The sequence below is a fragment of the Camelus bactrianus genome, chromosome 23 (assembly GCF_048773025.1).
Source record: "Camelus bactrianus isolate YW-2024 breed Bactrian camel chromosome 23, ASM4877302v1, whole genome shotgun sequence".
NCBI classification, from domain to species: Eukaryota; Metazoa; Chordata; class Mammalia; order Artiodactyla; family Camelidae; genus Camelus; species Camelus bactrianus.
Window position 1 is genome coordinate 15,422,518 of NC_133561.1, and position 71,412 is coordinate 15,493,929.

General features: G+C 48.0%; 1 protein-coding gene across 3 annotated transcripts; it reads right to left on the reverse strand.

The window, feature by feature from the left end:
• Nucleotides 1–759: 759 nt before the first annotated feature.
• CAPN8 (calpain 8) lies at nt 760–55,154 on the reverse strand. Of its 3 annotated transcripts, XM_045509480.2 has the most exons (20): nt 54,847–55,147; nt 48,388–48,457; nt 32,134–32,252; nt 31,478–31,611; nt 30,474–30,642; nt 29,324–29,407; nt 27,585–27,670; nt 25,336–25,410; nt 24,518–24,678; nt 21,675–21,850; nt 15,345–15,556; nt 14,212–14,248; nt 10,008–10,076; nt 7,413–7,470; nt 7,050–7,114; nt 4,237–4,305; nt 3,749–3,827; nt 3,107–3,223; nt 2,202–2,260; nt 760–1,039 (listed from the first exon to the last, which is right to left on the reverse strand). In XM_045509480.2, exons 1-20 carry the CDS (start codon nt 55,081–55,083, stop codon nt 1,016–1,018), a joined length of 2,100 nt encoding a protein of 699 aa, XP_045365436.2. In that variant the 5' UTR covers nt 55,084–55,147; the 3' UTR covers nt 760–1,015. The 3 variants fall into 3 exon arrangements, 2 of the variants coding, with proteins under 2 accessions (XP_045365436.2, XP_074207765.1); XM_074351664.1 differs by lacking the exons at nt 30,474–30,642; nt 31,478–31,611; XR_012501811.1 differs by lacking the exons at nt 760–1,039; nt 2,202–2,260; nt 3,107–3,223; nt 3,749–3,827 and having other exon boundaries at nt 7,413–7,484; nt 54,847–55,154.
• Nucleotides 55,155–71,412: the final 16,258 nt, after the last annotated feature.

Here is a 71,412-nt window from a genome sequence, read left to right on the forward strand (position 1 = left end):
GGGTGGGGCCCTCATGAATGGGATTGGTGCCCTTACAAGAGTCATGACAGAGCTTGCTTCCCCTCTGTGCTCTCCACCATGTGAGGACACAAGAAGCCTGCAGTCTGCAACCCAGAAGAGAGATCTCACTAGAACCCAGCTATGTTGCACCAATCTCGGACTTCCAGCCTCCAGAACTCTGAGAAAATAATGTCTGTTTTTTATAAGCCACCTGGTCTCTGGTGTTTGCTAGAGCAGTCCAAACTGACTAAGACATTCATCCCCCTTTACACTTTATTTCCAAAGTCTGAGTGTAAGAGCCAGCTCTGTCCCCAACTACCCATGAGGACGCCAGGTGATGACATCTATTTTCTTACCAACAGCAAAGATCCTTGTGTTCAGCTGTGAGCAAAACTAACCTGAATTGCATTTCCCCTCTAGCTATTTGTCAGGTAAGAATTCCCTTCAGAAAGAATTTTCCTTTCCTTTCCTTTAGCCGATGCTGACGTGCAGTAGAGCAACTTCTCTGTCTGCGAGTGATGAAGAAAGGCCTTTTCTCCTAGCAGCCCATCCCTGCACCCTCCTTAGAAGGCCGAGAGCAGCTCCTTCCCTGAAGGCAGCTTAATCTGGAGCAGGCTTCTCCTCCAAGACACCCACTCATGTTTTCCAACTCTCAGCAGCTTTGGGCCGTGTCATTTCTCAAGAACATCTTCCTTCCTAAAGCAGGAAAAGCCCAGGGCAGTCCCCAGACTGCGTATCACTAGAAGAAGTTGGAAACCATTTTGGCCAACAATTTTAATCAATTCCCGTCCCTCCGCCGTGCCCTGGGGTCAGCTAAAATGCTGCAGAAAGAGATCCTGGGCTCCCCGGACTGCTCCAGTGGGACAGGCCAGGGTCTCAGGGAGCAAAACAACAGGCAGGGAAGAGATGAATAACCAATGGGTCCTCCAGGATAAATGTTCACAAAACTGGAGAGAAGGGGAGAAAAGAGGCAGGCAGGCTGGCAGGGGGTGTCACCGATGTCCAGAACCCCAGGTCAGACCAACGCACAGCACAGCCACTGCAAAAGAAGGAGGTCGGGGTGAGCACACTGCTCCTCCGGGAGCTGGTGTGATGGCACCAGCGACGTCCACCTGCCTCACACAGGCATGAGCTTGTCCTCTCTCCACCCTCTGGTAAGTGCCTTGCTCCGTAAGAGAAAGCAAGCAAGGACGTCCTTAACTAACTCACTACTCCCAGATCCAGAACCTCAGGGAAATGTGACTTAGGAAAAGCTTAGCCCTACAGGGACTTCCAAATAGGAGTGTGTGTGCGTGTGAATGTGTAACACACACACACTTGATTTCAGACTTCAGATTTCACACTATTGAGCGGAATTTGTAGGAATCCACAGATATGGTTCTAGGAAGACCTTCCCTAGGTTGCTAGGAGGAGGCCCACAACATTCTCATCTAGACAAGAAAAGAAAGCAGCTGTCCCCAGGCAAGTAGGAGGGCCAGGGATAACCTGGTGCTCTAGCTCCTCCACCTGAGAAGCAGGTCGAGGGCGCTGCCTGCCTCCTGGCCTGGACCTCGGGCCATGCCCACACCTGCGTCCCCACAGGCCAGTAGAGGCCCTGCTGCACAGGCTGCAGTCCTCCACAGGGGACGGGCACGGTGCTGTCTGCACAAGATGCAATGCGCCTTGGACACAGCCAAACACCCATCTGTTTTGTAACCTCACTCCACCTTGTTGCAATTTAATTCTTTGTTTCTGATGTCCTTCTACATGCCGATCAAAGATGCCTGGTCCCAGAAGTTAGGCACTTTAAATTGTCCCCACCACCACAATTCCATCCAAATTAATAAGAGCTTTCATTCTTGAAATGATTTGAAATGTGGGGGGAGGAGTAGCTCGGGTGTAGAGCACGTGCTCAGCATGGACGAGGTCCTGTTCAATCCCCAGTGCCTCCATTAAAAAAAAAAAAAAAAAAGATTGAGAGAATGATTTGAAATGCAACTGTAGCTTTACCTTTAAAACAATAACAACAATAACAATAAATAAAAATATTTGAAAGATGGACGACAGTCACACTCCTCCCTGCAGTGCCTGCCACTGAATGTGTGTTGTACCCACATGGAAATAGGACAGGTCAGTGTGAGTGAACCGCACTCAGCAGCAATGCTATTCAGGAAGCTCCAAGTACCAGCAGCAAGCAGTCCGTCAAAACTCAAGCCACTCACCTCCGCCAGAGAGAGCCGGACAATGCCACTCTGGTCCTTGTCCAGAAGCCTGAACAGTTCTAGAATGCCAGAGAAGGAATGGAATCAGATAGAGATGTTTCTGGACTTTGGAACAGCTAGAGAGCTGCCTCTGTCCACCCCATCCCCGCCTGGCACCTCCCCGTCCCCCGCACCCTTCCCAGCTCCCACCCAGCTTCAGAGCCTCTGAAAAGCTAGATTTAAATCCAGTGCCCAGGGTGAGGAGTTTGGGCAGCAGGTGTCCCCCTGCCCAAATAGACAAACCTCCAGCTGTGAGCTGAGATGCTTCTTTTGCCATCTGCACCCTCAGAAGCTCTAGAAACTTGCAATAGTTTCAACAGGGGTGGGGGAATAGGGTTGCAGAACAGAGGTGGTTGCCCTCTTTGAGGGTAAACCAGTCACTTAGCCTCTGGCTGCCTGAGCTTTCCCCATTAGAATTTACCTCTCCCATCCTCACTGGAAGGAAAACTCCCTTGATAGGAAACCTTAGCATGAGCCAAAGGGGGCAGAAGATCACCTGAAGCCTTCCAGAATGAGACTGCTATCCCCTCCCTGGTAGGTGACACGTGCTCTCAATATGATCCCCATGGAGGCATAGATGTGAATAGATGCCAAAAGCCACGTAAGTCCCCCATTACTAGGACTCATTCATTTGGCCCAGTGACTGCACGGACTAGGTGCACAACAATCTTTTAAAATTTCCCAGAGAAGGCAGCACCTTGGGCGTGGCCAGCTTGGACTTCCTCAGCCCCTTCAGTTTCTGCATCTCCTCCCTCAAGGATGCCACAGTTGCAGAAGCCTGTCTGGTTCTGGCTCCTGGCCCCACCCCCTGCCACTCCCCACACCTCAGGAGAAATGGGATGGGGTGAAAGGAGAGAGTGACTCACTGAAGAGGGTCTCCAGGCGGATCATACAAGCAACAAAGCCGTCAAAGTCAACGCCGAGTTTGCTGCCTGCATACCGCGTGGCGATGGTCTGCTGCACCTGGTTGTTGAGGGTGAAGCCTGCGGGCAGAGGGGGCCAGGGTCACAGGTGAGTGGGGGGTTCAGCCCTGTCTGCAGCAGAACTCAGGGCTTACTCGGGCCTGGCTCTGCCCCCTCCCAGGGATACCAGAAGGGTCTGGTCATCCAATAAGTCTCCTTTCAGATAATCCTCAACAGGATTAGCCTCCTCCCTGATCCTAAATTAAGCCTGTAGCTCCAGCTCACTCAGCCATGAATCACACTGGCCACAGCAAGAAAAAGCAAGGAAGGCGAGGGGACTGCCTCTCGGCCCGTCTCCTTCACAGCCCCATCCTTCATGACTGCTGTCACCTTCCCAGTCATAAGCAAAGTCCTTGGGAAAAGTCTAAAGACTCCAGCAACATTCGCTCCTGCCTGGATAAGGGACGTGACCACAGATCTTTGTTGTCACATCAACATCCAACATAAGGTAACTACCACTTATGATCATTAGCCATCGTCATATTAAGAATGTTTAAAATGAGCATATCTGGATCTCACGACCTTGTTTACAGGATGTGTCCTCACCTGCCTTCTTGAGGGCTGCCCTCATCTCGTGGGCATCGATGGTCCCCAAGTGGTTATAATCCATTTCCCGATAGATCTCCTAGCACAGAAGAAAAATTCCAGGTAGAAAGAAGTTGTTTGTGGCCCCAGCAGAACCATCTCCCTCCACCCAACTGCTTCCAGGCCAGGGACACCCTCAAGAAAAGACTTCACTGACTCCTCCCAGGAAGTTTTCAGGACAAAAATAAAAGTTTGGGCTGAGGGTCTTTTGTCCTCTGAAAGGTAGAACTTTCTGTGAAGGCACCGGCACAAGTGTCTCTCATTGCCTCTTAGTCCTTCCTGAAAAATGTGTTCAGATTTTGTGTTGGTTTTGACCATGACTAAGGATCTGGTTAGACTAAGGCATGAAATAGGCTAGGAAGGGGTGTCAGGGAGGGCGAGGGGCTAGAAACAGAATAGAGGTGAGTGACCAGAGCCCAGGGGATCCCCGGCACAATGAGAAGAATTACCAGATACTTCTGAATCTTCAACCAGAGCGTCTTGAATTCCACCAGTCCCAAGGAGCCCATCCCATTGCTCTAGGCAGGTTAAAGGCCAACATGATCAAGCCCGAATTCCACATGCTTTATGGATTTCTTTCTCTTGTGACCTTGCACAATGAGAGTCTGCAGACCTCAGTGAACATCTGTGTCTGCAGTAAGCAGGGCCCTGGTGGTCACCATAGGAAGGGTTGGTGGGAAACAAATGCAAATTAAGATTAAAGAGTCAAACACTCACGAAGGCCCTCGTTTGAGGTCAGGCACAGAGCCGGGGGCCAAGGCAAGTCGTGAGCCTGGGTCACTGGGAGGGCTGACCTACATGATCTGTTGTAAATTCACTTTCAGATTTAAATTTCTGCCATTAAGAGTTGAAACAATTAGTTGGTTAGAACATCAGAATCTTATCAGAAGAGTCCTCAGGAGCACAGGATTCGGATTCTCACCCACACGGTCTACATGGGTCTGTCAATGTGCCTCAAAGGAGCTCCAAGCTTCTCAAGACTGATTTCTGGGACCTTAGGACATGGTTCCAGGAGCACAGCTGGCTCATAAGCTACTGCTCAACCAAAACAGGCCAGGGGTTCTGTGAAATTCTGTGTGTCCAGCTTACAGTTACTCGACGAATATTGATTGAGCACCGCGCTAGATAGACCTGGAGGGTGTTTCGAACTTTCCCTACCCCCTTGAAGTTCAGTCTCTTTGAAACGCTACCCTTTTCTCAGCAGCCACAACCAACCAATAGACACCATCGTGTTACAACTCGGATGTTAAAATTCTGAAACAGACCATCATCTTCACTTCTTTGAACTAGCCAAACAAAAAGTTGTTTACACCCAAGAATGTAAACCTCACCCTTTAAGAAAATCTGTGTCCTTGTATCCTTGATCCACCCTTAATGGTGGGTGCACCACAGCCTTCAAACCCTCACTAAGACTTCAACCAACATATCTGAGAAGAGTAGTCTGGAAAGCGAGCTAATGCTCTGGTCCAGCCAGACCCATGTATTCCTGGATCTCGTTTCATCCTCACAAGACCATGGGGCGCCATACTGTTATCCCATTTTCCAGGAGAAGAAACTGAGGTTCACAGCATTTAGTAACTTCTCCAAATGTATACACCTGGTAAGTGGTGGAGCCAGAACTTGGACTCCTGTCTGTTCCAAAGCCTTCATCCCAGAACATCAGTATAGCCTCAATTCCAGAGGGAATTACCTGCAAACTCCCGGGCCTCACCCCTGACTTATTGAATCAGCTGGATTCACACAACTGGATTTTTAAAACCCCATGGCTTTTCAGTGCTGACACAAGCCGTGGTGGACCACGTGCTGTATGATTCCATTCATGTGAAAATATCCAGAACAGGTACATAGACACAGAAAGAGGTTAGAGGGCAAAAGGGTTGTATTGCTGAGGGGAAATAGGGAGTGACTGCTAATGTGGGTGCAGGGTCTCTTTTGGGGGGGCAATAAAAATGCTCTAAAACAGGTGATGTTTGTACAACTCCAAATATACTAAAAACCACTGAACTGTACCCTTTAAATGGGTACATGAGACGGTATGTGAATTATATATCAATAAAGCTGTTGTATTTACAAAAGCCTCCGTGGGCAGTTCTGCTGCACACCCTGGTTCAGAACCACTGGCCCAAAGCACCCAACTGTGGAACAGACACTCTTGAAGAATAGCAGAGTCACGGTCTTCCTGGAGCCATGCAGATGCAAACAGCACTAGGAACACTCAGTGCATGACTACAGGGCAACCCTCAAATCTAAACTTAAGTCCAGAGGCAAGTCTGAGAAGAATGATTCAGAAATCAAGGAACTATTTGCAGCAAAGTGAATCAACATTTTACAGTTCAACAGCCACAGGCCCATGAATTACACTGTTAACCACACAGGCCGGATACAGGACACAGGGCTGAAGAGCCCCAGCACCTGAGGCTCTGGACCACAAGTCAGCACCCGCTCTCCGAGGCTGACACCCCTAGCAGAGCTCAGCACTGGTGACCCAGGACCCTCGGCATGACCACTGAGCTAGTAAAATTCATCCCCCCCACCCCAGAGGTCATTAGATCTCACCACAGATGAAGCCCTAAGAACGGAGAAGCATCCTCCAAGGCTCCAGTTTTCAAAGAACTCATGTTCACCAACAGCACCATGGAGAACGATAACCTGGACCCACCGGAGGCCAAGTTTTAAGGAAGTGATGTTCGGCCATTCCCTACTCTGTGCTGCATTGAAGGTGTTCCTTCCACCTAGAATGCCCTAGCCTTCCCCATTCCTCCCCAGATCTCTTACTCATCCTCCAATATAGAGTGAGGGTTAAACTGGGTCAGAGAGAACAAACAGATTTTATCTCATGTGATAATCCTAAATTATTGGGGATGGCCGTGTCAAGACTGGGAGACAGAGACCAGATGGGGATGCTGAGAGCAGGGGAGAGGGAAGAGGGTAACAGAGCCTCGTGGAAGGAACGCTCTGATTAACAGGAGGAGGCATACAAATGTCATGTATTTGTTATCTCTGAATTAAAGGATTTGAAACCAGTCACTTCAACACAGCCTACCTCACGTTCTTTGCCTGTAAAACGGAGATAATCTCAAGCTCATTGAGGCGCAAAAGGAGATGACATTTTTCTTTAAAGCTCAAGCAGGACACTTGCCATGTGCTCAGTAGATGCTGGTTCCTTCTCCCTCTCTCCCTTCCCTCCTGTCCCATGGGGAAAGGGGGGAGGAGACATTAAAATCAGGATAAAAGTAAAAATAACGAGACATGGAAAGGATACATCCATCAGGCTGATCATCTCCCTGCAAGTGTTGATGTCGAAGCCATCGAATTTTATGTCTGTCCCTAAATATTTAAATAGAAAAGAGGGGAGGGAGTCAGGATCCTGTGAAAACGGGGGGAATATCTCCGGGGTAGGATGCCACCGAAGATGCCAGCCAGACTATGGAGCATAACTTCCTGCTCTCACCCCACCCAGCACCCCTCCCCTCCAGCCCCTCCCACCTGCTGGGTGCGCTCTCAGCCCAGAGGAAATCAGGGCACCTTGCCCCCTATATGTGGGGCCCCTGGCCCAGTGCCTGTCCCCACCCTCACCCTCTTAGGCTCACACAGACTTCCTGAACAGCCTCAAGGAAGAACTTACGTTTGGAAAACACCTCATTCAGTGCTGTCTTGAGTTCACTGGCACTGACCTCAGAATCCTAGAAAGATGAACCTAATGCAAGTCATGTGAGGCCCTGACAAGCATTTCAACACATTAACTTAACGCAGAGTCAGACACCAGGTCCACTGACCTTGTGATTTTAAAAGGCTGTGACATCTTTAAAGTCTCCAATTCGCAGTTTCCCTGGGGCCCCCAGGCTGGGCAGGAAGTTTATGTAAATGACATGAGCAGGTTACACCCGCAGCCAAGGGCTGCACAGGGGGCTGCTGCCTTCCCCGGGGCTTGCTTAACCTGAGAACATCCTCAAACCCTCAGAACAACTCTGCACCCAGGTCAGAGTTAGGGAAGCTATGATTCTGTGAACTGCTGAACATCACATACATACACCAAGTCATCTGTCATTTCCATGTGATATAACTGCTTGGGGTTCACGGCTACCAAGTGACAGAGTTAGGACTCAAAACCTAAGACTCAAACCTAGGACTCAAAACCAAAGCACCCGCTTTCCCCACTGAACCTACGGGAGTTGCTGTTTCATGCGTAAGTAGCCCATCTCAAGCCAGAAGTAGAGATTTAGGGGACTAGAGATTCCCACATGCACTTGGGATAAACACTGAGCCGGACGGACGATACATCCCTGAACTCTCAGCTGGAGGACAGACCTCAGGCAGGATGAAGAGTGAGGCACAGAGAAGGGGCGCTGGGTTCCAATCATGACTCCGCCCCTTACGTGCCATGTGACCTTAGCCAAGTCACTTCCCCGCGTGAGGTGTGGTCTTATCACTTGTCCCCACAGAGTCCCACTTCTCCCCTCCACCAGGCAGGCCCAGGCTATTTTTTTTTTCTTTTTTTCTTAATGGAGGTACTGGGGATTGAGCCCAGGACCTTGTGCATGCTAAGCATGCACTCTACCACTGAGCTCTACCCACCCTCTGGCCCAGGCTGTTCCACTGGAAACAAGCGAGGTAGGAGCTACACAGAACAGCCTTGCCTGTGAGCGCAGCTGGCCTCATTCACACACAAAATGTCACTATAATAAGACCTAGGGACCCTCTGAAAAGTCCCCAGGCCAAGAATCGCCCCTGTTAACCTGCCAGGGAAGAAATGGGATATTGAGACCGTGACCTGACCGTCAACAGGCCTTGTGTCCTAGAGAGCTCCTTAACCTCTCTGTGCCCAACTCTTCACCAGCAGAGCAGGTAGGGTGACTGACACTGCCCCACAGGGCAGGAGAGATGAGATAAGGACCATGAAGAGCTATACAAACATGAGCTTTTATTTTATCAGTCCTGATGTTCTAAATAAAATATAGCCCCTTGGCAGCTAAGACAACAAGGTTTTGTTAGTAAAAACACTGCTCTGAGCATCCATCTAAAACATAAATTGACTCATTTTTCCAAAGCTTCTTTAATGGCTATGCAAGGGAATTGAGTTCCCAGTTTTATTTTCTGCAAAGGATGCTGATGTATCTTCTTCTTCTATCCTTAACTCTAGAAAGTGGCTCTGAGCTTCCCTGGGGGGTGGAGAGCACTGTTTTCCCCCTTCTGTTACAGACTGAATGTTTGTGTCCCCCAAAATTCACATATTGAAATCCAACCCCCAAGGTCACCACGTTAGGAGGAGGGGCCTTTGGGAGATAATTAGGTCACGAGGGTAGAGCCCTCATGCACCAGATGAGTGCCCTTATAAAAGGGACCCCAGACAGATCCCTCACCCTCTTTCCGCCACACAAGGACACAGTGAGACGTCAACAGTTTGCAACTTAGAAGGCCCTCCCCAGAATCCGACCATGCTGGCATCCTGATCTCAGACTTCCAGCCTCCAGGACTGTGAGAAATAAATTTCTGTTCTAAGCAGTCCCGTCGGCAGTACATTGCTAGAGCAGCCCAAGATGACGGGCACCTTCCAAGGCCCTTCGGCAAGCCTCATCCCTCAAAGAGCAGTGCGCTCACCGTATTTATGGGACCAGCTGTGACACTTGGAGTCCCGAGTCTGCTCTGACTTATGGCCCCACAGGACTAGAATCACAATAAACCAAGTCAGCAGTCCGGGCAAGGAAGGAGCAGTACACCTGCCCGCCGGCCTCTCCCCCGGATCCGCGCACCCTGAGCACTGTGGCATCCCTGGGGGCAGGCAGGGCAGCGGGACACCGAGCACTAATGCTAGGTCAGGTTAACCCAGCCCCCTTCCACCCAGACTGGGTGGTTCCTCTCATCGCTGAAGGATACTGATTTAGGAAAGTTTTGCCTCCCAGCTTTTTATTCCGGGCTCTGATCCTACGGGGCTCTGACCAGACAGGACCGATTCACAAGCAGAAAGGTTTGGGGCAGGAAGTGGAGATTCCAATTTTCTATTTTCTTAAGGGGCAGTCATCCCAGCAACAAAAGTGGCCTCAGTCCCATTTCTCCCCTCAGCTGTGCGGGAAAGGCCTTAGTTTTAAGACTGAGCTGGGGGCCTGAGACCTGCGGCCTCACCCTTCTTAGTCACAGGGACACAAGGGAAGGACTCGTGTGACCTGAGCCTTCCCAAACACCGTCCTGCTTGTCTGGGAGCCCATGTTTGGCCTCCACTCACCTTCCCTGCAAGCTTCTCAAACAGCCTCTCGAACTGGCCGTCTTCCTGATCCACCTCGCAGGGATGGGGCTAAAAGGCAGGGCAATTGCAAAGTTAAGGTGGGACTTGCTGAAAGACAAATATTTAAAATTCACTCGCTCGTAATTCACTACACCCATCCCGTGTCTATTGTGTGCCGGGCACTGGGTGAGAGGGAGTGCGTGGTGGTAAACAGGAGAGGTCCAAGGGCCTGGCCCCAGGAGCTCCCCATCCAGCAGGGATTCAGTCCAGGAGTCCAGGGACTTACTCTCTGAGTGATGTGGGGAAGTGATCCTACCAGCCCTGAATTTGTGATTTCAACCCTGAATCCTTTTTAGAGAACGGTAGCAACACTGACAGCCAAGCATCTCAGTCTGGGTCTGTGGGCTCCTAAAACATTCGCCGATGACCTTCAGGGGGTCTGTGAACCTCAGGCAATGCATGAAAATTGGGGGATAGTGTTGATATTATATTTTCTTAGCTTTCACCAGATTCTGAAATAGCAACACAATTAAAAAGCAGTTTAAATCACAGCCTAGTGGAAACAGCAGAGCTAGGAACCAGAAGATAGGAGTTCAAACACCAGACTGACCACTTACTGAACTCCACCCCAGAACTCGGAACATCCACTTCCTCAACTCCAGTATTAAATAAACTAGGCTTGGGGGAGAGTATAGCTCAAGCTGTAGAGTGCATGCTTAGCATGCATGAAGTCCTGGGTTCAATTCCCAGTACCTCCTCTAAGAATAAATAAATAAATAAACTGAATTACTTCTCCCCACCAAAAAGAAATTTTAATTAATTAACTAGGCTTGTTACATGGGTCATTTAAGAATCAAATGAGGGCTAATGTGTGTCAACGTCCCTTGAAAATTGCAAATCATTATATGAATGACTCTGCCCAGAGACTTTCTGATCTGGCAGTAGCCTCTTTCCAAATAGAATGGTCTCCCCAACTCTTATCACTAGGCAGAAAAAGAAAAGTCACAAGCTTCCCAGATGCCTTGAAGAGTTCCAGAAAACCAAGTCAATTTTTTCCAAAACTGTCACTCAGAACAGTACAAAAGACCCAATATGGCCTGATGATACTGTACTGTCACGAGAAACAGCAGTCGTAACCTGCTGAGTGCTTACTACTTGTCAGGTACTTCCCATGGATTAGTTCATTTCATACCCATGACCACTATGAAGTTGGTCTCACAGCAATTCGCATTTCACAGATGGAGAAACTGAGGTTTAAAAGTGCTAAGTAACAGGCCACGATCACACCACTGGTGCATGGTGGAGGCAGGATTCAAAGTCTAGGCGGTGCACTGTTCCACCACCCACTAGGCTGACCCCCAGAGCAGCTGCTCTCAGCATCCACTGCAACTCGACCTCTCCAGGGCCCTGCTTCCCCATCCATAACACGGAGTGTTAATGCCTATCATATTGCTCACATTTATAAGGAGCAAATCCAAAAATACATCTAAACTTTTTAGAAGAAAAAAATGATAAACACTTATCATCACACATACATGGTTTTAAAGTGGTTTTGCAGAAGAAAAATATTATATTGTTCATGTCACATAATATACGATAGCCTAAAACTAGTATGACGTCCACAAGTTCTGAGCATGGAGTGATAGTTTATTATTCTGGAGGGAAATAAGTATGAAATTATAGAAAGAAAGAAAGAGAGAGAGAGAGAAAGAGAGGAAGGAGAGAGGGAGGGAGGGAGGGAGGGAGGAAGGAAAGAAGGAAGGAAGGAAGGAAGGGAGGAAGGAAGGAAGGAGGGAAGGAGGGAAGGAAGGTAGGAAGGCAGGCAGGCAGGCAGGCAGGCAGGCAGGCCGGCCGGCCAGTCAATAAATGGACATGAGCACAAATGGGTGCATAGCAGGCATTTCGCCACTAGGGGGTATCACTGCACACAGGGGAGTTTTCAGATACTGGAAGAAAGAGGTTTAAATGATGGCATGCAGTACTTCAGTTTGTTCAACCACTCAAAAAAAAAAAGACTTACTGGACACTCTGCTCATGTCGGGAACTGTTCTGTATCTGTGTCTGAGATGTCGCGGTGAACAGGACATGGTCCCTGTTCTCAAAGAACTTATTGCAACTTATTATCCGTTGTTCTGAGAGAATATACATGAAAATACTGTGGAAATGGTAAGACATCCTGGCAAAGGCAAGGAACTATTTCACTGCTATTGTATTACATGGGGACGACGTCTTTACTACCTGCTCTAAGTCAACACATCTAAATTCCAAGAGTGTGTTCACCTGTTTTTCCCCTCCCCCATCCCAAGCCCTTTAAATGCCCAGCTGTCCATGACTTGGACATTTCTGGAAGGAGGAAAACATAAGTTCTTAAAGGCAAAGGCTCTTCCTGTCCCCTGTAAAGCCTTAAGTCCCTGAAGATGTTATCCCTTTGTGCATGCGTGCGTGCATGCGTGCGGGCGTGTGTGTCAGGGGAAGGGTACTTTAGAGAGAAAAGGCTGAATTTCCCTAAGACCACGAAGATGTGGACGGGCCCTGAAATACTGGGAAACCTTGTATGGCTCCACACAGGGTGCCCTGGGGACCTCAGAAGGGGAAGGTTAGACCCTAAGCCTGGCAGCTCCTACTTAACCAAAGATTCCAAGCCCCCAACCTAGTACAGAAGCCCAAGAGCAGCCAGACATGAAGAAGCCTATGGGCTGAGACAGGGGACATCTCAGGGGAGACCAGTGTGGACCTGTGACCGGAAGAGACTTCCTGCTGTGTTGGCGCTTCAGAAAACCCCAAGATCACAGAGGTGGAGATGGGGCACAGTGACTGAAACTGAACTCCTGCCAACCGGTGCTGTGGGGGCTTAGAGTCAGTTTTAAGTTGATTTAGCAAGAAAAAAAAAAGGAAGAAGGACAGTATTACTAACTGAATTGTGGAAGCAGGTGCATACCTTCCACACTGGCTTACTGGCCTTTGAACACACCTGGGACCGTTACTAAGAGCAGCTACTGTGAGAGACAAGTCCTAGGGGGCAGTGAGGAGGCTGAGCAGGCACCTCCCTGCAACGGGGCGGGGGAAGGGGACGGGAGGGAGAGTGCTGACCAGCTGGGACCACCAAGAGCCCCAAACCCAGAGAGGGCCTCTGGCACCTGGAATTGCACCTGACTCAAGGCAGGGGCTGCGACTGACCCTGGCTTAGCTACCAGGTGCCAAGTCCAGTTCAGGGACAACTGGGAATGAGAAATAACAAGGGGGCACACATTTTCTATCTAATAAACTCACAGCATAACCCGCCCCCTCCAGGGCGCAATGATTCCATATTTTGCATGTCCTCACGCATCTGCAGAAATATAAGCTTACAAATTTGATATACGCCAAATCAGAATATCTCCGCACCGCCACCCATTCAGCCAAAGACAAACTTAGCAGCTGTACGGTGCTCCATGTGGCCTCACAAGAGACACCTCTGTCTGTTTGGGTAGGCAGAATGGAGTGGAGGAAGCTGGGCCTGTGCCCCCATAAAGATAGTCGGGCCCCACCACCAGCCATACCCACTGGCCACAGACACAGTCTGGCCCCTCATGGAGCAGCCAACCTCAACACGCTGCCTCCGCACACAGCAAATGAGAAAGGGGACAGCCAACTGGGGACACAAGGGAGGGTAGAAGGAGAGAGGCGGGTGAACCACATTTCAAACTCTGTACCTTTCTTCCCCAAGAGTCTACTCTGAACTGACCTTACCTGTGGAGCCTTCCCAAAGCAGGTGCTCACTCCAGCCCCCCAGACTACACTCATGCAGGCTTAGATCCATTTCTGCCATGAGCTGTCCTTTATCTTTTTTCATATACTTCCATCATTTGTCCTCTAAGAGACTGGAGGTCTGTCTCAGAGCAGGGACTAGAGCTCTTTCTCCCATCACCTTCTCTATCTTGCCCAGAACTGCTCAAGCTCACAGCAAGTGCTTTGAGGATCCACCTGCCTGAATGTAGGGGATGCTGACTCCCCTCAGGGGGTAGGAATGTGTTACAAAGCTGGGATTCCCAGCACTGCATCTATCTCATCTTCATCATGAAGATCCAGGACCTCAAAAATGTTGTAGTCCTGATGAGTAAAGTTATGGTCCTCAATATACAAAGAACAGTTATGAATCAGTAAGAAATCCCAAGTGACTGCTATGCATCAGTGTCAGAGCTTGGCATACTAAAAGATGGCATACCTCATGTGGGTTTCCAGCTACTACATCCCCAATTTCTCTGAAACACAAAGAAAGAAAAAAACAAAATATGAGTAAGTAAAAAGTACAGCTAATGGCTAGGACGTTTTAAGAAGTTTTAACCCTGCCGAGGGATTGGCTTTCCAACATAAGACCTTTAGTTCCTACTAGCACCAAACTGCATAAACTGAGCCAGGTTCCCTTCCTATACCTCCCCAGTCCCCATCCAACTCTGACAAGAATTGCCAAGTTCAGTTGGCACCTCATGGAATCTTGAGTGTTCACCTGGTGGACCACTCTCCTGGGGAATTCTCTCCTCACCTTGCCCTAGTGACTATTTTCATTTTCCCCTAGGAACCCAGCAATGTGAATCTCTGTTGAGATGGTGTCTGAGGAATGAGCTACCAAGCCCACAGCCACATGTACATGCACATACGTACATGGTATGTGGTGGGGTGGGGGTGGGGGGAGACTATGCTATGTGTAGTGTTTGTGTATGTGGTGTGTGTGTGTGTGTGCACGCGGCGTATGTGTGGTATGTGTGTGGTATATATGTACATGGAATATGTGTATGTGTGTGTGGTGTGTGTGTGTGTGGTGTATATGTCTGTGGTGTGTATGTAGTGTGGCGGGTGGGGGGTGTCTGTGTGGTATGTGTGTGTGTGGTGTGTATGTGGTGGGGGTGGGGGCTGTCTGTACGGTGTGTGTCTGTGATGTGTGCGGTGGGGGGTGTGTCTGGGTGTGGTGTCTCTGTGGTGTGGGGGATGGGGGATGTCTGTGTGGTGCGTGTGTCTGCGGTGTATGTAAGGGTCAGAGGCAGTGCTCTCATCTAGATCCTTCTCTGGGTGGTGCCCATCCCTGCTGGGAGAAAAACATTCTAACCAGGTTGTCCCCTTTCTCTCCGGCCTTGACCTTTTTTTTTTTTTTTTTTTTTTTTTTTTTAAAGAAAACTCCCCAGGGTCCTGTAGACCAAAGTAGAGCGGCAGGAGGGGACACCTTATGAAGGACCCTTGGGACCCACGGTGTTTCACAAAGTTCTTTAGGGCGCCCGGGGCGAGTCCCCCACAGCGACAGGTCCCTCCGCCACCCCGGCACTGCGAGCACCCGCCACCACCGCGGAGAGAAAGGACACGCACAGGGCCTTGGCCTTCTTCTCCGAGAACACCCTCAAGCAGAAGTCGCCATCCTTGAAGGGCTCGAAGGTGGCCGGCACCACCACGTACGGCCCCGGGGGCAGCCGGACGCGCGCGGAGACCTCGCGCAGGTTGACGTAGGTGGCGGAGCGCGCGGAGGGCTGGCGGCCCTGGAAGAAGTCCCGGCCCAGCTGCGCGGCCGCGGGCCCCTCCCGCTGCACAAAGCAACAGTCAGCGTCAGTTTCTCCTGAAATCCTGGAAGACGGAGGCCAAAGAGTTGGGTTTTCTCGCGCTGATTTAGGCATCGCTGACTTTGAACACTGGGCTGAGAATCGGGAGGCCCTGGATTCGGGCGTGAATTCACCGTGTGTCTATCATCACGTGTACTCAGAGCACCTGGGGGCCCAGCCCCGGTAAAGGCACTGACCTTGACAATGCGACCTTGGCCAGACCCCTTGCCCTCTTCCCGGTTAAATGAAGGGTTGGACAATAGGGCTCTAGTGTGTGCTCTGCTTCTCTGGATATTTGTTCTCGTGAATCACCTCTCACTGAATCCGACAGGCGTTTATTCTGCAGCTATATCTGGGGGTGTGGCATTGAGCACCCGTATAGGCCTGGGGCTTAAATCTTGGTTCTCAAGCAACAGCAGCCAAAGGCCCGCTCACCTTTGCCTGGCTGGGACGATTGCTCTGCAAAGTAAGCAGGGCCATCGAGCTGGGGATCCAGGGAGGCAGCTCCCAAGGAGGCAGACGAGGGGGCGGCCACAGCCAGGCCTCCCTCTGGGCCTTGGCTCTCCTCCAGGGGGAGATGCTCCCCATGACCCATCTGTTTGTTGGAGGGAGAGGGAGGCCGTGGGTGTAGGACACAGTCTAATTAGTGGCTACAGAGTGCTTTGAAAACACAGGTGCCCATGTCATTATTGCTGTCGTTAAGCACCACCACCACCACCACCACCACCACCCCCCCGCACTTTATCTTTATAATCAGTCTTCATCAAGATGCCTGTGACAGACGGCAGGTGCCGTATGCTGCAAGGGCTCTGACTTGAGTGTGACCTGGAGCTGGGATCCCCAGAGTGGACAGTGACCATTCCTGGTCACCAGACCCTCTTTGGACCACAGGTCAGCTAAGCAGGAGAGGAAGGCAGGGCCACCCATCCCCACTACCCTGGCCAGGACTCCACAGGACCCCCAGCCAGACCCTGCTGACCCAAGTACTAAGCCAGCCAGAGTCTTGAAAATGTTTATACTCAAGCAGACGAATGCTGGGCAGCAAGGCCTTGGCCAAGGTCTAAGTGTTGGGGCTAAATGTCATTCTTGCCCTCCCTTATGAAATCAAGGGGAGGAAACAGGCAACCAGCAGGGGAAAGTATCCAGTAAATTATCTAGGAATTTGGGTTGGATTGGGAAAGGGGCCAGCTGAGTTCCAGCAAGAACCCAGGGATGGGACACATTAGGAGAAAACTTATTCAGGAGGCCAGAGTAAGAAGTGGGAAACACGGGGGCAGGAGCTGGGTCCCCTCAGTCCTACCAGGGATTCCAAACAGGTATGTGCCACCAGGCCCCTGGCCCTCGCACCTTCCCGTGGCCCTACCCAGCTGGGAGTGTATGGGCCCAGGGTCAGCGCGGGCAGCCCTGGGGGACTTGTTGGAAATGCAAATTCTCAGGCCCCACACCAGAGACACTGGGGGTGGAGCCCAGTGGGCTGTGCTTTCTCAAGCCCCCAGGGGCTTCTAAGGCGGTAGTTTAAGAACCACTGACCACAGACCCCTTGCACTTGAGAGCACAGGATCCACAGCAAACCCACTGAGGGCCCTGGGATGCTGCTGGGGTAGGTTCCACTGTTTGTACATAGGACCTCTCTCTCATATAAATGGGCCATTTCTCATGGGAACCACTACTGATCAGACTTAAGTTTGAATTTAATCTCTTTCAAGTGGTGAAGAGGCATTTGCTCTAAATCATCCATATCCCCTTGTCTATTGCCTCCATAATCAATAATATGCATGTGTGAGTTGACCGGCAGGGTAGACCAGTGGTCCACAGCCTCAGAAGAATGCATGGGCTGGAGCTGGTGAACTTGGACATCACCGGCACATGCCACAAGGTGGCCCAGCTTAGAACCTGGGGGAGCAGGGGTAAGACTGCAGCAGAGCAAATGAACCTCTGCATAATTAGAGCAACAGACACTTGGAGGGGGGACAGACAAAACAAATGGTTCCTAACCTCAGCTCCACACTGGAATCTCCTTCAGAGATTCTACTAGAATTGGTCTGGGGTGCAGCCTGGGCATAGAGATTTTTAAGAGCTCCCAGGTGTCCCCAGTCTGCGGCTGAGCAAAGGCTCGCTGGGCCAGGACTTCTGTGCTGGCTGCATTGACGCTGCACTGTCACAGGGGACCCCAGCAGCACCTCCCCTCAACTGGTGAGGCAGCCGGAATAGCTGAGTGAGGCCTGGGACGGCAGCTGGAAACTCCAGATGTAAGTATGACAATGATGACATGTCTCTTTAAACCCAGCTGTAAATCACTGAGCAGGTGCAGGAAAAGCCAGGAGCCAAAAAGATAAAGTTGGGGCTTTCTTTTCTTTTCAGGGATCAGGGCATTATTTCTGCTGGCTAGATAACCAGGAGCCTAAGTGAGATACTTGTTTGGGTCAGACCACCAGGCAAAGGTCCCTACTGTTCCCTTTCAGGAGGGTGGGACCCAGTTGTCTTTATCAGCTCCCAGGGTTACCAGCTCACCGGAGCATGTGGAAATCTGTGGGAGAACTGGCTTCCAGCAGAGGAAGCAGACGCCACTGGTGCCCATCCCGGAGGCAGCCCAGCGATTCCTTACCAGAGAAGGGACCTCTCCGTCAGCACCCACATACCTCTTTGGGGACCTACAGGGCAGGAGAAGAGGACAGATCACCTGAGGATGCCACAGTCCTCCCTTGGTGCCTTTGTGTCCCTCCCCACATCTGGCAGATAGACTGTGCATTCCTGGGCCACCGGGAGGAAGTCTGTGCTAAAGTGAGAAACTAATCAGCATTTCTGAAACTGGAAAGTCATTGGTGAATTTCAAGGCCATCTGGAGATTCCTGAGCCCTAGAAATCTGAAAGAAAGAAAGAAAAAGGATCTACTTTATTTTTCTCCTTGTATAATCTACCAGGATTCCAAATTATTCAAGAGTCATAACCTGGGGATTTAAATGAGAGCTAACATCTTCCAGACCTACAGATCCAGCTTCCAGATCTCTGATGGGCTTGGCCAGAAAGGGATCTCACTCAACTTGAGACATACTTTAATTGCTGTTGACTACAGGGATTGGTCCAGGAAGAGGCATGTGACCCAGGCTGAGCCCATCAGAGATTTCTCTAATATTTTTGAATAGGAACTAAGAGAAGGGGGCCTTTCTTTTATGTGAGTGATATTAGGGAGGTTGTGCAGGAAGCCAGACCAGGAGAAGAGACACCAGAGAGGAGATGTGGAAGGAAAGGGTCCTGACAGCATGCACGTCCCTTGTCCCCTGTATGCCTGTCCTTCCCTGGGTTTGGTTACATGAGCTGGTCAATGCCTTTTTCACTAGTCTAAGTAGAGGTAGGTCCTATTATTTGCAGCAGGAAATGCTGACTCCACAGGGGATCAACTCTCAGGTGCAGAGTGGGAGGCCTCCCATGCCAGGGTAGAGAAGAGGGTTCAAGCCCCTTATGTCCTTTTCCCGCTTTTGCCCCTGCCACGCAGACTCTTTTGACCAGAAAGCAGGAAGGGCATTGTTTAACAGTGGCTGAGGTCCATGGCCAACTGCCAGCTCGCCCTGTCTGTAATTGGCAGCAGAGGCAGAAAAGTTTGGGGTCACTGTCACTCTAACTTTGAGTTTAAAGCCAAAATCCCCCAAGCAGAGGCCTGGCCGTTTGGGAGAGCATCCGTCCTCAAGGGACCCTCCACCTCCTCCCTACCTAACCGTCTTCACGCCCTTGGCAGGAACTCTGGGCTGTCCTTCCGTTCAACCTGCTCACCGCCGCTGCAGGCAGGAGGCTCAGAATCTACTGCCAAGAGTTCCTGGGCAGGAACTGAGCCAGCCAGGCGGCCTGGGTAACACAAGTCCCAAGCAGGAGAGCAGGCCAGCCTCACCCACTGATAGATGGAAAGGGACAGTCACCTTTGAAATGCAGGATCTGGAATGCAAATGACAGGGCTGCCTGGCAGGAACCTGTTGTCACCGCAGGAAGGTAACAGGGGAGAGAGGAGGCCAGACAAGCAGGACTCTTTAGCCTTCGGGGGTTTCTGGCTGCTCTTCAATCAGTGTCGGGTCTCCAACCTCAAACCAGACTCCAGTTTGCAGACAGTTAAAGCGAGAGGAAGCAGTTCCAGGGGTCAGAGAGTGGTCCCCCCTGCAATCCTTACACTCCATCCCTCCACCACCAGGTACTTTCTACCAGCCAAGGCACCCCCCACGCCCCCAGATGCCCCCCACAATGTTGTACACCCTCCTCAACCTAACTCTAAAGCAGCTTGTGTTCACAGATGTCACCTAAATTGTCTGCCTCGGGCTCTAAGAAGGAGGTCCACAGATAACATACATGGGGTTACATTTTATAAGCAGCTGTAAACTGATATCTGAAAAATTGACATGCTGTATATATTATTTATGAGAGCAAACACTATGCCCACAAAGCTATTTCCCCGTGTTCACTCGTGTCCCTTTGAAAGAACATGTTGCTGATCCGGTTATAGAAGGTAGAGCCAGTAGATGATAAGCTGGTGGCCACAGTCCAGGTGTAGCCCACCCTTCGGCCAGGGCCGCCTACTGCCAACTCTCCAAACCCATCAATTACTCTCCAGCTGTCAAGAAGCACGTGTCCCTTATGGTGTCCCCTGTGGCTGGGACCCTTCTCCCTTCTCCACCTCTGAAATCCAGCTCTTTTTTTTTTTTTTTTTTTTTTGAAACCCTGATCAAAAATCTCCTCCTCCATGAAGCTATCCCTCTCTGAGGAGACCTCTGCCCACAGTGCTGGTCCCCACGGCAGCAGGTCTGACCTGCCCTGTAGTTTGTGGAGTGTGTGTCCGATTTCCCCCCTAGATTATGAGCACCCAAGGGCACTAACCTTGTGCTATTCCTCTGTATCTCAGCCTTCAGCACAGGCGCCTGGGACAGCAGATACGCCCTGAAGACTGGTGTAACTGATATGCATAAGGAAGTGCTTTCTCGGGGTTTTTTATCCCTATAAACACAGAATCTGGTTTGGTGCTACTTACGTTCTAGATGGCGATGGAAGGGCTAAGCTGGAGTAGAACTGGAGCTAATTTATTTGAAATTCTTCTCTCCTGCCATCAAGCAGTAATTATGTTCTAACTCCCATTCCTCCAGCATAAAATACACACACATACACACACACGCGCGTCCTAAACTCTAAAGCCTGAAGTTCCAAACTAAGAGAAAGAAAGGGGCTGGAGGTAGTATGAGCTCAACAATGGTACTTTTCCTTACTGGTTTCTTACTACAATACTTCTTTTTCACACTGTAATTGATCCCGAGATGTTGGCCTCCAGCCAGCTCTTGGTCTCTCTCGTTAGAACTGTATTTTTCCCAAGAAATTCATTTTTAACAAAATTGTGTAAAAACAACTACCACAAATCCCTCCGCAATTTGTTATAAAAAGTCTTTGCCTGTATAAAAAAGTGGATTCCAGTCTGATCCGGGCTAGGCTTGTCAGGACCCCAGAGGTCCTGCTCTAACGTAACTGTGAGGCTGTGAAACCTATAGAGGGGTGGTTCCCAGGGCAGGGCTGGTGTACTGAGCCAGGCTCTGCGGCCTGGAGCCAGAGCCAGCTGTGGCCTTCAGTCCAGAGACACCAGAACTGAAAATGGCCATGGGGCTTCCTTACCCAGCCCATGCCTTGTGTGTCTCAACAAGTGTCTCAGGGCTGCCCAGGGAGGAAGAGGGGGTTTGTCTTTGGCTCCATATCCAGCCTCCTTTCCCCCACTCTGTGATGTCCTCATTACCTTGTGTCACCTCTGGTGCCATGTGCCCCCATGTTCTTGGCACCTCTCCTCTGAGAGGCCTGTACCTGGAAAGAGTCTAATAAGTGCATTTACACTAAACCCTCAATGACAGGCAAAGCTGAATGCATTACACATCTCAATGTTAACAGCAGAGACTTAAGCCAGAGAAATGAATCTCTAATTGTCGAATTCAGGCCTCAGTAATTGGGAGAGGCATTTGGGGGAGCAAGGAGAATGCCTGATTAGGAACATTCAAACAGTAAGAAAGATGCGCTTCAATTGCTGGCCAAAATATTCTGGCCAAAGGCATCGGGTGTGCAATGATGGGTGACCCGAGCCCCAAAGTACCTTGTAGACAGCGTAGCCGATGCTGAGCATGCCCTGTCCCATCCTCTTCTGTCGCCTGCGGTTCTTCTGCATCAGCCCCAGCAGCACCGTACAGCAGGGTTCACCAGCGCCCTCCTCCTGGTGGTCGTCCACCTCATCCAAACGGATTTCAAACTGGGGATTTGTCCAGTAAGTGGCTGGAAGTCACCCAGGAGATGATGGTTTCCCCGAAGGAGGGGCAAGGACATCGGGAAGAACAGAATGAAAGGGAGGAACTTTGATCATCCCAATGAAAGGAAACTCTGCAAGTAAAGGCCTCAGCAAGTTTTCCTTACAAGATGGTCAGGCGTTTTCTTTCTCACTACCCCACCCCACCCATATACCAGCAGACACACCTACATGTGGAAAGCTTACACTTGTCCATTTGATCAACCAGGGGCCCAGACATGCTTGACTGGGGATAGTCCAGGTTCCATGGGCCCAGGGCTACACTGGGCTTCCCTGGGAAGGAAACTCCAAGTCTTCCTGGGGAAATTAACATCTCCTTGTTCTCAGCTCCTGGCCTGTGAAGACAAGCCCACCTCTTGGAGGAAGGAGGTCTCTGGGGGAAAAGCATGTCCCTGCGTCAGATGAGAACAAAGACCAGCTACCAGCTACCAAAGAGGCCTCTGCTGACAGGGTATAAAGACAACCACTCTTGTCCCCTGGGAAGCCCCATCTGACAGGCCCCCACTTCAGATCACAACCCTGATCCTCTGTCCAGCAGCCCAGGGACCCCACGTGATGGTTTGGCATTGCAGCCAGTGATGAGACACACTCCCTTCAATTTAATAATGTCATTTACTAATGCCTGAGGGATAATCATTGGCAATTAAGCATGCCTGCCACACCACCTATGGATATTTTTAAAGACTGCTTTGTTTCAAATATGACCTTCAAAAAAAAAAACTCTCCAAATATGACTGTACAAGCCAAGGCACAGAGAGGGCACCTGAGCCATCCAACGACACACAGCAATTCTATGACAGACTCAAGTGGTGGAGTATAATTGAGGAAGATGGCTTGATGGCCATCTCCATGCCAGGGCCTCAACAATTTCAATAATGATGCGCCCTGGGGGAATAAAGGAGTAGGGGAAGGAGGGAGTTCTTACATCCTGTAAATCAGGGTCCAACTTGATAACATAACAAGACATCCACAGGTAACCAAAAGCCACTGATAATTATGTTTTCTTAACCATAAAATTACTTACTCAATTCCACCTTCCCAGAACCTCCACTTCTAGATTTTTTTTTTAAGGCACAAGTGTGTGGATTTAAAAGCCAAATATCTGTTGATTCCAGAGGAGACAGAGACAATTCTGTAATCTTCTATACTTACATCATTACCAAAGGGCAGGAATGATCCATCTCTCCCTGACAGCTAGTTGGCAGCACAGACGGGATAGCAATTTCATGCATACAGATACGTTAGTTCCCCTGCCCCCCCGCCCGCCATGGCTCTGAGCCCCCAAAATGATCCAGGCAAATTTCCTACACATTTTCTAAGAGCTTGCTAATGGTGAGCGTATTTTAATTTCTCCCAAATGCAACATTACTGCAATTCCTACATTTTTTGTGTACTCCTTAAGAGAACTAGAGGAAGAGAATGGGTCATAAAAATAATACATCCCATTTTTTAACACTACAGTTTACAAAGTGCGTCCAAGGGCGGGTATTATGCCTCCACTTCAGGAAACTGAAGCTCAGCACAGAGAAATGACCCTCCCAGCGTCCCGCAGCTGCTGGGCCGAGCATCTGAGTGACAGTGGCAGGAAAGGCCCTCCGCCCTTCCACTTGGCTCAGCGCTCGTCTCTGCCGTCTGAAATGGGAGCTGGGGTTGGTGGGGATAAAGAACAAGAGCCCTGGTCAAGACATAGGACTGCGCCCACGCGGGATTTTATTATAATGCTGCTTCCACGGCACTGAGCACAGGCCTGCAGTGAGCCCAGCCGTGAGGATGACATCCTGTGCTTACAGTGCAAGTCAATCAACATCAACAGCAGACCCAGAGAGAAAGTGGGGCCTGGGGAGGCGGGAGGTGGAAAGGGTGGGTTTTGCTCTCTTTCATTTTTCCTTAGAGACGTGGGGTCGTTTTTCCGAATTTCTTCTTCTGGTGCTGCCTCAGCTGACTCGACCTAGGAGGAGCCTGTATATGGAGATATTAGTGATCTCCTGCGAATGGGGAAGGCTTCCCACCTTCAATAAGATGAGGACCCGGGTTAGCGCAGAGGCAGCAGTTTGCACCAGACTGTCCCCACCAGGGATGGAGCTGCGATGACTCCCATGGGAGCGGAAAGCAGCCATTCGCATGCCCTGTGTGAGGCCATCCCTGACCTCCCCCGCTGTCAGGCCCCACCACCTCCAACGCAGGTGCAGACGCAGAGCAGAACGGCTGTTCTAATGGATGCAATCTACTGAAACAGTGCAGGCTGCGCCCGTGTTCCTCCACTACTCCATCAGCCACTGTCCCAGCTCAGTGGGCTGGGTGGGGATGGAGGAAGCCCAAGAGAAAAACAGGAGGCCTTAGTGCATGGTGCCAAGAGCCCAGTTAGTACAAAGAAGCAGGGGTAGGAGGGTGAAGCAGAGACCCTCTGAACACAGAAGCTGAAAAAGGACCGGAGATAAGGCCCCAGGTGAGGGGCTGCCGAGCCACCACCCACCCTCACTGTCCTGGCCTCCAAGCCCCATAAAGAACTGGGCCACCAAGGGGGCCAGGAGCCAGAGAACAGAGTACAAAGGCATCATCAAAGATCAACTTATAAGGACGCCCAGCTCGGGGAGGACAAGCCGGAAGGATGTGGGCCCGGTGGCCCTTGGCCTCACCTGGGTAGTTCTGGCAGCCACCGGCGGTGCAGCCCCGCGTCCAGCGCCCGTTGAACAGGACCAGGTTCCACTTGTGCACCTCCTTGCTGCTCAGGGAGTCCGGGGACAGGTTGCAGATCTCCAGCCGAGAGAACTGCCGCAAGAAATCTGAAAAAGACATCCTAGGAACAGAGGGATCCGTGGGCTCTTGGTCAGGAGAGCTGGGCTGGAAAGGTGATGGAGGCAGGCCCACTGGGCACAGGACAGAGCCAAGGCCAGGGGCTAATGCTCATCTTTTCTACATTGCACAGACATGCAAGGACTATGGTCCAAATTCTTCACTGTTGTTAGCGTCTCCATTCTTCTTAGACAGCCGCCTTCACACATCTGACCAATCAGTCAAAGAGACTGATCCATAAACTGGAGAGGCCCTGGAAGTGAGCCAAGCCCCCACCCCTAGGTTCCCTCCTGTCTGGTGTCCAGCCTAGAGACAGCCTCCAAGCCACATCACATTCCTAGCAGTGTCCCTATCATCTTCTTAGCCCATGAATGAAGGAAGTGATCCTATTTTGATGCTAAGCTAAATCTTGGACTTACAGAGATAGAAGTAGGGCTCCTATTTCATTGGAAAGATATGAAACTGAGGAAGACAGGCTGATAGCTCATCCTCACTGAGGCCCAGATAGCTTAGTTCCACTGCTTTGGACTGTCTGGGATAGAGGCAGGATTGCTCTGGGGTAACCGTGTTGGGCTCCTGGAACACCTAGAGATAGCGGCTCAGTCCGAACCAGGAACAAACCCACAACCAAGGGGACCACGCTCCCACAGACAACGCTCACCAGAACTCTCCATCCTCAACTTTCTTGTACAGCTCTTCTTTCTGCCTGGGAGCTATGTAATTCCACTCTGGTGCACTGGGAGGAGAAGAAAAAAATTAAGTTTTTTTTTAAAAGGAAGCAGCGGTGGGTCATTCCTGAAGGGTTTGCTGCAGTGCAGGCTGTTTACTGCAGCTGAACTTCCCGCTGAGGGTCAGCAATGGGCAATACTGAAAACCCAACAGGGTGCAAGGACAGAGTGGGGGCGGGGACATAGGATGGGGAAGGGACAAAACTCCAGGGGCACGAGCAGGTGACCCCAGATGTGCAGCAGGAAGACTGAGCCACGGCCTTGCTCTAATTTCACTTTCCAAGTGAGTTTTATCCTGATTCAGATCCCACTCCTATCCTTATCAATTGGTGAGACGTCATTCTGGCTTATCTATCAGTCTGGGGTGAAGATACTGTGACAGGGTCCGACCCTCTCTGGGCACATGAACTGGTCCCCTTCCTGAGACTGCAGAATGACAGTCAGGCCCAGTTTTGTGGCAATTTCCCTGAAGTAATGTCACCCTGTGAGGCCTCCTGCTGGTGTGGCGGCCTTTCAGTGGCAATATGCACATACTTTGTTCAAATGCCATCTCCAGTTACCTGACCTTTACAGACTGAGGTTTTCCTGAAATATGTATGCAACGTTTAAATAACTGAGCAGTATCAAAATGTGAACACCTCTCCTTCACTGCATAAAAGCTAGGGTACACCCAAGCCCAGCCTCTCCCTCCTGAGAGGCTCTCAGGACCCCGAGGGATCAGGCAGGGGAATGCCCAGGGCCTCTTTAATTCACGGAAACATTAATTGGATCAGAACCAAACCTCAGAATGTGCTTGTTATAAACAGAGATTAGGGGTCAAGTTGGAGAATTCAAGGTCTGACCGAAATCTCCCAGTTAGGTTTTTGAAACTTAAAAATTGTTTTAATCTAAAGACACTGGGCTGATGCTAGGGGTTTTACCTCAGGGATGCGGCGCCCTCCGCCCTCGACAGCAGTACATAAATACCCTATGTTGCATTTCCAGATGGTGGAGCCTGTGAGCCTCACCAGCTGCCCCCTCCCCCCACCCTCGGACAGGCCCAGCCTGTTAGAGACTGGGTGGCATCAGGGAAAGCAGATAAAGTCATGTAAGCCCTGGAAGCAGCTTGGGAAACAGCTGCTGGTTAAAGTGGCCAAAACTCGGCGTTTCAGTTTCATTCAGCCGTGACATCCTTTCTGGGCAGCTGGAAGAACTAAGGTATTGGGTTTTGCTCAATCTTAGGCAGTAGAATGAAAAATCTTTAATACGGGAGGTGCTCCGTGGCCCTAGCAACATGTGTTTCTCGTGACACAAACCTCAAAGGAAGTACTGTGGTTCTGAGCAGGAATGATGTATGATTAGTTAATAAGCATAATGAAGTTCCCTTCAAAAGCCCTGGTGGCATCATGAGTGTGGACAGCTCACGGTGGTCAGACGGGTCTTAAGGACGTGTTGGGAGGGGTGTATTATTATGACCATTCCCCTTTCTGGTGGTTCGTCATCAAGTACACTGGTAAGTTCTCAGTCCTGCCCCAGCACCATGAACTCTCCATCCCCCTGTACCACAGTGACATCAATCCTAGGGTGCAGCTGTCGTGGGACACCACAGGAGGCCTCTGTGTCCAGACACCATCCCTGACTGGCTGCCTCTCTCTGCTCTGAGAGTCCTGCCCAAGAAGAGCCTCTCCAGTCATTAATGGCTTTGTCGGAAGAGATCGATACCTGCCCATAATGAGCTCTCCAGGAGTGAGCACCACTCCCATTCATCACTGCCTGCGGCGGCCAGTGACTCCTAGGACCGAGGTCCTCTTTCTAACGGTCATTTCCTTTGGCCTTTGTCAGAGTGACCGGGGTTTGTGGTGCAGAAAGAATCCGATCGAGAGTGATGGGTCTCACCTTTGGACGCCCGCGGTGTGGTAGGTTGAAAACAGGTGAACCCTCCAGCGCTCAGCAAAATTTCAGTGAGCTGCCAAACTTGCAAATGCCAAAGCAGGGATCCGGAATCAAAGACTACAGCTGAGAGGTTTTTGTTTGGCTTTTCCCCACCTGGAACCATCTAACGCTCTTTTCTGAACAGGCTGTGTAATTTGTAGACAGAAAGTGCTGTCAAGCGGACTACATCTCATGATTGTTGTGTGTTTTGCGTGATGCTGTCCTGCAGAGGGAGGGGAGGGCAGGCAAGTGGAGAGAGGAAGGAACCTACTTATCACTCCAGGCCCCCGTCCACTCCACTTCGCCCCACGGGTTCCTGAGTCTGATCAGCCTCTCTGGACGGCCCCGGGAATCCACCTGCAAGGTCCACACACAAAAGCAGCTGAATGGCTGCACCCGCCCCTGCTGCCCTGCATTCGTGTCTGCACTGAAGAGGACTTCAATTCTTCAAACGCCCCTCAACAACCACTTTTATTTCCTCTTAACACCTGTTTTTCACAATCTAGTTGAATAAATAGCAAATCTAGCATAAAAACGAGTTTATATCTGCTTTCACTTGGATTTACTTTTTAACTGTTTTTTGTTTTGTTTGTTTTGTTTTACCACTTTAATTATTTCGGAGGAGGCAATTAGGTTTATTTATTTTATTTTATTATTTTTTAATGGAGGTGCTGGGGATTGAATCCAGGACCTAAGCATGCTAAGCATGCATTCTACCGCTAAGCTATACCTCCCCGCCGTCACTTGGATTTAGATTTTATAGTTGACTAGGAATGACCCAGTTCTTAATATATGAGACCTCCTGATAATAAATGGCCTCCAGCATATACTAGGAGCAGGTCCTATGGGCTAGGCCTGGAGCTGGGTGGGCATTTCACCTCCTGTAAACCTCAGGACAATCCTATTAGCTGGGTGCTGTTACTGTCTTCATTTTACAGCTCAAAACTCTGAGACTCAGAGGGGTTGAGTCAGCCAAGATTGCCTAGTTAGTAAGTGGCAGGCAGAGGCTGGGCACCCGGGAAGTCTGTCTCAAGGCCCATACTCAGGAATCCCTACCCCCGCCATCCCCCACTCTCGATGGGACACGCACCAGGAGCCCCCCTGCATGCATGTGCAGCCACCCACACAAACACGATGAACTGTCAGGCCTCCAGAGTCTTTCCTTCCTTCGTATCTTCCGTCATACCCTCGCCCCCGTTGACACATACATGCTCAATTCGTAACTGGGAATTAACTTGATTAATGAGCATATTTGTGAAACATAAACACATGTAATGAACATTCATGCCTTTTTAGTAAATAACAAAAATGGAGACAACCATCACATTTCCCTTTCTGCCTGGCCATCAGGAAACCCAAAACAAAATTAATTTCTCAACTGTAGCATTGTCTTTAGCCGAGACTGTCTGCGGCATGTTACCTGCTGTACGGTTTTACTGTGTCTATGTTTTGCATTGTAAACCACTGAAAATCCTTTTTGGAAGTCAGCAGAATATAGTCAATAAACATAATGGAAAGGGTAGCCCGTGCTTTCTCCTTGGGTTGGAGATAAGGAACATCCGCGTTCCTTCCCACTATTATACCCCACCTTGAGAGTTGGGGCACATATTACTGCCTTTTTTTGCTTTTGGGGATCCCATGGGTTCCCACTGCTGTCCCTGCACAAACATAGTTCTTGGAATGAGTATAGACAATTTCCACAACTTTCCTCCAAAACCTTCTCCCTCCTCCTGGCCACATCTCAGAGCAGAGCCTGCATTTAGTTAGAACCCATAGAGCTGTAGCTCAGAGGTGACGTTATCCAGCTCTGAATGCGCAAGAGGCAGAAGGGCCCTTGTAATGAACGAGGGCTGAGTGCAGGTGGCGTCAGGAGCTCTGTGCGGTCTCTCTGGCCACACCTCAGCAGGGCAAGGGAGTGCTTGGGGGTGATTCCCTCTCTTTCTCCCCGGGATGCCCAGGGAGAAATATCACTCCACATTACCCTTCCCTATCCCCCAGCCCAGTCTTTACCTCTTCGACTCCCGTGATAGAGTATGCATGACTTTTAACCAGCTTCTGGCTCGTGATGGCCTCTGCTTCGGCTGCACTGGAGACCTGGGTTGAGAATAAAGTCGGCTCAGAGTGGCCGACCCTGACCTTGTTGAGGCCCGTCCTACAGTGCTTTCCAAGGGCAGGCTACCCAGCCGCGGGTCCCCGGCGCAGGGCTGGGGGGTGCAGGCGCAGCAGGAAACCTCCGGTGAATAGAGGTCTCTCCATCCGGCCCCTCTTTGATCAGGCCTGTGGTTCCAGAACAGTACTGTGTGGCTGCCAGTCCTGGAATATGACTTCTCAGGCTTTAAAATGACACAGGAAACTGGGAAATCATTTATTCTCCAAGAGGGACCCCGTGCTGCCTGAAGAAGACTCATTATCCACAACACCCGCTCTGGAAAGGCCAGCCCTTGGGAAGGGGCTTCCCAAGGGTCCTTCCTCAACAGCCCCGCCCCCTCCCCAGGCCTCAGGCCCCTTCTCCACCAAAAACACACAGATCCTGCTGGGATTTTTACAGAGAGGAGAAAGGGGGATTGTTCCTGCTTTGTCATTCACATCTGTGAGATCCCAGGTAAGGGTGAGAGAGGGAGGAGGAGCCGGTGGAGGGACAGGTGATAGCAGACCACAGGACTGATAGCCTCCAGGCCTTGATCTCCATGCCACCTCAGAACTGCATACAGCCAGCCCCCCAAGACAGGATACAACCCCGAGTTCAGAACCTCTTCCCTTTCCTTCAGTGATCTCAAAGCACATCTGAATTGTCAGTCACCTTATTTGTTTTCTGAAATCCCAAGATTACTTAGCAAAAGAGGATCAGAAAGGTAGGGCCCAGGATCCAGGGATCAAGTCTGCATTCTTAGGGCAATTCCTGCAGTCCTGAAGGGGTTCAGCCATTAAGGGAAATGGGGGATGCCTACAGTGTCTGAGTTTATGAGACCAACTCCAGTCCCTACCCACTAATTAGGTCTTAACTGGCTCCCACGTGCTAGGGACCAATGTGAAGGGGACTTGCCCAGTAAGTCCCAGACTCTGCTCTGGCCCAGAGCCTTCCTGGCCTCTAGCCCCCTGTCCCATCCCTTCCCTACCACACATGGGGATGGGGGAGCAAAGAGAAGCCATCCTGGCTCACGTCAATGGAACAGGCCAGCAGAGACCCCGAGCGGAGGGCCTTCCAGATGATCTGATACAGACTGGCTGGCGGCTTCTTCAGGTCATAAAACTCAGAGATGCCACCTGTGAAATCCTCAAACCCCTCCACTGTTGACCCTCCGGCAAGAGCCTCATAAGAACCGTTGAGCCTGTTGGAAAAGAAAGAACTTGGGTATTATCCACAACAACTAGCATCCCCAGCGAGGGGACCACGTGGGATGGGGCAGGAGGGTGCTAGGACGTGGTGTCGTCTGGAGGATAAAGGAGGGCTTTTGCCAATTTTGTCTGTGGGCCAGGAAGGTGCTTCGGCACAGTTTCACATGGCCTTCTCAGCACTTTGCTGGGAATGAATCTCAGATCACCTCTCACCAAACCACCCACTCTTTTAAAAAGCAAAAAGGATTCTTTCCGGAGTTGACCTTGGCTTCCTGGGTTTTGGGGAGTGGGAGGCCTGGGTCAGGTGAAGGGGGGCCCTCCCCCAAGGCTGAGGAGCATCCTGTGGGGTTTGCTTCGGGAATAGGACTGGGAAGGAACAGGGGTTGCAGAAAAGAGTACCAGTAATAGAAACTCATTAAGAGAACTCAAAAGAAGCCTTTGAACACTGAATGGCAGGGAGAAGGACAGTGACTCCTGAGCAAAGGGTGGAGGCCTTGTTGAGTTCGATACCTAAGTGCATTTGCTTTATTATTCTTCTTCGTCCTACTTCAAACAATTCACATGGACCTCAGAACTGAGATGGGGGTTTGAAAGAGGAGAAAGCTGGGGCCCAAGAGGCTAAGTGGTGGCCCCAAGCCACACATTCATGTGGGACAGAGCCGAGCTTTAAGCCCTAGCCCAGATTTCTGTTTCTCTTAGTTAGTGAGGGTGGAACACCTGGGGGTCCCAATGCTGGGAGAGACTTGGGCATGGCACTTAGAGTTGGGGAGGGGCGGGGTCTCCCCGAGGAGACCGGGGAGTCTCCCAGCTCCTGCCTGCCCCACTTACTTGGCATAGGCCTTCTCCAGCAGCGCGCTCCAGAACTCACTGCCTTCCTCCGAGTGCAGGAAGAGCAGCTTCCCGTCCTTGGTGGGCAGCCGGTCGTCAACAACCACCTCCACCCACTCTCCGTACTGCCAGAACTGGGGGAGGGAAAACACAGCGCCTGCTCATGGGAATGAGCTGAGAGGCAGAGTGCGTGTCCTCAGTGGACCCCAGACGTGCCTTTGTGCTGATTAACATTCCAGCCTTGGCCCTTCAATCGATACCTTAAGAGCAGGATGTGTCTTACTTTTCCGTGCACATAGGAGATGCCAGCAAAAGCAGGAAACATCTAGTGCAGTGTCTGAGCTTGTGGATGAGAAAACTTGCCCAGCATCATGGGCAACAGTGCACCTGACCTGGGCCCACACCTCCTGACCCTCGCTCCCAGATGCCTTCCTCAAGGCCCCACGAGGCCTGGGGGAGACTGGAGGGGAGGGATGTGTGGATGATTGGACGGAGGACTTAAAACAATGGTTCTCAAACTCAAGTGTGCATCAGAGTCCCCTGGAGGGATTGTTAGAACCTAGGCTACTGGGCCCCAGCCCTAGATTTCTGATTTTTGAGGTGAGACCCAAGAGTACGGGAAGCGGTGTCAAGGGCTGTGAGCAAGACAACGATACCTGGAAATGGAAGATTCCCGCGTAGTTATCCTGGAAGTCCTGGTCCCTGGGGACCACGCGGTAAAGCAGCTCTTCATTCAAGGTGAGGGAGGCGATGGCCGCCAGAAGCCAGCAGTCACCTGTGCCGCGTCATGGGGGCACACACTGGTCAGGTGGGGCCTGCAGGGTCCCTTCTCTCTCTGACTCACTGCCTCGTTCAATCCAGTCACACCACACCCTTCAAGATCGGACAGACTCTTCCTCTAGAGTCTGGAGGTCCCACTGCCTCGTTGGAAGTTCTCTGCTCTTCCCTGCTGCCCCCACCCCCACCGCATGCTGACCGTGTCACAGGTCCTAAGCGCTCAACCAGTAGAGTTAAAAAATGGAAAGAAAGAGAAGAAGCAGCAAAGCATAAGTCTTTCTGATCCCTTAATAGCAACTTTAAGAAAACATTTGGTTGGGGGAAACACTGAAGCTATTTGGTCAGCCCAGGAAATGTGTGTGTGTGCATGCGTGTGTGTGTTCCTTCCTCCTCTTGACCTTGGGTAACAGAGAGTAGCGTCTTCGGGTCTTTTAGAGCACTGCCCGTTTGTGCTTCAGAGCTCAGCGTAACAGCCGTGATGACCACTCACAGAGGCCTCCCTCCTCCCCTCCCTCCCGTGGGTGAACATGCCTTTTCCAGCCCTCAGCCTTTAATCCCTGCCTTTTTGACTGTATTAAAGGACACACCTGCACATCTGTGGCAACTCTCACTTTGGTGGCCATTCCCATCTCTCTGGCTAGACTAAAAGCACACCGGAGGCAGGCAGCGGGCTCATACTTTTCACAGACTCCAGCGTAAAATGCTTTATTGAATGAAATGATGTCGGTAGGAAATTGTCTGATGGGATCGGAAAATTTGTACCTTAATTACCAGTAAGAAAGGCTCGTGACTTAGCGCATTTTGTAGTTGGTATTTCAGACAGGGAGAGATAAAACAGCATAGATTAATACTGCATAAGACTAGAACCAGATTTGGAACTTGGAGCTACTCTCCTAGTTAATAAAGCTCCTACAGCATAGTGTATCCAGCTGGAGCAGCACTTCTCTGACCCAGCACTGCTGATGCTTTGGGCTGGATAATCCCGTGTTGTGGGCCGTCCCCCTGATGTGACAACCAAAAATGTCTCCAGACACTGCCAAGCATCCCCTGGGGCGGGGGCTGGGGGATCACACACACACACACACCCACCCTGATCGAGACCTCATGAGCCAGAACATCCACAGTGAAATCGGGGGATAAGGAAAGTCTGCCTTGGAGGGAGGCTGGACGAAATCGCTTTGCCGAAGTCTCCAGTTCACTGGAAATGATGCTGCGGATGATGATAATGATGTTTCTTTAATCTATTCCTACTAGAGTTTTCTGGGAGCCACTTTCTGCTTCCTGCTTCCTTCTCTCACTCCTGTCTTCTCTGGTTAAAGAGAAGTGTGACAGCCAGAGGAAAGCTCTGACTCGCTCCTGAAGGTCGGCATGGGTGCCAGGGGAGGCGCTCCTCTCACCCAGCTCCCAACACCTGTTCTTCTCAAGACCCCGGCACAGCACAATTAGACTCGGGATTTGGAAGAGTGACCATCTGACCTGCAGGCTCTGAGCTACACGACTACACTGTTCTTCTCCCCCTCCAAATCATACTGATGCCAGCCCTCACTTCCGCAAGCAGAGGCAAACCTGGCGACGTCAGTCCCACTGGGTCCCCACGGACCCCACCCTGCAGCCTCTGTGGCCAGCCTCCACCCCACAGACCCCCCTCTGCCCTCTCCCCAGGCTTAGCCCTGGAGCACAGATGCCTGCCAGCCCTGGAGACATCTGGCTCCAGCTCTGCAATGGCCTTTTGGCATCCCCAGGGCTCCTGGACACTCTGAGCTTATTGTCACCTGCTCCCCCAAGCCACATCACTCTCTGGTAGTAGTGCCTGCCCAGGCTGGCCAGGCGGGGCACAGGGCCAGGGGAGTGAATGAATCAGTCATGTCCACACCCCCTGCATCCTAGCGGGACCCTCCATTTATATTCCAGTCCTCTTCAAAGCATTCCGTAAATCTCCCCCATCTCACACCAGCCTCCAGCCCTCCTCGGAAAACATATCTCTGGGAGGTTCCCTTCCTTCAGGTGTAGGGATTAATTCTTATATGTCATTCTCACTCCCCAACACTTGGTAAGCATTGCTCATGTGGGACACCGGGATAGGAGAGATGTAGATGACGTAGTCCCTGCCCTCGGGGAGCCAACAGGCTTAGAAGAGTCAAAATCACATGGCCTTTGCATTCGGAAAGCCTGGATTTAAATCCTCAGGCCCCAGCTTGTCTGCTGAGTGACCTGCAGCCATCCTTTAACTCTTATGATCCTTGGTTTTCTGATCTGTAAATGGGTTTGTACCTCACAGTTTATTGTATGGGATCATTTCATACTGAGCAAAAAGGACTTATTTATAACAAGAGGGATTTTTAAGAATATACGTAAGTATCAACCTCCAGTTGGGTAGAGAGGACATCAGGACATAAAAGATAAAAGATGCACATGGAAGTACATGTAAGAGCAGACGTATTTTTAGAGTGCCTCTTGAGTATCTTCATTCATGGTCCCCTATGGGTAAGCCAGCTCCTCTCTGCCCTGACCCACCTGCCAATACAGATTCAGAGAAGGCAGACAGGAATGAGCAGTAAGAGGTGGGCTTCAAAGCTCCAGAGCAAGGAGGCGGTGCCCAGATGGGCTGAGGGGAGCTCAGGGGACAGGGCTCTTGGACCCTCCCCAGCTGGGAGAGAAGTTCTGCACCACAGAGGGAGTGTGCAGCCCCCACAGGATCAAGAGAGTGGGGAGCAGTGATGGACAGCGATGCTTGTCTGGCTCTCCAGAAACCCTCTGAGTGCCCCTATGGCCTCAACAAATAAAGGACAGAGGCCACCAGTGTGATGCCAGCAGTGGACACCAGCAGAGGGCCAGGGCAGGAACCAGGCAGAGCACCCCTCAGCAGACACGCCAGTGTGCATGCAAGGCCCCAGCCAGTCAGTCCTTCAGCGCCATCTTAGAAAGGAGAAGGCAGAGGAGAGAAATCTGGAGGACCAGTTACCCTCAAGGGACTGAGTTATACCAAAAAAAAACTGTTTCAACTATTGGACTGGACAAAGTTTTAAGCTGAACTGGACACAGTTTAGTTCCCCACTTCCCTAGGCAGGGACCCCGAGGAAGATCAAAGCACTTTTAGATCTCAGATACGTGCTAAGTGACTCCAGAGAAGCTGGCTGAGATGAGCTTTCGGAAAGTCTCCCACAATCAGCGACACTTCTGCTCAGAAGGGACAATTCCAGTGTCCTTTGTGTTTCCAGGGCAAAACAGGAGCCTTGGTGCCTCCTGGAACAGTAGGTGAGGGTTCTCAGGCTCTATCTGCAGTGGTCTCTTTCTCTCAGACAACTCTGAGTCAAAAGTAATGCATCCAGGAACAACAGTCACCCTCACAAGGCAAACACGAGCCCCCTATGCCAGGGCCTGCTCTGCCCAAAGCCCTTCAGTGTGACCACCTCCTGCTCTGAGTCGGGTGGAAAGCACCGTTCTCCGTGCCTTCTTGGAACCTGCCCATGTACTCTGGGCTAATGCACCCTGCACATCTGGCCCACAATAAAGCCTGCCAAATCCTAAAGTAGGTTCATCCAATGGTTTCTGGGCAAAGTGAGTTCTTACAAAATGGAGATGAGAAAAAAAAAAAAGGCAGACTAGACTCAGCCCTTTACCCTCCAAGAGTCTCCCTGAAATCACATAAGCCCCACCTTTGTTAGTGTCCCCTCTACAAGAAGGGTGCCTTCCTACATTTGAACCTTTTTGGCTTGGCACCAGATAAAGAGGGTATTTAATTCCCATTTTCCAGATGAGTAAAACTGAGGCCCTGAGCAGATAAGTGACCTCTCAAGGTCAGTGAGTATCGGAGCCAGGTTTCATCCAGCAGGATGATTAGCCTGCTGCCTTCCCACACCTGCAGAACCCTGGGAAGCTAATGAAACGGCACTATCCCACCATGTGAAACATAAGCCCTAGACGCCTGGGCAAGACGCACAGCTTCTCCTTAGCCTCCCCTCGGCCTCATTTTCCATCTGCCTTCACCACCCTTCCCTAACCCCCCCAACTAACCTTTGCTTCACCCTCTGACCTCCTCACATAGTAGCATCTACTTACATCCCAATAGCATAAGATAGTTGCTACTCCTTGGAGTTGTTATGAAGATTAAGAAAAATGAGAGAACATGTGGAAAGTGCTTAGCTCAGTGCCCGCTGCAGAGAAAGCCTTCAATAAGCCTCCACATTATTATCAGTTATCACCCAACTAATCAAAAACACAGCGGAGCCCAAACAAGTGAATCAACAAACATTTATCGAGCGTCTACTCCTCTACAAGAAAACTAACACAAAACTTATTCTAGGAAGTGGCTGGTACAATTCCTGCCACGTCCCATCTATGCAGCCGACTCACCATCCGGCTCCCGAGTATCTGCCTCTCCCCCGGTTTCCTCTCTCAGACGTCAGCACCACCAGTTTCTCACTTTCTCAAGCCTGGGAGTCATTCTGATTCCTCTTCCCCTCACTCCACTCATATCCAATTGTTTCCTCAATGCTTTTGATTTTATTCCTAAATAGCTCCCAAATCCAGCCCCTTCTCTCTAACACCCCTGCCTTCTCTGTCATCAGGACTATAATGGACCCTCTTTCCCCCAAAATTCATTATCCAGGAGCTGTAGCTAGAAGGTGGCAGAAAAAAGCAAACTTGCCATGAAATGAAAATATTCATGCATTTGCACTAAAATAACCTCCTCATTTAACACTAGTAACTGTCCCTACCAACGGCGCTGGTCTCCCATGCAAATATACCACACAAAGCGGCTGCCAAGGGACACTGAACATTTGGCTAAATTTGCAGGATTTCATGAAGCTGAGGAAAGTGACACTGGAGACCTGCTCCCGAGCCAGTGCTTGAGGAGAACCTGGCAGAGTTACAGTGGTGACAGCCGAGGGAGAAAGCCTGACTGGGCTCCAGGCACAGTGGGCACTTCAAAAGGGAACGGTGTGAGCATCAAAGACTGAAAAGGGACCTTGGGGAAAGCAGTGAAGCCTTGAACGTTTCCATGCTTCTTCGAAAGTCAAGGGAATAGTGGAGGGTGTCACATCCTGCTGTCTTGTAATTTTTTCAGAAAAATCACACCCCTCCCTCAAAAGTCAATAGTTGATGCATTTCGCATTCTAAGGCCTAGCACAAAGCTGTGATTATTACATGAGCAAGGCAAAACTGAAGAAAAAACTTTTCAAAAATTTTTGTATCGTTTTTCAAAGTCGTACACTAACCAAACCTTTTTAGCAACTGTTTACTAAAGACTGAGACTCTCTTCCAATACCAGTTGTCCTCAGACAATGAGGGTTTCTCATCTTGCTATTGTCTGCCGCCTCATGTTGCGTGCTCCCCACGGCAGCAAGTCCAGCTGAACTTGCCCCTGCTGGCGAGTCTTCCACCCTGTCCCGTTGCCCTTAGGAATTAAGTCCCCAGTTCTTCCCCCAGCATCATGACCCTGCATGATCTGGCTGCCCTTCTCTTCCCACTCTCAAGAGTCTGCACCCCTGCTCCCTCTAGGCTGCAGCCCCGCCACTTCCCTGCAAGTCTTGTCCAATGCCCTACTCTTTCCAGCCGAAGGAAGGGCCTTTGTATTCCTTCTGCTGCCTGGATTCCTCTTTACTAGAAGAGGAGAGACAGTGTCAGTTTGTTCAAAGAAGACACTTAACAAATATTTGAAAAATGAAGGAGCGAGCTGTGAAAGTTCTTCCCTATTCTGACAAATTCAAATGTCTGATAAGCCACACATCCCTCGCTCTTGGAAGCATCCACCGCCAACCAGCCCTGGATCTGCCACATGATCCCCACCTCCTGCTGTATTTGTCAGTTAAGAATCAGGTACCCCTTACTGGAATGTCTTCTTCATTTGATGACTGCACTAGAGCAAGCTACCATTGTTCTAGAAGCAAGACCCCGGAGCACATCAATCCCTGGCATGGCAGATGTCCAAAAGCCCTCAGCAGGGGCTGGGGTCCTGGGGTAATGCTGGGAGAAGCGTCACCCATGCAATTTCAAAGATTAGCCCCAAATCCTCCTGGTATTTTTCTGTGCAATGGCGATGACTCCTTCTGGCAATTCTCATTTTTATATCCTCCAAATCACCCCTTTCAAGCAGCACCACATATAATAAAGCACACTAAATAATCCACTTCTGCGACCCCCCGTAGGTCACCTCGCCTCTCCACTTCCTGGTTCCCATGGCTACCCAGAAGGCTTCCCTCACACCTGACAGCAGAGCTGGGTGGGAAGGGCAGCTAGAACACATTGCAGCGTTTGGCCAGGATAATTCTGGGCCAGTGTTGTCAGGGGGGTGTCTTCAGCTTCCAGGAGCTGCAGAGCACGCCCAAGAGTTAATGTACTTCAAAAAAGAGGAGAAAATAGGAAAGGTTGGCAGGTCATCTTTTGAATCAGAGGCCATTGGGCTTTACCTTCTAAGTTATCAGTGGGGAGGAAAAGGGAAAAAAGAAAACTCTTCACAGCTGAGGGAATGTATTCAGATTATTACATAATTTCTTTCTAGTTGTTCATGGAGCCCACCAGGCCAATTCTCATCTAATTTCTGCTATTGTTCAAGGAATAAGGCTCAATGGTGTGAAACTGCTTCAGGACTTCCTTCCCCACCCCCTCGGCTTTAAATTATAACTTTAATGCTATTTAGAACAAATTTATTGGTAGATTATAAAAATGGAGTTGATTCACTGGAGGGAAAAAAAATCAGTAAGTAAATACATTTGGGGCTTATGTAAATACATCTCAGAGCCAGTTTCAAGGAAGTGGCTCCCTTACTGAGTTTAATTATAATACCCTTTGGATTAAAAAATAAGACAAATGCTAGAAGCCTGGTTCTAATGGAGAGAGGAATAAACAGATGGGGGTTAAGATTGATCCTGAGCTCTGACCAAGACTGAGGTGAAGAGTGGTCCTTCACTGCTTGTGCTGGGGCAGAGCATATGAGGTGTCCAATGACCCTCCCAAAAATGATTGTAAATGGTGTGGCATCCCCATATCGGTGCTGGGACCCTGAGTCTTCCAAATGTTCGTGTGGGGCCTCAAAGTGAGTCAAATGTTAAACACAGCATAATGGGAGGGTCTTCATGGCAAGAGGAGGACAGCCGTCCAGGCTCACACATATTAAGAGATGAGGTAAAGTGAACTCAGATATAAAACGCGTGTGAGCCCAGTGGGGTGGGTTGTGAACAGAAAACAAGGTATTTTTAGGCTGGGAAAATATCCTGAGTACTGAGTACAGTGCCTAAGAGCAAAAAGATGTAAAAAGAGACAGAAAGGAAGCAAAACTCTTAGAGGGAGGGGCAGAGGGGACTATGGCCAGGTCGGTGGGCCGGCAACCACAGAGAATGCAATTTCAACCAGCAGCCAGTGCAGGCGCGCCTGGGGCTCATCTCAAAAGAACAGTGTTTCTCCAAAGACCAAAGTAAGGCCAGCAAGCAGCATTTCAAGATCTGAAGGGAGAAAGCCAGCTGGAATGCTTGAAGTCCAAAGGGTCAGGGCCAGATCCAGGCCCAGCAGGGCCTTGGGGTAGAGCGAAGGGGATAGACCGGTCACAACTGGCTTGCAGATCTGTGCTGTTCGGCTGGTGCAGTGCTGGCCTGCAGAGTGATTGATATGTTTGAATTGGGAGGTTTCACATAAACAACCAGATTTCTGGCTTCTCTTAAAAAATGACAAAATCTGGCCAAAATTCCTCTGTATCTTCATTTTACAAATATTTATTGAGCAACTACTCTGTGCCAAGAGTGATTCTAGGCCCTAAGGATACAACAGTGGGGGGAAAAATCCTTGATGTCGTAGAATGTCTGTTCTAGTGAGTGAGACAAACAATAAATAAATCCACGTGCCAGGCGGTGGTGAACACCATGAAGAAAAGGAAAGCACGGTGGGGGGACTGAGAGTAACAGGGGGCTGCTGTGAGATGTGGGGCAGTCAGGGTGGGTCTCTTGGCTCCTTAAGGTTCATCTGGCTCAAGCTAGGGGGTGGCCGCCCTCACAGGCAGGGCATGCTCTTTAGTTTGCCACAGTCCCCACTACTCCCTATTGTTCCCTACTCCTGGCCTAGAGGAGCAGGCCAAAAGGCAAGAGCTGAGGTGGCAAGAGGGAGGTGACAGGAACAGATGGGGCCAAGAGAAAGCCTCTGAAAGTGGCGTCTGGGGAAGGCTTGCCAAATGCCCTCAACTGGTGCCAAGGAGACTGCTGGTTTTGAGTCTTCAAATGGTGTAGCCTCTTAGAACAAAGGAAGCATCTGTCCTTCCTCCAGTGAGCAGGTGGTGTGGGTTTGCTTCTGGGAGGACCAGGCTCTTATGGGAGGAGAAGAGAGTGGAAGAGGAGAGGGAGGACCCACATGTCGGTCCTGTGCGTGGTGGGAACTAAAGGTGTTGCCTGTGAACCACAGCCCCAGATGCTTCCAGCAAATGCCCAAGGCTGAGCCAAATTTTACAGAGGCCCAAGCACAGCATGTAGCCTCATGCTTCCTGCTCCTGCACCAGCTAGACTCCACCTTGGCTCTTTCCTCTCAGTGAGGAGCCCCAGGACCCAGCACACACAGGACCCCTGCAGCCTTGGGGACCTGGATGTTGCATCACCAGCACTCCATCTACTGCAATGTCTACAGCTGCCCCAGGTCTCCTTTAGTCATGCCCTTTAACCAGCCACATTAGGGGCAGGGGGCAGCTGTGTGCCCCTAATAAGTCAGAGAGGGCTGGAGGATCCCAAGACTCACAGCTGACCTTACCAGAGAAATCCTCCTTGGGCCCTGGGGTGGTGTCTGCAAAGTGGGAGCGTAAGCTGAGGGCGGTGTCCTGTGCTGTCAGGCATGGAGTTGTGCGCTAATGGTGGGGGTCTTGCTGGATCTGTAGAATGTGTTAAACTTATTGTCCTCCAAAAATGTAGGACAGAAGTATTTCAGCAAGCACCCCCTGAGTAGGAATCGGCCACACTCTGGGACTTGGTTTGCAGTCCCCAGCCTCAGGTTGCTCTGCCAAGAGGGAGCTCAGAGAGCGCGTCCCCTGCTCCCCAACGGCCACCACCTGGCACCACTCACCACCTCCTTATCAAGTTAGTAACTTCAAGGGCAAGAGTTTGTCTCCCTGGGGACTCAGAGGCTGGCCTGCACTTTTTGCATGTCTCTTAGGAAGTGAGGGGTAGTCAGGACTCTTCTTAGTAAAACTGGAGAGTGCTGACAAAATTCCCTTGCTGAGAAAACAAATCCTCCATCCCTCTTACCCTGCTCCCAGCAGAAGCAGCCTAACATTCCTGTAATGCAGGGTTCTTAGTCCTTCCTGTGCCTGGACCCTTTGGCAGTTCAGTGAAGTCAAGATTTGATCTCAGAATAATGTTTCTAAATGTATAAAATAAAAAATAGGACAATAAAAATTATATTGAAACAGTTTCAAAAGATGTTTTAAAATTATAATATAGTAATGTTTGTGCTTTTTTATTAATATTCTATATAAAAGGATTGGAATGGGGTCTATTAAATAGCATAATTATGAGGTAATGATAAGTGGTGTTTTGAGATATTTGCAACAATTGTAATGTAATATGAATACAATCCATGATTCCTATTACTATGCTTCATTGCCTGCATTCACACCAAGAGGAAATAAGTTAGCAACGGTTAGTATAATTAAAGATGTAACAGTACAGTTCTTTCATTCTCTTGAGATAATATTCAATAGACAAACCTCCTTGTAACCACTGGCTCTAATTCATACTAAAGTGTAAGTGGTTGTCCCAGGCCCTTTCCTCAGAGTAGATAGGGCAGTGGTGATAGTGGGACCAAACATGAGGGCATGAAGCACTAGGAATCAACTAGGAGGGAAATATATTCCATATATTCCACAAAGAAGGTGAACCACTGAACATAGGAGAAGACTATTTTTTTTAAAAAGCAAACTTTCCCCATATCACTTATGACTGGGCTGCAAGGAACTGTCATATGCAGTTTTTCTGCTCCCGGAAGTCTGGCCCTGCACCCTCCAGAATCAGTGAGGAAGGTTGGCTCTTTGAGTTCTCTGAGGCTTCCCCCAATTGCTCATTAAAAGTAACCATTCAGTCCAAGTGAATCGATTTACTTTGCCCCCATCCTCAAAGGATGCTGCAGACATCAAAAGGTGTCTAGAAAAATGATTCTGAAGATGCTGACACCAGTCCCAACTGCTGAGCGTGGTGTGCGCCCAGCCCCTGGTCCAGGAGGGCAGGCCCCTCTCGGCGGGAGAGCGTGACTCACAGAGGAAAATCGGTAGGAGGGATGCATCAGAGAAGGCGCCCGGATTTAGGTCATCGTTGTTGTTCACTCTTTGTCTATAGAGACGTGTGAAACCAGCCAGGCATTCCCTTTACAAGGCGAGAATACAGAATATAAAACTCTCCTTAGTAAATACAGCAAAGAGGAAAAAGACCTCAAAATTCCATAAAAGTGAAGAGAAAAACCAAGTCACCAGAGAACCGAGGGCAGAGGAGATAAGCACAAACACACAGAGTATCAGACGGAGAGGGGAAATTGAAGGATGAAGAAAGAAACCCCAACACTCCCCAAACCCTTCAAAGGAAAGCTTATCTCCCTCGCTAATCCTGCTCTGCGTGGAAGATAAACCACCACTAGATCAAAAGTTGGGATAAACATTGTAGCATTTGTTATTCAGAAAACACTCTCATTTCTATCTAAATTCTGCAAGTCTCTGTTCCTCATTTGATAGAGAAGAAAGCCTCCTGCTCCCTATTCTTGAAAGCAGCAAGTGGCAAAAGATGCCCAGAGATGTGTCAAGTCCCGTTGCATTTTCACAACCATAGGCATGAGTGGTGCCCGGTCTCAGTGCTTCCCACCGTGTGGTTGCTCTAAGGTAGGGGCTGGTGGACCAGTGTGGCAGGAGGGGTTAGCAGGGCCTGCTGAGCCTGTGAGGGACAGGCTGGCTCAGAGGCCTGAGAGCAGAGTCCCCCTAGGGGGCCACAGGATCCAGTGAGCAGAAGGTGGAGGTGTCTCCCTGTGTTCTTTCACCACCTCACCAACAGATCCTTGGGACAATATCATTCCTGGTCTGTCCCTGGGACATCCCTTCTTTTCGAGGACCAGCAGGCACCTTGGGACACCCTTCTGTTCCTACCCAGCAGCATCAGTGAGCTGAGGACAGATGAACTGACTCGCTGGTTTGTGTGAAACTTTGAAATCCCTTTAAAATGAAGACACATAGTCAACCTCAGGGTGGGACTTTTTCTTCTAAATCATCAGCCTGATTGCCAAGAGTGATATTGACAAGGAAGGAAGAAAAACACAAGTAGCCTCAGGTTGAGGCTATCCCTGTTTTCATGACTTAATAACGATATGAGGCAAAGGGTTTAGGGAACAGATCAGAAGTTCCACAAACATCCGTGGAGCACTGCTATGCCCCAGGCACGTGGATTACAGAGATGAGGAAGAAACCCGGTTCCCAGAGTTATTGCATCCACTTCTGCCCACAACAGTGCCCACTTCCTGGAGGACAAAGAGCCAAGTGCCAATTCTCTGCTCATCACAACCACCTGGCAGGCTCAGTTTGATTATAGCCCCACTGCTCAGCTGGGGAAACTGAGGCAGTGAGGCCACAGGCAGGTCGTGAAGCCCCAGGTCTCCTTCGGGGACTGTGTGCACTCAAGGTGCTGAATTAGGCACTGCTAGGGGTGGATCCAGAGACAGAGAAGAGCGGCCCTCGGGGAGCGGCATTCCCAGGAGCAGTGCAGGGTGATGGGTTTAGGGGCAGGGGGAAGATGACAAGGCCACTGAGTCCAAAGAGCAGCGATGACCTGGGGTGGGGAGGGCAGTCTGGCCAGGCCTGGACCCCGCCACCCCACTGACAGGTTGAGGTTCACTTTCTTCATCCTGTTGGCCTACTGCCACTGCCCCCTTCTTTCGGAGAACCCCACTTGGTTTGGGGGAGAGGCTAACAGTCACAAGAGCAAGTCCATGACCCAGCCCAAGCTAACCACATAGTCCCTCACCCCTCCGACTGAAATAACCCAAGGAATGGGCAAAGACCACAACCACCAGATCAGAGACATTTCTGAGATCTGTAAAACCAAAGCTGCTTTACAATACTACTAGGCTGAAGTCTGGAACCATAGTGGTCATCTCTCCTGCTGTGTGGAGCTTGCCAGCCATGGAAGAGGGTGAATCTGACCCGTACAGACCAACAGAGACAAAACAGGCAGGCAGACTCAGGAACATCTAGATGCCCAGATCCAGGCTTCCCGAGGCTGGCGCTACACTTCTCTTCCAATGGTCTAGTTAGATGAGCCAATAAATTCCCCCTTTTTCCTTAAGCTGTTTGGGCTGGACTTCTAACAGCAGCAGCCAAAGGAGTTCTGGCCGGTGCACAGGTTTGACTAGCCGCATAAGGTGAATGAAGCCAGAAACGTGTATTTCATGGTACAACAGAGTCTACTTCTGTGGCCACAGAAGCCTCAGAGGGACATGCATAGGCCAACGTGCAAGGGAGAGAGACAGACGGTGCTGGAACAGGCAGCAGAGGGACCAGTGATGTGCCTGCAGTTTCCTGGGTGATGCGCCAGCCATGAGCCTTCATTGGAAACGGGCACCGCAGGGAATCCCACACTTAAAACTTGCTCCCTACAACACAGTGTGGCCCAGAGGGTTCCTCACACTGGTAGGGCACTGTGCGTGTGGCCCTTGCAAGATCTGGTGAGTGTGGGCTTTGCCAAGAAGATGGAGCCTGGAAAGGTGGGGGCTGTGGGGTCACCCCTCCTTAGTGTGCCAGGGTGAAGAGGGCCAGGCCCAGGGCAGGAAGGGCTTCTGTCTAGGGGCTGTTTCATCAGAAGACACCCAATGGATTACCTGTGTGGAGGCAAGACCACACAGCCCTCTGGCAGAGACTGAGTCACCCAACAAAAAGTCTTATCACCCATGAAAAATCATTTGCAGCAATTGAAACTTCAGCATTGCAGACCTCCCAGTCTTTGTCTTCCTATAATAAGGTCTCCAAAGAAAGCCAGCTCCTGGGTTGTAAGTGAGCACAGACTCTGGTGGGAGCCAAGAGGCTCACATGTTGAGGATAAAGGCAAGCTTGGCAAGAACTATATTGTAATGTATTATACATCTGTATCTATTTATATATAGATACACAGTGTGATTATATATCTGTATATAGATAGAAATATAATTTTATTGAAACAGTTATCAAAATGTTTTTAAAATTATAATAAGATTTGTGCTTCTTTATTGATGTTCTATATAAAAGATATGGAGTGGGGCCTAATAAACAGCATAATTATGAGGTAATGATGAATATGAGTGATGTTTTGAGATATTGAAAACAACTAAGGTAAAATGCATATATTCCATGATTTCTATTACTGTGCTTCATTGCCTGCATTCATATCAAAAGGAAATAAGTTAGTGAGGGTTACTGTAACTAAAGATGTAACAATACAATTCTTTCATGCTCTTGAGATAATGTTCAATATACAAATCCCCTTGTAACCCACTGCCTGAAATTCACACTAAAGTGTAAATGGTTGTCCTGGGCGTCCTTTCCTCAGAGCAGACAGGATACTAGTGATAGAGGGACTGAACATGAGGGCACTAAGCACTAGGAATTAAATAGAAGGGAAAGATAGTCCACCTTGACTGGGGCAGCCACACTTCAAACTTGCTACACACTCCGGCACAGAAGGACATTCACTGCAACATTTTGTATAACAGCAAAAGAGACAAAATAACTCAAGTGTCCGTTGAGAGGAGACAGGCTAAATAAACTGTGGTACGTCGCACACTGGAGTACAATATTCTGAGTGGTTACAAAAGAATGAGGCTCTTCATACACTGACATGGAAAGATCGCCAAGATCCTTTAGTAAGTGAAATAATAGCAAATAATGGGAAGGTGCCCAACAGTGTTTACAGTATGCTACCTCCAATGCAAGAAAGGGATACAAATGAGAATACGAATTTAGATTTGCTTGAATTTGTATAAAGAAACACTGAAAGGGTAAGAAAGATAAAAGGTTCCAGGGCAGTGAGCAGTGGAGTAGATGGAGACAGATGGGGAACTGACTCTTCACTGTGTACCTTTCAGTGTTTTCAGTTTTGAACAGTGTGTATTCAAAATAGGGGAGGGTATAGCTCAGTGGTGAAGCGCGTGCTTAGCGTGCATGAGGTCGTGGGTGCAATTCCTAGTGCCTCCATTAAAAATAAATAAATAAACCTAATTACCTCCCCGCCAAAAAAATAATAATAAAATAATAGTAGCACAACACTGTGGAAAGGACATCATTTTCATTACACAGATCAACTGTTAAAAAATAATGACCGTACTGTTTTGAACCTGGAGTAGACCCCACTGTGCAGTGTGGGGGCTCAGTAAAGCCAGCAAGGCATGAACAAACATTAATCCCTGTCACATACTGACTCAACAATTACCGCCTAGTTCTTCGCTGAGCAATCTCTCCTCTCAATCCACCCATTGTTAAGGCCACCAGGTTGTTGCCCCTCTGGGGCCCCTAGCATCCACCCTGGGGCCAAGCTGCAGGCCAGGCACCCAGGTACCCACTTCTCTACTTGTTGGGGCTCCATCTGGTCCGCAGGCCCTCCAACCCCATACCAAGTGCCCTTCAGGAAGTTGGACTCAATAGCATCTTTCTGCTCCGTTCATTAAAAACCACCACTGCAGCGCCAGACTAAGCCAGGGCAGCCTCCACTTTGATGTGAGTGGATTCTGGGAGTCGGGTTCATTTCCTCCTCTTCCAGCCGCCGCGGCTCCATCAGCAGCACACGCTCACCATGGTAACGCTCAGGCCTCTTTTTGGAAACGCTCTTTTCTCCTTGCTTAAACTATTCAAAGGAAGAGCTATCCAAGTCGATCAATTAAAAGGCACTTATTAAATACTTTTTCCAAAGTCAAAACATCGACACCGAGAAGCCGTGAAAAGTGTCGATTTGAAGTTGCGTTTCCCTGAGACACACGCTAAATTAGGTTAAACATTTAGCTTGAAGTAAAAAGGCACAGCACACTTCCCCAGAACAAGAAAAGGTCAGAGCGCTACCCCTCGGCGAGCCTTCACACAAAGGCTTAGGACACAGAGGCTGTGGCTCTCGGGGCGCAGGGCGCATGCCTGGGGAGTGCCCGAATCCTTCTCCCTGCTTTCTACTCGCGCTCTGTGAGCTCTGGCTAAGGGGCTATTGGCCATAGTCGTTAAAGGAGAGAACGTTGGAAGCATTTACAATAAATGCCCATGATTTTCAGAATCATAAAGGTTTCCAGCAGGCTGACGAGAACAGGTTTTCCTGGCTGGAACAAGGAGGAAAAAGATGGGGAGGAAACCTTCTGAAAGATAAAGGGTGATCGGGGCGCACAGATGCTGAGGCTTTGTTTGTTTGGCTGATTTTCCACAAGTAGGATTTGTTTCCTCTTGCCTTCATTGCCAGTACCCTATTCTGCAGCTGTCACTGGATGGCTGTTTGGAAACCCAGCAAATTCACTTCAGGGCCCTGTTGTCCCCTAAAAGGTCAGTGTTGACAACTCAGGGCAGAAGCTGAGAACCCCTAGGGTCAGGAGGGCTTATGAAATCAACAGCACTAACGTGCCATCAAGGGGAACCTCAGCTTCTGACATTTGAGGCCAGAACTTACAAATCAAATAAATTACTTCCTCAACCTAACTGCCCCTGATTTGGAGGGAGTGTGAAAGGTTGGGAAGTGAAGGTTCTTAATCCTAGGATTCTGGGCCTATGAAAGAAGGCTTGGCTGGAAAGCTAGGATTCTTGTTTTCTTACTAATTATAAGAGCATCTATTATGACAGCACATAATTATATAGACATGGCCATTCCGTAGGGCAAATCACGTCCACTGAAAGGTATCTACTATCAAAACACAGCACAGCACGGTTATCTACCATCGTCCTGGCCCGTGACTCCAGCATTAAAACAGGCCAAATGAGCATATGGGAAATGTCTTGTTAGGAGGAACCGAAGGTAGTTCCAGCATTCCAGACCCATAGTGGAGGGTACCATCTCAAACACACAAACCCATGTGTCTAAATCATGGACATGATGCGGTCTGTCAAGTCTAACAGCTTAATCTGACATTACTCATGACACATACGCACCTGCCCTCTCCCAAAACAAACAGGACTCTCCCCAGTTACTCACCTAGGGCACCCTGACAAATGTCTGTGCGCTTGGCTCCACCAATGATAAACTGAGGACTGGGACACAATTCCTGAAAGCAATTGGGGACAAAACAACAAGTCACAAGATGCCCAGTAATGGTGGCAGCAAGTGAAGAAAATTTACAGTCACAAAACTCATGGAAGAGACCTAGGACTCCATCTACTGCACACACCTTGTTTCAGTGCTGGGGATTCTGAAGCCCAGAGGAGGCAGGAGAGCTGCCCACAGTCACACAGCCAGGAGCTGGAACCCGCAGCCTTGCTGTGACTGGTCTTTTTATTTCTATGCATCCCATGTGGGAGTGTGGGTGTGAAAAGGTGGCAGGGGTGGGGGGGGTGGGGAGGGACAGGGCAGGGAGGTAGAGAAAGGCAAAGGCTGAGATAAAATGAACTATGATCTCACCCATTCAGACAACACCCCTATGTACAGAGAGAGGGTGAGAATAATGCTTAGCCCTCTAATAAAATTCTCCACACCCTGTGGACACTCATTAAATATTTGACTAAATGACGGTGATCCTGTGTGCTGATGGAAACCTCAAGGTGTCAGGAAGTCCTGTCTCCAGAGGAGGACTCACCTTTAGAGCTTCCCCATGTCTGCCCTGCACTTTCCCCGCTCGCCTCCCTTGAAGTGGCACCTGCCCACAGGCAAACTCATGGCCCACGGGCTCTACTGGGACACAAAGGCATTCTGTAGGCATGCTTTCTTTCTTGTTTACCTGTCAATGGACTGAATGCCCATTCTACACACGGTACTATCTGCATCATAGCAGGCCAGGGAAAGATGGGAGCGAGGTGAAATGCAGGGAAAGAAAACACATGGTCCTTAGCTTCAAAGTGCTTTCAGACTACGTGGGAAACCAAGATTGACACTCATGAAAAAGTCAGAGAAAAAGCCCAGTGCACAGTACTGGAATGCAGACTACCTACACAAAGGGAGAAAAGGGAGAAATGCTCCAGAGGGATAGTGTCTGAAAGACGTATTAGGTGGGAGGTGATACAAGTGCATTAGCAAGGTGGGACCCAGGAGCAGGCTGTGGATTGGTTCCCAGAGGAGAGACGGGGCTGCCTCCCCACGAGGCACGCTGTTAGGGGGAAAGAGTGGGACCTCAAGGGACAAAAAAGAGGTCAGCTTGGGGTGTGCTACATCGAGGACTGTCAGACCACAAAGAACAGGAAGGATTTCCATCTCACTCCATAGAGATGAAGAAACGGTGGATCAAAAAGGATGGGGAATCAAAAGAATGGGCTGAAGGCAGCCCAAGAGGGTGGGCATGCGGCGGGGAGCTGGGGTGCTGGGGTTCTGGGAAAGCACTGTATCCGGGGGGGGGGGGGAGGCTTCAAGTGGCAGCCCTCCAGCCTTGTACAAAGCAACCTAAATGGGCAGAGACAACGCCTTTGGGCTGGCTTTTTAAAAATTCCAAGTATTAAAAAAATACATTAAATTGTTGTCTATTGAGAAAGAAATACATGCACATGGGTAAAAAAATGTCTAACAGTAAATAATGCTGTAAAACCAAACACCCCTTCCACCTCAGAATCCTGCTGTTAATAGTTCTTATGTATCCTTCCAGAAACTGTCTTTTGATGTAAAAGCACATTTACACATGTATCCAGTTTTTATCACGTCGCATACGTCTTTTCTGAGCACACGTAGAGCTTTGCAACTTCACTGTAAGCAGCATGAACTCATGGTACTTTACTTGTTTGCTTGTTTGTTTGTTCATTTCAATCTTTCACATTCTCTAATTGCATTTTAAAGAGAAAAGTGGCATTAGCCAAACTAGATGTTCTAAAAGTGGGCAGCTGCAAATTCTAATCCCAGGTGTTCCAGAGCTCCCAGTCTCCAGACATCATCTCTTGGTGAACAAAAGGTGGAAAGATTTGAAATTTTAATAGGTAAAAATGGGGAGACAAAAATGTTTAACAAAGGGGTATAGCTCAGCGGTAGAACGCGTGCTTGGCATCCACAAGCTCCTGGGTTCAATCCCCAGTGTTTCTGCTAAGAGGGAAAAAATGTTTAATGTAATTTGGCTTTTAAAAAGGAAGGAAGAGGTTGCTTCTTTGAGAAGGAAGTTGCAGAGAGCATGCTAAACAGAGGCTTGGCAGAATCTCTTTCCTTAGAGAATCCTCTTAAAAGAGCCTCCTGTTCCTCATCCATCAGTCTCCTGAAATCGGGTTCCAATCTCCAATGGCTCCATGAAACTCTTCTCACCTGAGACACCAGCAATCATGGAAGGAGCGTGTTCCATTCCAATCTCACTGACTGTTCTTTACATTCAATACCGTTGCCTGGGTCCCTCCTTCCAAAACTCTCCTCTCTTGGCTTCTGTATCCTTACTCACTCTTGACTTTCTCGCCTCTCTTTCTGCTCCTTCTCGGTCTCCTTCAAGGGTTCCTCTGCTCTGCTCACCCCTAAGGATCAGGGAACCTCTGGGCTGGGTCCTCAGCCCTCTGCACGATCCCATTTCATAGAGCAATAACATGCCCTGAGCATTGTCCCTTGGTGACATCATCCAGCCCAGTGGCTTCAACTACTAACTACAGAATATGCTGATGCTCCCCACATCACTCTCCTGAGCTGCATGTCACTCACCCACGTCACACTATTCATATGCTAGAAGCTCACTAGACTCATATCTAATACGCCTGCCAAGCTCTGCTAAAATTTTTACTCTGGTTTGGAAGACAGTGGTTTGCAAATGCTGGAGACAATTAAAGCGTTATAACCAGAACGGTGCTAAGCAGGTTACAGGCAGATGGAATGTCATTTGTCTACATGTTATTCATTAACATAATTCAACACACACACACACACACACACACACACATACACCAAGAGAAAACAACCAAGAGATGCCATGACTCATATGTTCTATGAGTCTCTCAGGGGCCACAGAAAGTCGTCAGCTTTGTAAGATCACATCTCAGCATTCTGCCTGAAGGACATTTCCAAACTCTTCTCTCCACTGCTAACTTTCTGTTGGAACTCAGATCAGATCAGAGAAATTCAAAGTAACTTGGCGGCCAAAGAGCTTTAGAAGAGGCACCTCCCCATACTTGAGACACTATTCTTCCCCTTAATAACAAGCATATCTTTTTACTAATAATGGTTACTATTACTCAGGTAAGGATCTCAAAACACTCCACAAACACAAATTACTTGGGCCTCATATCATCCTCTGATGAACTGGCACCAGGGAAACACGGGTATCAGTGAGGAATCCAGGGTAGGAAGTGATTTAAACCACACATTCTCAGTGACTTGGTGACTTGGAAAGGTTGCTCCACAGGGCATTAGTCCATGTCTGATAGTCTGTGTTTGGCATTTCAGGAGCTCTGCCCGTGCATTTTTGGGAAACCCAGCGATACCACCATCTTCACCAGTATCACCATCGACGATGGTCACCTTACTTAGCCCGCACTCCTGTCCCCTCGGATCTGGCCCCATTTGCCATTTCCAGCCTCACTCCCTGTTTCCCACAGCACACGCTCTCCTCTAATTACAGCGGGCTACTGCCCTCCTCTGAACACACTTGCTCTGAACGCACATCCACCACCCAGTCGGAGCCTTTGCTCACACCTGTGCCTTCTTGGTCTCTATCATGACCCTCTTCTTTCACCAACACCCACTCAGACGTCTGCAGTAATTAACCTGCCCCAGTCCCACAGTCAAATCAACTGCTTCTTCTCCTGGACTTTCGTAAATTTTGTTCATCTTTATACTTCATTCTCTGGACATTCTGTCTTGTAAAAATAGCTGGAGACAGCACATAAAGTTGACCATTTATTACATGCCAGGCACTGTGCTGAACCCATTCACTCATTCAAGCCTCCCAATAATCCAATGAGGTATGTAATATTATTATTCCCATTTTATAGATGTGTAAATTGAGTCCCAGAGATGTTAGTAACTGAGCCACAGTCACACAGTTAGCAAATGGCAAAGATGGAACCAGAATCTTGATCCACCTGATGCACACAATGGAATATTATTCAATCTTAAAAAGTAAGGAAATCCTGTCACCTGCTACAACATGGACGCATCTTGAGGACATTATGCTCAGTGAAATCAGCCAGTCAGAGAAGGACAAGTACTGCATGATTTCGCTCATCTCCGAGGTACCTAGAGTTGTCACACTCATAGAGACAGAAAGTAGAATGGAAGGAGGAATGGGGAGTTAGTGTTTAATGAGCAGAGTTCCAGTTTTGCAAGATGAAAAAGTTCTGCAGATGGTTGGTGACAACAGTTGCGCAAAAATGTAAACACTCTTATTGCCACTGAACTATACACTTAAAAGTGGTTAAGACGGTAAATGTTCTGTTAGGTATATTTTATCACAATTTAAGAAAAAAAGAAAGAGAGAAAGGAAGGAAGGAAGGATGGAGGAGGAAGAGAGATAAGGAGTGGGGCGGGGAAGGAAGGGCAGGGGAGGGAAGAAGAGCAAATGAACTCATAGATGCACCTCATTTCTGGACACCCCAACCTTCTTGCAGGCCCAAGAGGCCTCAGGGAAGAAAGAAATGAAGCATTTAGGAACAGGCTGATTTTCCCAGATTCCAAGGCAGGTCCCCAATAGAGATAGCATCAGGGTCATTACCAACTCAGGAGTTTATTCAATAATCTGTAAGATCTTAGAGGCTGAAACTGTCCTATAATGTACCACGTGATGTGTGAGCACAGCCTGGCCAAGTGTGGCCGTGTGAGGATCCTTCACTGATGACTGAGGATGGAGAGGGTACATTTTGACAAGCTTTTACTTATTCATCTGAAAACTCCCAATAATGGAAGTACTTCAATTCCACATTCATCAGGCCCTCTCCCTCATCCTTTGAAATTTTATAGCATTTTGTTGCTGGGGACAAATCAGAACTCCAGTCGAAAAATACCATATTTACATGGAGAGTGGGACCAGGTGAAGACACAGTTTAGGGGAGAACATGCAATGTGGCTGAGGAGGTGAGGGCTTTAAGAATCTCAAATGAAGGAGAAAAACTAGGCAATACTTAGTGGATACCTGACTCTGGTCACAGCGTGAGATCTTCTCTCCTTCCCCCAAATCCATCTCCCCACTCCCCCAAGCTCCCTGGGGTCCTTCATTTCCACTAGAATGCTTCATCTGTCCCTTTAACTCTCTCCATCATTCAGTCATAACATCCCAGGTTCCCACACCCACAGTTTATGCCTCTGTTAGCACTTCCTTCATTTTGCCAAGGGAGTCAGTCCTCTATTCATGCATCTGTCTCCCCACAACCTCCATCAGAGCTGAGAACACAGTTCACTCCTCAGTCTCTCCCTGACCACCTTCCCAAACAGAGCACAGTCAACACCTGGCACAAAACACAGTCTAAAAAACTATCTGTTGAAATGAAACGTGGCTGTCAACCCTTGACCTTGAAACATAAAACCTTGATTTTGCCAACATCCCAGGGTGTCCCCACAGGTGCCAGAGAGGGATGGAAGATGACCACAGTGGGCTGGAGGGAGCCTGGGCAAAGGAGCTATCCTCAAAGGTGGTAACCGTGGTATAAAATCGACAGGATGACAACAGGATGGGTAGAGATAGCTGGAGTTAAATGATGATTTTGATCATGTCCAAAAAGTTACTCTCTCTTTATCCTCCCTTTTCAACCACTACCAAGAAAATCAGGACCATGACTTGATTTTCCCACCATGGCCTAGAAGACAAAAGGCACCCTGGCCAAGGGCAGTGCTCTTATGAAACTATTCATGGCAGGCACTGAACAGAGCCGGTCATATGATTATCTCAAGTCTCACAGCCACTCTGTGCAGAGGGAGAGGGACTCCTATCCCTGAGGTTAAATCACTGACAAGGGTCACAGAGCACTACGTCATGGGCCCAGGTTTGGGGAGGACGGTTCTCCATCCCCTGCCCTTGAGCTTTGGGTGGTATCAGTGACGGCATCCCAGAGCCCCTCACACCCACCTGCATTCACACAGCCCCAATCCCCACCTCTCCACTCCTCAGCCCTGATAGAACAATGACAACTCACGACCCTAAGCAACCCTGCACCTATCAGCACTGACGTCACAATGCACCCCCGGACTGATGACTCCTAGCACTGGTTTGTTTCATGGTGCGCTGGCCCAGGGGTCCTAAGCCACAGCTACCATGTATTCTGTGCCTGTTATGTGCTGGGAACCATGCTCTGAGCTTTATCTCTAGTCCCTGAACCAACACTGAAAAATAAGAAGGCAGTGGAACCATTTTACAGATAAGAAAACTGAGGCTCACAGAGGTCATCTGTCGAAGACCACATGCGCAGAGGCAGGATTCAAATCTAAATTGTCTGGTTCCAAAGCCTGTGCGTGCACTTCCCTCTATACGTCATCACCTCTGAAAAGATGTTTCTGCTCCCATCCAGAGCCGGGGCCCTCCATCCTGTTTGACACTCAACAGCAAGCCCACCTCCTTACCGTGGGCCGCTTCCACACAATGCCTCGAGCCTGTGGGGAGCGGGGTCCAAGATCCTGGTAGCCCAGGGCTGATGGGCATGCTGGAAACTCTGGGTCCTTAAAAAGGACCCCTGAGTCCAAGCACTGCTGCCTCAGGGTCTGGAAGTCCTGGCCCAAGTACTTCACGGCCTTCTGGTTTGAGCCAAGACCCTCAGCTGCCGCGCGCTGCTTGGACACTCGGGCCGCCAGAGCCGCCATGGTCAAGGCTCCACAGGGTAGACAGAGGGCAGAGCTGCTCTGTGCTCTCAGAGGCCTGCCCCACTGGGAGGGGAGCTATAAAGCAGCACAGAGGGGAGGTGGGGCAGGTAAATATTTCACCTGAGGCCCTGCTCCAGAGAGGTGAGTCACGGCCAGGAGCAAATATGTACTCAAGGTGCAAATGAATCTGCCCCACCCTCTCCTTCTGCCTTTCAGCAGACAATTTGGAGGCTGGGAACCTTCCAGGGCCCCTCCCAAGCCATTAGAAATTCATTAGGATCACAGCACCCATTCTCACCTCTTTGCCAGAACTGCTGATCTCCCATTGGCCCCATCATGGAGATGAGAAGGGTGAAGGGGTTAGAGGGGTCTCCTTCCCTTCCAGAAAAGTTTGGTCCCATATTTGCTAGAAGGACAAAAGTATCAGAGACGGGTGGTTCACAGCGCGGATCAGAGTAACCCCAAGCAAAGGCGATCTACCTATGAATGAAGGTTTTGGCCTTTACCTGGGCGTCTAGTCCAACTGCACTAGTAATTAGCTCTGTCACTTTGGGCGAGTTATTTAACCTCTCTTCCCCTTAATTTTCTCATCTGTAAAATGGAAGATAATAGTAGGACCTACTCTATAGGGTTATTTAGAAGAGTGATGAGATTGTACATGGAACTTGCTTAGAACAGTACAGAAGCAGCACACAGGAAGTGTCAGCCATCATTCCTCCTTGGAACCAGGACCAGAAAGAGAAGGGTTCTAATCTCCAGGGAGAAACGGGCGCTGTGACTGTGCATGAGTCACTTTTCTCAGGGATCCCGTGTCGTAGGCCTGGTCTACCCTAAGGTTGTGGAACATCTGTATTTTTGAAACTCAGTGTGTGGGGTGGGCTAGAAAGTGGTCCTCCAAAGATATTGAGTCCTAATCTCTGAAACCTGTAAGTAGTGTACACCTTATTTGGGAAAAGGATCTTTGCAGGTGTGATTACGTTAAGGATCTTAAAATGGGGAGACTGTGACCCTAAATGTAATCACAAGTGTCCTCATAAGACAGAGGCAGAGGGAGATTTGACAACAGGCCAAAGCAGAGAAGGCAATGTATCCACAGAGGCAGAGACGAGTGATGCTGTCAAGGAACGCCAGCAGCCCAGGAAGCCGTAAGAGGCAAAGGATGAATTCTCCCTTAGAGCCTCCAGAGGGAGCGGGTTCTTGCCACCCCTTGGATTCAGCCTAGGAAAATTGATTTTAGACTTCTGGCCTCCATTTCTGTTGTTTTAAACCACCCAGTTTGTGGTAATTTGTTACTGGAGCCAAAAGAAACTAATCCAGTGCATGTAATAACCTCTGAAGCCCGTGCTTAAAATGCTGACTCCTACCCCTGTCCCCCACCCCCCAAAAAAGTTCTGATTCAGTGGGTCTAGGGTAGGTGGTTCAGTGGGTCTGGGGAAGCACCCAGGACCATGCCACTTCCAAGCTGAACCTCCCCCTCCTCCAATGGCTGCCCATCGCTCTTAGGAGAACAGGCTGGAAGGGTGGCATGCAAGACCCTCAGGAGACTGGCCCTTTCTGACCTTTCCATCTCCTCTTCCACACCCCTCCTCTCTCTGCTCTCCACTTTCCGGCCTTCTTTCGGGTCCTGAATGTCCTGCTCTGTCCCACTCCAGGGCTTTGCACGTGCTGTGCCCTCTGCCAGAAATGCTCTCTCCCCACTCCCAACCCCTGCTCAGCCTTCAGACCCCGAGTGCCCCAGGGAAGGCTTCCTGAAGCCCCTACACAATGCCACCCCCTCCTAAATGCTCTCATAGCAACTTCGACGCCCTGCCCAGCAACCATTTAATTAAGGCCGCTCCACCCCACCAGGCTCCGAACTCCACAAGGACATTCTCTGTGTTTGTTTTTCTCATCTGTGTATCGCTGGAGTCTAGAAAGCTCCTGGAGCACAGAAGGGACTGAGTAAATATTTGCTGAATGAATAAACATCCACAGGCTTAAGATGCCTAGTGGCTGGATATATATACACCAGGTATAATGGACCTGACACCTTCAGGCAGGGGTCCGTTTCTCCCCAAGCTTTCCCCAAAAACTGCCTTTAGACTGACTAAAATGAACAAGCCCTCCCTCCATCTGGTCGCAGAGGAAGCGCAGCTGGTAATTTCCCTTCTCCGTAAGGGGCTCCTCTGGGGTTAGCAATCTCCTTTCCACCCCACCTGCCTAAATCACCTCATTCGTCACATCCAGATGCTGCACAAACAAACCATACTCATCTGGGCAGACAGGCCTGAGCCGCTGCGAATAGAGCCCTCATTTTCCATCACGAAAGGAAAAGCTAGTGGAGTCAGAGTCAGGGGTGGCCTCTGCTTACAACCCACCTGAGCTAACAGCCAGCGTCTCCCTGTTACCCAGCCAGGTGCCCCCTGGCCCTGTCAACCCAGATAGATGTCTCCCTGGCCTCCTGGCCTCCCGCCCCAGACACCAGCAAGAGCGACTGCCAGCTCCATCCAGGAAGCCCAGGGTCTGTTACAGAGGCCGATGAGGCCGGGCAGAGACACACCTGGCGGCACCGACCTAGGAAGACCTCTCCTTGGCCAAGAGCGCAGATGAGTGCAGCTCCCCCAGGGTGCACGAAGCTAAGCCAGAGCACTGAGTTTATCCACAGCTAGCTGCTCTGCAGCCAGGAGGACAAGACTGCATTGTGCCCTCAGCAAGGAAGACAAATCACCCAGAAGCCCAAGTATGCTTTTCAGACGAAGCTTGCAAAGCTTGTCATCATGCAATAACCTTAACTTCAGTCTCTCTCCTGGGCCTTCCTCTCGGAATTCTAAGACAAGCAGGGGGTGACTGCAATGTCAAGAGTGTTACAGGGTTCTCGTGCCTTGCTGGCGGGAATGGAAAATGAACAGGCACTTTGGAAAACGGTCTGGCAGTTCCTCAAAATGCTAACTCCTTGTAACATTCCCCGCCAGGGAACTGAAAGAGAATTGAAAACTCAACAAAACTTGTACTCCAATGCTCGTAACACATTATTCACAGCAGCCAAAAAGTGGAAACAACCCAATGTCCACAAACAGATGAAGAGATAAACCAAACGTAGTACAGCCATGCAATTGAATATTATTCAGCCATAAAAAGGAATGAAATACTCACATATACTTCAACGTGGATGACCCTTGAAAATACGCTCAGTGAAAGAACCCAGTCACAAAAGGCCACATGTTGTATGATTCTAGTTATATAAAATATCCAGAATAGGTAAAAACACAGAAATGCAGTAGACTATTGGTTGCCAGAAATTGAGCAGAGAGGGGAACTGGGACTGACTACAAATAGGTACAAGGTTTCTTTTGGGGGTGATAGAAATGTTCTGGAAGTAGGTAATAGTGATGTTGCACAACATAGTGAACGTAATAAAAATCACAGAAATGTATACATTAAAATGGTGAGTTTCCTGTTATGTGAATTATATCTCAATTAAAATTTTAAAATAAAAGAGTATTACAGGGGCAACGGGCTGCTGTGATCCACGCATTCATCAATGATCTCTAAGAAAAAGATGGTTCCCCATCGGCCTAGAACAGCAAGTATCCCATCACGCCGAAGAGTCCCAGGGCTGTAAGACTGAACACTATCTCACCAGCCCGGAGGAAACAGAAGGCTGGGTGGGCCAGGTGTATGGGCTCATCACTCTCCAGGTTGGTGGGAGCACGTATCACCCCCCACCCCAGGCCCTCCTCCCTGGCAGGAAGGGGTGGGCCCTGTCAAGCCCAGTTGGGAGACCAGCTGAGACTGCCCTCCAGTGGCCAATTCAGATCCTGCGGACCCAGTGTGACTAAGCAACGCTGTGAATACTTAGATTTGTGACTACGTTTCAAGTCCATGGCTGATTAGAGATCACAGCAAGTCTATAGGTAGATTGTCTTGTAAGGCTAACTCAAGGTCACTCATGTGGCAAACTTGACCCCAGGTCTTCTGATTTTAAATTCCATGTTCTTCCCACGACACAGGACCTACACTGCTTACCAGTGGGAAGCCCAGGTCGGGGCAATAGGTTGAGAGGCCTGAGAGAAAGAAGCCCATTGACCACGTGGCGTCCAACCCACAAGCTTTCTGCACACTGATGCTTTGCTGGACAGGGGCTGAGTAGACACTACACAGAAGGATCAAAGGACTAATAAACCCCACTCCTGCCCGCAAGGAACTTCAACGTTATAGGAGAGACAGAGCAACACTCAAAGAAAGGAGTAACCAACTCCAAGGGGACAGACAAAAAGGAAGGCTTCATGGAGGAGGTGGCATTCCAGCTGGATCCTGAAGAATAAGGAACTTAAGGATAATTAGGATTTGAAAACGGGCAGTGAGAAACAGGCATTTGAGACCAGAGGAGCAGCAGGCGGAAAAGCAGAATTATCAATGACCTAGAGTGGCTGAACTGAGGGATGAGGCGATGGACAAGACAAAAGGGCAGAAGCTTTGAATGTGGAATTTTCCTCTACAGTTAAGAGGCAGTCACTCTAAACTGATGACAGCCTAAATAGGACAGTGGTAGTGGGACCGGACAGGTGGGGAGATGAAATGCCAAGGTTCCCTCCTCTGCATGTCCGGGAGCAGCTGGGACGGGAGACACAACCAGGAGACCCTCTCCCACTCACACCTAGAGCTCTCACAGTTCTGGACTCATTTTTTAAGTAAACAGGGGAAACATGATTTCCTCCAAAAAAAAACTACTTCTTAGAAAAGAAAAAACGGCCAAGAAAAAAGCTGGGAATGGTCTTGACCCAATCTGGGTTAGAAAACAAGGCCATGGAAAGCCAGATACGGAAGCAAGTCTCCACTCTGATCAACCATCTAACGAGGAAGTGGGGAAATTTTGAATGGGGGGGGGGACACATATATACAAAAATACAAATTAAAACACACTAAATAAGGAAAGATGTGCACAAAGATTAGAATGGTTGTTCCTTCCCCATCCTGAAGCAGGGGAGTTGGGATGGGAGAGGAGTACAGAGTTGTGTAAGTTTTAGGTTATGCTTTCATTCTTGGGTTGGGTGGTGGAGTTTGTTATACTATTAATAATAAATTAAAGAAAGTAAAGGTTAGTCTACACATGGACTACTGAGGAGTGTGTGTCATGAATCAAGGTTTATAATTAATCCAGTTTTGAACACTGACAGAAAAAAAAATTCTCACAGCAGGCAGAGGGGGAGATATTTATGGGTTGGGAATTTTGCCCAAGGAGTCTCAAATCTGACAACCCTCGTGCCATAGCAGGGCTTGGCATGAAATTGGATGGGAGGAAGGTGTCCACAGCCCCCCAATCATTTCTCCATTGCAGGCTAGAGGCTGCACTGGGAACCAGCCAAGGTTCTCATCTCCAGCCCCCCATATTACTAGGACAAAGAGAACACTGAATTTTCCACTGAGTTTTTCAAAGGGAAGGCAAAGGAAGAAAAAAATATTCCTGGGTGTTTATCAGACTTCCAATTTCCAGCCTACTTGAGAGGAATGCCCCAAGCTGAAGTTATAAAAGCCAGGTGGTAACTTAAGACACATTATAGCAATTTTTCAAGGTTGATTCCAAAACATCAGTGTAGATTCTTCCCATGATTACTGTTTAAACATATGTCCTATCCAATGTTTCTCCTAAATGTTCCTTGAGTTACTTCCTTCTTCTCCATGCCCACAGCCACAGCTTAAGTACAATTCTTTATGTCTTCTAGCCTGGATCACGGCAAGAGTCATGTAAATTTCTCAAATCTCTCCAATCTCCAGTCTGATGTTACTCTAAGTATTTCAACACTCCTCATCTTGCCTTAAAGATGATGTCCCATTTCTTTGGCATGGCACCGTGGCTCTCAGCACCTGGCTCCTGCCCCAGCCCCATCACCACGACCCTATCTGCCCATACTGCCTCCATCCAGAACTTAGAGAAACTCCACCAAACCCACCATGCTTTTTTACACCCCATCCTCCCTCAAGCTGAAGTGACAGTCACCCTATTCTCTCCCTGCTTTGCCGTGACTCATCTTTCCAGATTAAGTTCAAGTATCAATCTTCCAGAAAGGCTCTCAAGGTAAAGACCACCCTGCGCACTAAACTGAATTGTAATCATTTGTTTACTTCTTGGTTTCATGTCTCCTTCACTCCTCCCAATGGTGTTGAAATTCCTTGCCTGCAGGGACTGCATTTTTCATCCCTGTGTCTCCACTCACCCTCCCCCGTTATCACAATCCCCTTTCCTATGGCCCAATACCTGACACATAACATTCAATACATGTTTGATGAATGAATAACTTGCTAAACATACAAGTTATATTCAGGCTTTGTATCTCACATCCTTGGATTGCCAAGAGACAGTATAATTAGGCCCATGATGGGTAAAATTATAGGAATTTAAGTACACAGGTATCCTAAGGACTCTTATTTCATGTGTGATTCTCTGAAAAGGTTTAAAAGTATGACTTAAACCAATGTAAGAAGGGATTAGGGAAAGGCTAGGAGGATCTAGACAAAATAGTAATTTAGATGCACCCAATAAGAGCGCTCGGCCAAGAGTCACTAGATCTGGATTCCAGACTCTGCTCTGTCCCGTCCTCACGGTCCCCGGGAGAAGTCACTTTTCCCCCAGGTCTTCCTTTGCTCATCCGACACAGAGGGCGTGGGGGGCCCAGAACACAGCTCCGCTATGCGCTCAACCAGACTACGTTTGTCTAGAGGCGTTCGGCTCCCGAGCAAACTTAACGCAGCCATCAGCCCTGGAGCTGGGACAAGCCATACCTGGGGAAGGTGACGGGCGCTCCTTAGTGATCACTGCGCACGCGCTCAAGCACGCACGCACGTAAGCACGCACGCACGCACTGCGCATCAGAGCCCCGGCTGATCCCTTTACTTCCATCATCTTTTGTTTCAGCAACGACAGCCCCGTGCGGTAGCTGCTCTTATCAGCCTCGTTTTACAGCTGTGGGAGCTGAGTGTCATCACACAGTTCATAAGCAGCAGCATCAGGACTTGACCGCAGGTTTGTCTTACCTAAAAGCTCACGCTCTTATCTTAAGATTCTATACTGACACTGTTCAAAGAGACAAATGATCGCTTGGAAACATGCAGAATGCACCCTGGGCGCATTGGTGGGGGCTGCCTTCACAAGGGCGGCCGCATTCCGGCGGCTGGGCGAGTGAGACTATCCTTCCAGCAGCAGGTAGCAAGGGCCAGAGCACCAGAGAGACCCCGGGCTCATCCCTGCAGCCGTGATGCGCATGTGGCTTCTCATAACAGCTGAGATTCTAACTAGCTGAAATGAGAGCTGCAAGCAGTAACCGTCAGAGGCAAGGAATTTTTAAAGGAATCAAAGCCAAGGTGTTCTGGCTTCTGCAGCTGGTGGTCTCTGCTGCCCCCTAGATCCCTGTTTCATCCCAGCCAGCCTTGTGGATTCTTTTAAAACCAAGTGTTTGGTGTTAACAGTGTCTGTGTGGTAGCATGCTTTTCTTGTTTCCCTCCTCAGGAGGGTGGTCTAGCTGGTTGTTCTGAAAACACTTACAGAGACTATTTTAAACGTATTTCTAAATGACCAGGGCCCTCTGAGAATGGCTAAAGGGAAAGAGACATGCATTTATCTTGTCTTTCCTGTGTGGAAAACTATAAAGTGAAACTTTTCTGTATAGAAGAATTGCAACTAATAAGAGAACAAATAATAGAATTCGAAGTCACCATTTTGCAACCTTCACTGAAATGGGTACTATGGGTACTATGTGATATTAAGAAATTACTGTTAATTGTTTTTGCATATGATAAGATATTGTAGATACTTTTATGTATATATATGTTTATATATTTTAAATATATATATTTTTAAATCTTTAACTGATAAACACTCACACTAAGGTATTTTCTATTAAAATTATATTTTTCTGCCTTTTGATTTAAAATATTCAGAAGAAAGAGAAAAAAGGAAGAACGAGCAAGGTTGAGTAAATAAACAAGAAATTGAGGGAGTTGATCATTGTTTTTTTGCTTTTTTGTTTTTTTAATGGAGGTACTGGGGATTGAACCCAGAACCTCCTGCATGCTAAGCATTTGCTCTACCTCTGAGCTATATCCACCCCCGGGGAATTAATCATTGTTGAAGCTGAGTGATGAGTACAGGGATGTTCATTCTGCTTCTGTCTTTACTTTTGTATATGTTGTACATATTCCATAACAAGAGGGTAAAAATAGAATAAAATAAAAGCATAAGAAAGGTTAGGTTATTCAAAACAACCGGCTAAGGACACAAAAGAAAGCTGGATGAAAGTGTTAAAATTTTAAAAGCATTAAAAGTTAACGAGAAGGAACCAAATTAAATTCTAGGAAGGCAAGACTTGAGAGATAAGTCATGTATGCAAAGTTGCTTTTGCCCTGAGGGTGTTTGTTTGTTTATACATCTGTTTTTGCTGCTTCTGAAGGAACAACTGAGAAATAGCTTTAAAACTAAGCTGAAGTTTCAGCAGCCCTGTGGGAAGAAGGGAACAAGAGTCGTGGCACAGAACCCAACTAAGGTAAGAAGTCCAACACCCTCCCACACTTGAAATTAGACCCTGAAGTTTCACCTCCTAAAGATAAAGGCAAACCAGAAGTAAACTGTCACCTAGAATTGCAGCCTGAATCCAAATGACCTGTCCAGAGAACCTCAAGCCTTGAAGGGTGACAAAAGTGGTCCTGGACTAGACCCAGGAGCCTGGCTGAAACAAATGAAAGCCTCTCTAGAGAAACATAATATCATCCAAGGTCTTTTAATATTCCTATACATAATTTTTCAAAAGCAATATTTATCAAGAGCCATAAGTAACAACAGAAAGACCTACAAAGACTTAAGCTTTAAGAATTTTCTTTTGTAAAATATCTAAGATTACTATAATTAAACCAATAAAACAGAAACTTTAAAACATTTGCATGACCAGGAAACTATAAGAAGCTACATCATGGATTTGAAAAGGAGGCAAACGAATTGCTAGAACTGAAAGATTCAGTAACCCAAATAAAACTCACTGGACATATTTGACAGTAGATTGGATACAATAGAAGAGAAAATTAGTGAACTGGAAGATAGATCAGAAGACTGAAGCACAGAAAGATAAAAAGATGTGAAACAGAAAAAGATAGGGTTAGAGACATAAAGAGTACAATAAGGTATAATAACATATAATTGAATTTCCAAAGGAGAGAAGAGAGAGAATGAGGTAGAGGATATTTGAAGATGCAATGGCCGAGAATTTTCCAGAACTGATAAAAATCATCAAACCACAGATTCAAGAAGCCCAATAAAGTCCAGCCAGGATAAATAAAAAGAAATCAATATCAAGACACATCATGGAAAACCCAGAAAACCAGAGAAATGTGAAAATCTTTTAAATACCCTAAGAAAATAATATGACCTCAACAAAAGAACAGATTGATAACTGACTTTCTCAACAGCAACAGTGGAGGTCAGAATACAATGGAATGAAATATTCAATTGCTGCGAGAAAATACATATCAACCTATAATTCTATACCTGGCCAACATATCCTTCAAGAATTAAGCTAAAATAAAGATACTTTCAGATTTTTTTTAAAAAATCCTTTTGAACAGACAAAACTGAGTGAACTCTAAGCAGAAAAGTGACTCCTAATAAAAGGCCTGGGGTGCAAGGAGGGATGAAGAGCAAAGAGGTAAACATGTGTGTATATCCAAATGAAAACTGACTGTAAAATAACAGTAATGATGATGTTTTATGGGATTTTAAATATAGAGAAAGTGAAAATACATGATTACAAAAACACAGAAGTCAGGAGGAGGTAAAAGAAATTTAAGTGTTCTCCTATCTTTGCATTGTCCAGACAATGGTGGAAGTACTCATTCATATTAGATTTTAATGAAACAAAGATGTGTGGTACAATATCTAGAGTAACCACTAAAAGAATAATAGAGTGTGTAATTAACCAACCTCATGGTGAAATGGAATATTTAAAAATAGTTAATCAATCCAAGAGAAATCAAAAAGAGAGAGAAAAGAACATAGACTAGAATAGATGGGACAAATAAAAAGCAGGAAAAGACAGGTTTAAATGCAAATGTATCAGGAATTACATTAAATCTAAATGGCACGAAGTTCTCAGATTAGTTAAAAACCATCACAAAATGATACACTTTAATTGTAAAGTTATAGAAAGATTAAAACTAAAAAAAGGAAGAAAGAAAATACATGCAAATACTTATCAAAAGAAAACTGGTACAGCAATACTGGTATCAGAAAAAAAGTATACTTTGAAGCAAAAAGCATTGCTAGAGATAAAGGGAGATTATTTCATAATAATAAAAGGTTAATTCATCAGGAAGCTCTAGTAATAATTTTAAATTTGTATACTCAGAACAACACAGGCTCAAAATAGAGTAAGAACTGGCAGGACAAAAAATGGGGAAAAAATGCAATTTAGTGTGCGATTTAATTTTTTTTAATGTTTTGGGCGGGAGGTAGTTGGGGTTTTTTATTTATTTGTTTGCTTTTTTGAGGGGGGTAATTAGGTTTATTTATTTAGTTAGTTATTTTAATGCAGGTACTGGGGATTGAACCCAGGACCTCATGTTTGCTAAGCACACACTCTACCACTGAGCTAGCCCCATTTAGTGTGAGATTTTAATATAATACTTTTAGTAACTGATAGAACAAGCAGACAAAAATATCAGTAGGGATAGCGAAGATGTGAACAGTACAATGAACAAACTTAGCCTCATTGGCATATGTAGGACTCTGCACCTAGCAACAGCAGACTATGCATTCTTTTCAAGGGCACATGGAGCATTTATGAAACCTGACCACTACATAGCCCATCGCCCTGGTGCCGTGGACACCGTTTTGCTCATAGCTGATTGGTGCAGGGAAGTGCATCTGATCCAAGGTGTGCTAGTGGGTCCTTTCCCTGGATTTTGGACTTGAATCTGAAGGCTGAAACTATAAGAAGCAAAACTTCAATACTTTCCCTCCCCGCTTTCTTGTCATGATGGCCAGAGAGCCAAAGTTTGGAAAGAGGATTCTACTGTTATTTGAGTCTCTGCTTCACTTGTCCTCTGAGACATATAAGTATTCTACCCTTGGTTTTCCCATAATATTCCAGAATCTGTATCATGCACTTACTTTTAAAAAAATTTTATTGCAGTAAAATACACATAAGATAAAATTTACCACTTTAACCATTTACATGTACAGTTCTGGCATTACCTATATCCACCTTGTCTTACGAACATCGCTGTCATGCAGAACTTTTCCTCTTCCTCAACTGAAACTCTGTATCCACTAAACAATAACCTCCCCCATACTCCGCTTCCCCCAGCCCCTGGCAACCACCATTCTACTCCTAGACTCCTTTTGACTCATTTTTCTTTTAAAAGAGAGTTTCCATTACTGACCAGTGAGATTGCTTCTGTATACGCAGGCCTTCTTGCATGTGTGGGATTGAGATTACTGTTGAGAAAGCTGAGAGAAAATGGGGTTGGAGAAAGAGAAGGGGTGGAGAGACAAAGCTGGTGAGGACTCCGCCCGAGGCCTCCTAGCCCCAGCCCTGCCACAAATCTGCCGCATTCTTTGTCATCAAGGAGCTGATCTTGCGGGGCTATGTACACGTTGTAGGTCTGCCAGGGGATCTCACAGCTTTCCCACTGTCACCGGCAGCAAGACCTCTCAGAGTACCACCATCACATCTGTGTCCTCAGTGAGCTCATCCATGGTGGGGATTCAGTTTGGGGTCCTGTCTGCGCCTTCATGTTTCCTTTCTGCTAAGAACTTCAGATGCTTTGTTGTGACCTTGGATTTTACACACCACTCGGCGGCCCCCACACCCTCAGGATCTTATCATGCGTGTACCTTTGTTTTTGACTTAGTTTGAGTTAGTTTCTGTTACTTGTACCAAAAAGAATCTGTATACATTCTCCTAGTAATAATAATTTTTAATTCGGAGACATTCTTTTTTTATGGAAGTTTTAACAGAAGAATTGAAAGTATAGAGAGTTCCCACATACCCTTCCCTGCCCACCCCACCCTACCCACACAGTTCCCTCTATTATTAACATCTTGCATTAGTGTGATACAGTTATTACAACTGATGGGCCAACATGGATACATTATTTTAACATAGTTTACCCAAGGGTACACTCTGTGTCGCACAGTCTATGGGTTGAACAAATGTATAATGACTTAATCTACCATTACACTACCGTAGTGAATAGTTTCACTGCCCTACAAATACCCCATTCTTCACCTATCCGTCCCTCCCTCACTTCCCCCAAACAGCCAGCAACCATATTTTTACAGTCTCCATGGTTTCGCCCTTCCCAGAATGTCATATAGTTGGAATCATACAGTGTTATTTTTTGAGATTGGGTTCTTTCCCTTAGCAAAATGTACGTAAATTTCCTCCTTGTCTTTTCATCACTTGATAACTCTTTCCTTCTTCCTTCCTTCCTCCTTTCTTTCTTCCTTTCTTCATTTTTAAAATTTTTATTTCAACTACACACTGAAGCACTAAGTGAACAAAATTAAACTGAAATCTCTATCTGCGGCTGGTGGGAGAGGTAGGAGGCAGCTTTGCCCTTCCTGAGACACCCAAGTTCCTCCATCTTCTTTGCCACCCTTCCTTTCAGCAATGCTTCTTCCTCCCCTTTAAATGTCTTCATGATTTGAGCTTTAATTATTACCAGATGAGCCCCCTTTCTCTTCTGCTTTTGCCTTAAAGTTAATTTTGTTTGACATTAGTAAAGTTATGCCAGCTTCCTTCTCATTCATGTTTACATGTGTGAAATAAACTTCATATTTTAAGACAAAAAAAATTTAAACCTAAAAAAAATATTCTCTGCCCTTTGGCCTTCTCTCTCCCCTTTACTGTGCATCGTGTATCTGCATTTTGCATCAACCAAACCTCCGCCTCTGGCAGAAATACCTGCTCAGCCATAAAGAGCAACATTCTCCTCACATCAGCAAGACAACTCCTTAAAACATAACATTCTCTCTTGATCTTGTAAGGGGCCCCAACAACACTTAGATCTGCATTGTGTAAACTGGCAATAATATATCATAAGGTACAGTCCTGTGTCTCCAAAAACATATATAACTGTGCTTTGACTTCTAATGAGCAGAACAGTTCTTGGAGCTTTCTGAGATGCTGTTCCTGGGTTATAACCCTCAATTTGGCTCGAATGAAATTTTCCATGTCTTTCTTAGATTGTTTACTTTTTCATTGACACATGATTTATCTTTTCCCATCATTTTATTTCCAACTTTTTTGTATCTGTAATCTTATGTGTCATTCTGTTAATGTAGATCAGTTAATCAGTGGTTGATTCCCTGATTCCCCAATGTTAAACCAACCCTCTATTCATGGGACAGACCCAAGCTGTTGGTTGTGATTGTTACCATATGCCTATGGCTGGCTTTGGTTTGTTAACATTCTCTTCGGAAGACAAAGCAGGATGTGGGTCGAGGTGGGAAGGGTGTGTCCTTGGATGAGGTGGCTCTCTGCAACTAAGACAGGCCCTAAAGGAGCTGAGAATTGGAAACTTTCTGCTAATCACTCTGCCTGCAGTTGGAGCAGTCCTCCAGAGACCAATATGGGCAAGGGTGTAAAGACATTTTGGCCCAACCTGGCATTTCTTATGGGCTGTGGATGGCCCAGAGCACCCCATGGGACTGGCCAAAATTTGGTCGCAACTCTATGACATTTTGACTTCTCCCTCTGACAGAGACACCCTCCTCCTTCCATTCGCAGATGTGGACCGCTAGTAAATACTCTTGCCTGCCAAACTCCATCTCAGCTTCTACTTCTGGAGAACCCAACTGGCAGCAGAGCAGGCAGGGCCAGCTTCATGTCTGTGCAGCCTGGGCAGCTGCACAGGGCCTGCTCTCAGGAGGGCCCCATGCTTGCTTCAATGCTCTGCTGCCACCATCTTGAGAGGATAAGTTATGATGGCCTAATGAATGAATCTGCAGAAAAGTAAGCCAGGAAAATCTTATCATCAACCAATATGTCACATTAAGAAAAGTATTATTATTCATTGTATTATATAAAATTATGGTACCAAAAATAGTACATTTTTGCAGTTTTCAGGTTTATATTGTTACTCAGGTATGACTATTACCCCTATTACATTTTAAAATTTAAATTTAATTTATGTAGCTGGCCCTGTGGGTGAGATCACATGCCACTAACTTGGTTGTCCCATAGGAATTTAGAAGAGAGGGGTAATACCATAAGCCACTCTCTGTTATTTACTTTAATGTTAGTAAATTTCAGATCCTTTCATGAAGGATCCTAAAATGCATAAGAAGAGAGCTTAGGGCACTCCATACACAGAAAATGGAGAGAACACCATTAAGGTGGGGAAGGGTGATGAAAGGGGGTTCGGGAGCCTAAAGATAAACTCCAAATTTTGTACCCAGCTGGGCTTTGTTAGAATCTTGTTCATGACACCAATGTGAACAAAATACACAGCCCGGCTATTAAAAACTAAAAATTAAGCTATCATTTATATGAATCATTAAAAAAAAATCCCTTACCACCAGAAGTACCCTAACACCACATAAAAAATTGAACAGTCAGGAACATCATTCAACCTCTTATTTAAAACTGGCTTTGAATGGCCCAACTCCAGAGAATTGGGGCTGCTTTTTATTATCTGGGGTTCTCTGGAGGGATATCAACTTATCAGAGAAAAATATCTAGAATTAATTAAAATGTGCCAAGACTGTCATTTTCCACGTGGGGCAGGAAGAACTAATGTATAGTTAAGATATCAGCAAGAGGCTAGTAAAATTATGTCATTGGTAAATTGCACAATTTCTGGGATGTGATCACAACACAACTTTTTTTTTTTAAATTCTGTTCCACGTGTATTTGATATTTGTATTTACATGGCCACTTTGAACAAAAAGTAAGAAAGGATCTATTTTCACATGCAAGGAACTTCCACACCAAATAACGCTCTAGCTACAAGCATGGAATAAAGCACACCAGTCCTATTCTAAACAGATTTCAGCCTCAGAAACACCTGTCAGACAGGAGGAAAAAGGAAGACTAATCCAAGAGATTTACCCACAGCATTTGGACCATTATCCTCAGTGAAGTCAGAAAGAACTGTAAACGAATATTGAACTCTGCTTGGCAGTTTTGATTTTCATAGTAGGATGGGTTAGCAATTTAAAACTACTTTCTGTGTACTCTTGTATTAAGTAAGTGAAGAAATATATTAAGAACAACGGAAGCCATTTTTTTTCATTGTTGGCAAGGGGAATTACCAATACGGAGAGGGAACTTTAAAACAAACCGTGTGGTGTTGGTTTGGAAATTGATGGTCAGTGTGAAGTCATGTGGCAAGGTATAATGTTGAATAAGTTAAGATGTTATTTCATTTATTCACTTTCAAAAACATAAAGTGAAGATGCATTTATTTACCCTTTTTTTTTTTTTTACAATTTATTTACCTAATTAAGCGAGAATCAACAGTGTGGTAAAGGCAGTTCAAAGAGATTTTGAGAGATTAAATATTATAGGCACTGAGTAAAGAATGGTAAAATAAAATTTCTGGGTTAGATACGAAACTAGTTAATGTCATAAAGGCAAAGAAACTGTAACCTTTGGGATTTGGGGATTTTGTTTCTGATTTGTTTAGGTTTGGGGTTTTGTTTTTTATTTTGTACCTGAAAGAAGTGATTTGCATTAGTACCAGAGGGGAGGGTATAGCTCCCAAGTGGTAGAGCTGCATGCTTAGCATGCATGAGGTTCTGGGTTCAATCCCCAGCACCTCCTCTAAAAATAAATAAATAAATAAACCTAACTACCTCCCTCCCCCCAAAAAAAGTAAAAAAGAAAGAAAAAAGAAATGATTTTCTTTAGTATCAGACAAAACTCCACGTGTTAACATGGAACCTTATAGAGTCTGGGCTCTATACAATGGTGACTAACCAAACAAAAGTACATTCCCCTGAAAAATAAAAAAGAAAATCTGTTAGTTGGAGAGTGGACAGTGTCCTCTGTAGAGAGAGGACAAGCTCTGTCCACCAGGTAGCCATAAGCACCCAGATCTTGGTTTCAAAACACTGTTCTCCACTAAAAGGGACAAAGGCTCAGTGAAGAAATGGTTGATTCTAGAGTTAGGACAGAAAACACACGAGAGGAATCTGGAATACAGTTATGTGCCAGACAGTAAAGGAGTGCTCGAAGGATGGTGGGGCATCTAAAAGGACACAGGGGCTGGCTTGAAGGGACTCCCACTGGCCAAACAAATCTGGAGCAGTTTGAACATCAAAATAAATGGTAGCAATGGATTATAATCCATGGAGTTAAA

Bases quoted from the DNA above. Each gene is read 5' to 3' on its own strand.
- CAPN8 (XM_045509480.2), bottom strand. From the start codon at position 55,083: ATGGCGGCTCTGGCGGCCCGAGTGTCCAAGCAGCGCGCGGCAGCTGAG. The intron at 25,411-27,584 runs GTAGGTTCCTTC...TTCTCCTCCCAG, and splicing joins ACGGGGGCCTGGAGTGATAA to TGCACCAGAGTGGAATTACA. The intron at 10,077-14,211 runs GTATGCCATCTT...CCTGCCTTTTAG, and splicing joins TAGCTGGAAACCCACATGAG to CCCCATCCCTGCGAGGTGGA.